This window comes from Polypterus senegalus, chromosome 9, assembly GCF_016835505.1.
Source record: "Polypterus senegalus isolate Bchr_013 chromosome 9, ASM1683550v1, whole genome shotgun sequence".
NCBI lineage: Eukaryota > Metazoa > Chordata > Cladistia > Polypteriformes > Polypteridae > Polypterus > Polypterus senegalus.
Window position 1 is genome coordinate 135,643,119 of NC_053162.1, and position 72,089 is coordinate 135,715,207.

Below are 72,089 nucleotides of genomic sequence, written 5' to 3' on the forward strand. Positions count from 1 at the left end.
CCTGAGGGAACCTTACTGGCCACAATGGATGTTGAGGCACTTTACAAAAACTTCCCCCATTATGATGGCATATTGGCATGTGAAACGTACCTTAAACAATGTGATTTACCCACAGAATCAGTTATACAAATGATAAAATTCACTCTGACACACAATTTATTCTCATTTGGACTTCTCCTTGCAACAAATGGGGACTGCAATGGGCTTTTGGTTTGCACCTCACTATACAAACCTATTTATGGCAAAATTGGAGAATGATTTTATGTCAACATGCATCTTAAAGCCAATGTTGTATCTCCATTACATAGATGACATCTTCATAATCTGGACTGCCAGTGAGAAGGACCTCCTCCATTTTTATAATGAACATAATTCTTTCCACCCCAACATAAAGCTGAAGTTTAATTACTCAAAAACAGAAGTCAGCTTCCTTGACACCACCGTTCAACTGAAAGATAACACCCTTTCACAAACAGACGGACCTGCCTGAGAAGTGATAGCTTCCACCCCAAGCATATAAGGCACTCCATTATTTTCAGCCAAGCAATACATTACAACTGTATTTGCTCAGACCTGACAGACTGGGATAAACAACTGCAGGAGCTTAGACACGATTTCATCAGACAAGGTTATACCCCCAAAACAACAGACACTCAAATAAGAGCTACTGTCATACCCAGAGACAATCTTCTGGAATATCAAAAAAGACAACAAGAACCACATTCCCCTTGTTGTCACCTTCAACCTACATATTGAAGCACTTCAAAAAATTATAAAAGAACTTCAACCAATGCCAAACAATGATGAAATGCTGAAAAACACAACCACCCCTCTTGGCATACAGACAACCACCAAACCTGCAGCAACTAATTGTCTGAAGCTCCCTAAGTGAACCAACAGAAAATGTCTCCCTTTCTACAGAAAAGATGTAAAACGTGTGCTTACATTTATGATACATATTGTGTAGTTATATCAACCCAGCCACAGGCGATGCACAAACCAGTGTGTTTCTTCTTGCCGGTCCCAAGCCCGGATAAATGGGGAGGGTTACGTCAGGAAGGGCATCTGGTGTAAAATTTTGCCAATAATCAATATGCAGACAACAATACAAATTTATATATTGGATCAGTTGAGTACCCGGGTTAACAAGAACCGCCACCAGTACTGTTAGCCAACAGGGTGCTGGTGGAAATTGGGCTGCTGTTGGCCGGAGAAGGATTGTGTAGTTATACCACACTGCTGACTACAACATTCCATAAAGGGATAATTTTCCTGCAGATCATGTAATGTGGTCTACCTAATTCTGTGTATGAAATGTCCCAAACACTCTGACAAAGAATGAACTTACGCAGGTTCTGCGTTGATCACGGCAACAGAGATGTTCCTGCAGCAGCTCACTTCAACAGCCATGGACGCTGTGAGAGGGACTTTAAAGTCACAATGCTTATGGACTACTTCAGAACACAGCAAGAGAAAAAGGAATGGGAAGCTAAATTCATGCTAAAATTTAACACATTACAACATGGTTTAAATAGAGACAAGAGTTTTATGGCCAGATATGATGATTGTTTGCATCTCTTGGACTGACCCAGACATCCTTTACTACAGATCCACATTGTATGGAGAAACCCATCAAGAACTTCAGAAGACTGTGTTGGACAGTTATCATATCAAAAGATCTTGACTATACATTGTTCTCCTTTCTTGCTAAATGAATTTTAGCCTGGAGATGTCCCACTTAAAGGTTTTCCAATGTTGTATCTGTCCTAGTGTTTATATAAGGATCAGGAATTCCAGTCTCTATATTACATCTTGTGTGAAGAAGGGGCCTGAGTTGCCTCGAAATCTTTTTAGTAAGCCAATAAAAGGTGTCATTTTGCTTAACATTTCACAAAATAAAACAAACAAAGCCAATCTACAATCCTAGAATATTATCCTTTGAACAATGCCAAAAAAGAAAAAAAATACACAGAAAAATCAGAAAAGTGCACTTACAAATTACAGTCTAATTGAAAATCCAAACGTGAGTGATCCCAGTACATCAAAGAGACACTAACCCTTGGTCTTGAATACATAAGCAACATAAACACACTACAACAATTTGGGGCTGATAGCTGAGTTGTCACACTGCATGAGGCCAGCAAACGATGTGCCACATTTGAGTACCAAGAAGAGAAACAGAATAGGTGAGGGTTAGTAACAAATTATAACTATCATATTACTTTTGTTTTAGTGCTAATGACTAACAACAGATCTGCAATCTGTAAAGTTAATCAGCAGCTCTAGTCAGCATATGCTAAACCGAAGTTGTGAGTCTTCAGCCGGGACTTAAAAGCTGAAACCAAAGGGGCATCTCTTATAGTAGCAGGCAGACCATTCCACAGTTTATGGGCCCTGTAACTAAAAGCTCAACTTCTCATTTTTATTTTATTAACCCTTGAAATCCTAAGCACCGGCATCTTGAGATCTCAATGTAAATTGTATAAGTCATGATAAGTTCAGACAAGTAAGCCAGACTTTGGCCAGTTAAGGCTTTATATGTTAAACAGAGGGTTTTGCAGCAGCATTTTGGATTAACTGGAAGCTGTATAAAGAACAGTTTGAACATCCAGTGAACACAGCATAGCAGTAGTCAATCCTACTAGAAATAAATGCATAAACCATATTTTGTGGTTGAAGTATTCCTGATATTAATCACCAGGGGCCTCATTTATAACGCTGTGCGTAGAATTCGCACTATAACATGACGTAAGCACAAAAACGGAAATGTGCTTACGCACAAAAAAATCTAGATGCATAAATCTGTGCGTTCGCCAACTTCCACGTTCTTCCGCTACATAAATCCCAGTCATTGAGAAAAGTAACACACATGCACGCGCCTGCTGTCCCACCCCATCTCCTCCCAGAATTATGCCTCTTTGAATATGCATATCAATATAAATAGCCCTTAAGATCAGCCTTCTGTGAAAAGACAATGGCAAAGGTACGAGGGAAAATAGAAGAATTTCAGCGAATACCAAGTGGAAGCAAGTAAAAACTTACTATTTGTTGGTTTAAACAGTGGTATAAACAACAAAAGGAAGCTGATCGAGTGACATAGCATGCTGGAGAAACTCGAAAGCTCAAGTTCACAAAGTCGCACAGTGCCCGAAATAAAAAAGAAGTTGTCACATATCAAAGTCACCGTAAAAAGGCGAGTCGTGGCCCACTGTCTGAGTGTCATATGAAAGCTTATTAGGATGCAGAGGGAAAAAAAAGGCACACAGTGGGGGAAAAGCACGAAATGTCAACTTTAATCTCGAAATTTCCACTTTAATCACGTAGTTTATTTTGTCATTAAAGTAGAACATCATAAACTTCATCCTAAAATCATTTAATTTTCTAGTTTCTCAAATTCCATCGTAACTAAAGTAGCATGTTAAATGCTTTGTTTTGTATTTGATCTTCTATGTGCTCTATGTGTATGAATCACTACGTGCTTCCGGGCTTTCTCTTCCTCCAACAGGACACAGAATCCATTACATTCGTAATATTATAGCACTCTGAATAATTAAAATTTTGATGGATTGATGGAGTGCATTTAGAGTTCTTGTGATTAAACTGTTTCTGAACCATGAGGTCAGTACAGGAAAGACTCTGAAGCGTTTGTCGAATGAGAGCAGTTCAAATAGCGAATGGCTGAGACAGCGTGCGCTTGATGCTGTACACCTATAATTCTCTTTCCGATCAGCTGCTGTACGGCTGTGATTCACACACAGATACAGTGATATAAATACTCCGAGTGGTGCAGTGGGAGTAATATGGAAAAAGATGATCCGATGTGGCAACCCTTAACGGGAGCAGCTGAAAGAAGAAGAAGTAGGTGAAGTGAAAGTAATAACGCTAAAGCAGCTATAGTATTTATAATAGTTTGAGCATTCTGTGGACCATTATATTGTTACCGGTTAATTACAATCAGATGCAGTAAACTTTTAAGCAAAATGCGGTTAATTTCAGTGTATTTATAAAGCAGGGATGTGCATCTGAAAAAGAAAGATAAACCACACAGGAACAGTAGCACTGCTTTGATGCTGGGTGCCGCCAGTCTGCAAAAGCAAGCAGAGAACTTGCGTATGACAGGGTATGAGCTACCGTGGAAATGTGCGTGGCTTTATGCCAAGTTTAGGTTTAATACATTGCAATTTGAACGTGGAAATGTTCTTATGCAACATTTTTGTGCGCATGCACCGTTTACACATGAGACTTCAGATGACTACAGGCCATTGGCACTTACATCTCACATCATTAAGACCATTGAGAGAGACTGCTCCTGGACTATATTGAGTACTCTTGTGGTAGACCATGTCGACCCACTGCAGTTTGACTATCAAACATCAATTGGATTGGAGGATGCAATTATCAATCTGCTCCACAAGTCTAAGTGCTGGTTAAAAAAAGGCACGCTCAGAACGTGTACACCTCATGATTGCCAAGCGTTCCCAACGTTCATCTGAAGCGTCTTCTGAGCATGTCCTCAAAAATTGATGCAACATTAATGCACCAGAGTCTTTGTTTACTATCAACATGTGACAGCAAGCCTCTTTGGAGATCCTACAGGATCAATGTGCATGCTTTGATGTTTGATGAAAGATTTCATGTGGTGAAGCAAATCATCAAAATTAAATATTGACATACGGATGAATCTGTGGTGGTTTTCTTCATCTATTTCTCACTTAGACAATACAAGTATCACATATTCCCCATCATAATGAGACGATACTTTTTCTCACATACCATCTTCTGTGCTGTTTTTTTTTTTGGCACCTTCGCAACATTGTCAGAATGTACGGAAGCGTATTTAAGCCACAGAGAAAAGAATTAGGGACACAGTGAAGAAAAAAGGTATATTTCGTGATTAATTGGAAATTTCGACTTTAATGTTCGTAGTTTATTTTGTCATTAAAGTAGAACATTGTAAAAACATCATCTTAAAACAGGAGTGCTTCTGGGGCTTCCTCCTGCACTGACAGCAGCAGCAGGCAGTGATCTCCACACAGAACACATTAAATTTATGATATTCAGGCTCTCTGCATATTTAGAATCCTTAGATTCATACTTGATATCACTTTCATGATGAAATTTTTTAAAGCATGTTAGTTACATTTTACAGATAAATCGTTAACTTCATTTAAAGAATTAATTGTGTTAATAATTACCCATGTAGAGGCGTCACGGTGGCAGAACAGTATGTAGCGCAGTAGGGAGTCATATCAATGGTGTTCCCAGCCTGGAGTTAGCATGTTTTCCTGGTGGGTTTCCACAGTGTGCTTCAGTTTCCTTCCAAGGACATGCAGGTTTGGAGATATGGTGATGCTAAAATGACGCAAGTGTATTTGTGTGCTTGTTTTGTTTGTTTTTTCCTCACGTCCAAGACTTGCTGGAATGGGCGTGTCCCTGGATTGATGGATGTATCTCCTTTTCAGAGATACAGTGGCGAGGTGTCCTGGAAATTTAATGAGTATTTTGGACATTTCACAACACAGTTAAGTTGAACGTTGTTTTCTCACCATGATGTAATCTTGCACTGCCACCTGGTGGAATCCTCCAGATTTACATAAAATAGATGCGCAAGTATAAACAGTACACTGCTTGTGTAGCAGCAGCGTCCACAGAATGCATCACATCGTATGAAGTATAAACCCGGCCTTATTCTCACCTGCAAAACACCACTGTGAGGATTAGGTTTTTTGAGTTATCCAGTGCATTCAATGCCATCCAGCCATCCATGTTAAGGGGTAAGCTCAGAGATATGTAGGTGAATGAGCTGATGGTGTCCTGGATAATGGACTATGTTTTGGGCAGACCGCTGTGTGTGAGACTCAAGGACTTTTTTTTCTGATATGGATGTGAGTAACACTGGAGCACCACAAGAAACAGTCCTGTCTCCTTTGCTCTTCATTCTGTACACCTCCGATTATAAATATAACACCAGGTCATATCACTTGCAGAAATTTCCAGATGATTCTGCACTTATGGGGTGTTAAATACATATATACATTAAATAATTCCTACTTTGTCTTTTTTTCTCTTTGTTCATCATGTAAAGCACTTTGAGCTACATTATTTGTATGAAAATGTACTATATAAATAAATGTTGTTGTTGTTGTTGTTTGTATTGATAAAAGGGATGAGTCGCATTATAGGAGCCAGGTGGAGAACTTTTTTTGGAGCAAAATGAGTTATCTGCATCTTAACATCAGCCAAACTAAGGAACTGGTTGTTGACTTTCTCCACACCCCAAACCCAAGACATAACCTTACAGACACAAGTGCTGCTATAAATAAAAGGTTTATTAACAACTAGCAAAATACCCGCGCTTCGCAGCGGAGAAGTAGTGTGTTAAAGAAGTTATGAAAAGAAAAGCAAACATTTTAAAAATAACGTAAGATGATTGTTAATGTAATTGTTTTGTCATTGATATTGAGTGTTGTTGTCATATCTATCTATTTATATATATATATATTTATATATATATATATATATATATATAGCAAAATACCTGATTGGCAGCGGAGAAGTAAAAAGAAAAGGAAACATTTTAATAATAACGTAACATGATTGACAATGTAATTGTTTTGTCATTGTCATGAGTGTTGCTGTCATATATATATATATATATATATATATACACACACAGACACATATATAAACATATATATATAAATATATATATATATACATCTATACACATATATATACACAGTTATATATATATATACATATACACACACAGACACATATATAAACATATACAGTGGTGTGAAAAACTATTTGCCCCCTTCCTGATTTCTTATTCTTTTGCATGTTTGTCACACAAAATGTTTCTGATCATCAAACACATTTAACCATTAGTCAAATAAAACACAAGTAAACACAAAATGCAGTTTTTAAATGATGGTTTTTATTATTTAGGGAGAAAAAATCCAAACCTACATGGCCCTGTGTGAAAAGTAATTGCCCCCTTGTTCAAAAATCACCTAACTGTGGTGTATCACACCTGAGTTCAATTTCCGTAGCCACCCCAGGCCTGATTACTGCCACACCTGTTTCAATCAAGAAATCACTTCAATAGGAGCTGCCTGACACAGAGAAGTCGACCAAAAGCACCTCAAAAGCTAGACATCATGCCACGATCCAAAGAAATTCAGGAACAAATGAGAACAGAAGTAATTGAGATCTATCAGTCTGGTAAAGGTTATAAAGCCATTTCTAAAGCTTTGGGACTCCAGCGAACCACAGTGAGAGCCATTATCCACAAATGACAAAAACATGGAACAGTGGTGAACCTTCCCAGGAGTGGCCGGCCGACCAAAATTACCCCAAGAGCGCAGAGACGACTCATCCGAGAGGTCACCAAAGACCCCAGGACAACGTCTAAAGAACTGCAGGCCTCACTTGCCTCAATTAAGGTCAGTGTTCACGACTCCACCATAAGAAAGAGACTGGGCAAAACGGCCTGCATGGCAGATTTCCAAGACGCAAACCACTGTTAAGCAAAAAGAACATTAGGGCTCGTCTCAATTTTGCTAAGAAACATCTCAATGATTGCCAAGACTTTTGGGAAAATACCTTGTGGACTGATGAGACAAAAGTTGAACTTTTGGAAGGCAAATGTCCCGTTACATCTGGCGTAAAAGGAACACAGCATTTCAGAAAAAGAACATCATACCAACAGTAAAATATGGTGGTGGTAGTGTGATGGTCTGGGGTTGTTTTGCTGCTTCAGGACCTGGAAGGCTTGCTGTGATAGATGGAACCATGAATTCTACTGTCTACCAAAAATCCTGAAGGAGAATGTCCGGCCATCTGTTTGTCAACTCAAGCTGAAGCGATCTTGGGTGCTGCAACAGGACAATGACCTAAAACACACCAGCAAATCCACCTCTGAATGGCTGAAGAAAAACAAAATGAAGACTTTGGAGTGGCCTAGTCAAAGTCCTGACCTGAATCCAATTGAGATGCTATGGCATGACCTTAAAAAGGCGGTTCATGCTAGAAAACTCTCAAATAAAGCTGAATTACAACAATTCTGCAAAGATGAGTGGGCCAACATTCCTCCAGAGCGCTGTAAGAGACTCATTGCAAGTTATCACAAACGCTTGATTGCAGTTATTGCTGCTAAGGGTGGCCCAACCAGTTATTAGGTTCAGGGGGCAGTTACTTTTTCACACAGGGCCATGTAGGTTTGGATTTTTTCTCCTAAATAATAAAACCATCATTTAAAAACTGCATTTTGTGTTTACTTGTGTTATATTTGACTAATGGTTAAATGTGTTTGATGATCAGAAACATTTTGTGTGACAAACATGCAAAAGAATAAGAAATCAGGAAGGGGGCAAATAGTTTTTCACACCACTGTATATATAAATATATATATATATACATCTATACACATATATACACAGTTATATATATATATACATATACACACACACATATATACATACTGTATATACACACATACATATCTACATATATACTGTATATACACATATATATATATATACAAATCTACATATATATATCCACATATATATATATATTAGGGTGGGACTCGATTAAAAAATTAATCCAATTAATTAGAGGCTGTGTAAGAATTAATCTTGATTAATCGTATGTAATCGCACGTAAATTTGCCCCAAATCGCAAATGTTTTTTTTTTTTAATTTAAAAGTGTTTTAGTGGGCGACAGAATCAAATAATAGACATGGACATGAATATTGTAAACTGAAGCTGTTTTAATTTCTGAAAAAAAGCCTTTAAACTGCATTTGAATTCAAAACAGAAACAAAAATATCATCCCTGGTTAAAATTGGGCAGACTTAAAAATAAAGTGGTATTTTAAGTACTTTAAGTACATTTTCAGAATGGTATTGTCTTTAAATAATAATAACCAAAATTTCACCATAAAGTGCAGTTTTTCTTCTTAAAAAATAAGTCAGAAACATAAAAGGTAATTTGACCAACTTAATCTTTAAACTCTGAGTAACCTTAGCCAAAATTATTTTGTACATTAGGCTAAAACAGTGTGATCATTGAACATTTTGTAATTAGATGTAATTAGAATTACTAACGGTCACGGAAGTCCAATGATCCCCAGTAAGAGCCACAAAGTCCGCTTTCTGTAATGCATCTAATTTTGCTTGCTTTTCAGTGTGCACAAAACCATGCTTTTATCAAGGCTTCGCTCGGGTAGTCGAAATGATCAGTCGATTCCGACTCTAACATTTTTGTAGCTGTGATGTGTGCATCAGTGTAATGGATGTACCAGGAAATCATGCATTGACAAAAGTTCCCGCTTGCTTGGAATTGAAAGTGTGATTAAATGCGTTATTTTTTTAAAGCGTTATGGAGTACATGCATCGAAGCTTCTCAGCTGTGCTTGTGCTAATAAAGGGAAACATTTTAAAAATAACGTAACATGATTCTGCGTTAACTAATATTTTTCATACGTCCCAAACCAAGGAGATCGAAGGTAAAATGAATCGGTCGCGCGTACATACTCAGTGAATCCCCTCTCGGGAATCGAACCTCGACATTAGAGGCGAAGACTCTACAATTACGCCACAGCGTGTGGCTTGTCTATGCTAGTATGTATGTAGATCGGGTATATATATACATTTATATATATACCGCGTATCAGCAGTGGAGAAGTAGAAGTTATGAAAAGAAAAGGGAACATTTTAAAAATAACGTAACATGATTGTCAATATACAGTAATTGTTTTGTGAGTGTTATTGAATGTTGCTGTCATCAAGGATTTGATTATCATTATTTGTTTCAATCAGGTCGTATTTGTAGGATGTGTTGTGTTCAAGTTACATTCCGTGTTTGTCAATCGTTGTAAAGATAAGAGGTTTCATTCATCGATTAGTTTCTTACTGCATCAATAAACAGCTCGTCTTCCTCTTTATCTGAGATGTGACAAACTGCATGCACGGGTTTTTTTTTTTACACTGTCTTCCTTTAGCGGGACATTCACTTTTTCCACCGTGTGCTTTGTTTCCGCAGTAGCTGCACTTATGAATATGATTCTATGTATCAGGCGCTTCATATTTTTTGCTGCCTTCTCAATTGTGTAATTCGGTTTTGTTCAGCACTCTTTGGAACTGTTGCTTTTTGTCTGTGCACTGCGTCAGTTCACGTGAGCCGCTTGGTGTTCTTGCATCGAAGGTTCCCAGCTGTGCTGGTGCCATCTCGTGTAATGTCAGCTAAGACCCGGCACTTAAAAGTTTCTCTCGCAGTTTCAATGAGTTTGTGCCAAACACCACCCTGACCATCTCATCTTCCTCTGCATAAGCACAGTCCTTCACCCGTGAATATTTAGTGGCAGTTTGTATTGGATTGCCGCTGATGGACGGCCTTATATGGGCAGGCACTAAATTACAAACGCTAGTGGCAGCCTGTCTATGAACTTAATTTAATATAAACTTACGGTTCACGCCGTGCTTTGTTTCCGCAGTAGCTGTACTTATGAATATGCTTGTATGCATCATTTGCTTCATAATGTTTTTCTGCCTTCTCAATTGTGAAATGGCGTTTTGTGCTCATCGCTGTTTGGAGTTCTTCCTTGTTCTCTACGTACTTACGTAGGAGGCGTGATGATGTCACACGAAACTCCGCCCCACGGCCATCTCCAAATCAACTCCATTACATTATATGTAGAAAAATAGGTTCCAGTTATGACCCTTACGCGTAGAATTTCGAAATGAAACCTGCCCAACTTTTGTAAGTAAGCTGTAAGGAATGAGCCTGCCAAATTTCAGCCTTCTACCTACACGGGAAGTTGGAGAATTAGTGATGAGTTAGTGAGTGAGTCAGTGAGTGAGTGAGTGAGGGCTTTGCCTTTTATTAGTATAGATAATAAATTGCACAAAGGCACCACAAATGGCATAAACCTAACACAATTTTTCTCTCATTCTTTCTTTTTCTCTCTTCTCCTCCACACCTCCCAGACAAGCTTTGTCCATCCTCCACACATGACTCTAATTCTCTGGATGAGGTCAAGCAGCCTCTTGTTATCTTGGGCCCGGGAGTACTTCTGGTGCTAGGGCATAACCTGATGGAAGTACTTCTGGGTCAATTGGAAGTCTTATAAAGTAGGAATCATGAATCCCAGCAGCTACACCTAGAGTCCATCTCCCCCAGTCCTTCTATTGCACAAGCCTGCCGCCCAGGTAAGGATCCTTGTTCAGTCCTGGCCAGGACACCAGGCCATGTGTGTCATCTATTATAACATCTTCTTTCTAAATCAATAACACTGAGGCCAACAAATTATTCAGCAGAAGTATGTCAAGAAACGCTGCTGGGGCTCCTTTATGCCAACAGCAACACGTTTGCATAATATGAGAGGTATTTTCTGTAAAAATGAAAATGATAATTAGAAAATGAAAATGCAATCTATCTATCTATCTATCTATCTATCTGTCTATCTATCTATCTATCTATCTATCTATCTATCTATCTATCTATCTATCTATCTATCTATCTATCTATCTATCTATCTATCTATCATCTTTTTTCAAATTACTGTGTGTATCTTTTAAAGAAGCAAATTCATTGGCTTGTGCTGCATTGCTTTGACTGGGAAATGTTTAAAAAAAGAAGTTCAAACATGCAATTGAAATAAACATGGTCTTAATGCTGAGAATAAGGAGCTGGGGCTGAGGCTTTTAATCCCCATAGTTAAACTGAAAAGTTTAGGCTGCACATGCACACACACACACACACACACACACACACACACACACACAAAATCTAGTACACTGCAAGTCCAACTGGACCAGCACCATCTGCTAGAAAGAGGCTAGCAGCCTCTTACAATACAAAGTCTATTTTTTCATATTACGAAAAGCAATAGTTTTATAAGCATAACTTACATTAAGTATATGATGGAAAATTGAAAAAAGAAACATGCTTAATAACATAGATGAAGGTGCTGTGAACGTTTTATCAATAAATTAAAATTACTGAGGCAAGCTTGTTCCTTATTTTGCACAACATCTGGTAGAGTTGAATTCCACTGGCCCTTAATGCAGAAATGTGGGACAAATTATTCAGTCAGAAGACATCCTTGACTTACTGAATGATTGGTGATTGTTCCAGAAACCTCTGGATTATGACACAGTGCAACCTTTTACTTTTATCAACTTACTTATTCCAATTCCAGGTTGATTGAAGCTATTCTGACAACACTGCTTGCAAGACATGAAACTGCACTGGGAGGGACACCAGTTTATCACAGGACAAATTTACACAGACACTAACACAGCAGAGTGTCTACTTATAACTGCCAGTCATCGTAAATGTGGGAGCAGAATGGAATTGGCACAGTGGCAGACATCTCATAGGTTGCAGCTAGACTGAGATTTGACCCCATGTTTTTGGAGCTGCGAGTCAGTAGCGCTAATAATTGTGCAAATGTGGGTCTTTCTAAATGTCATATGCTATTATCCTTTCAAAGATAAAATTGAAATGAGCTTTGCTCTGTTGCAGAGTATCATAAAATTAAGAAAACTGAAGAATTTAAATATGAATTTTAATAATGGATGACTATTGTCATGTCTTTTTTTTTGCCTAGCTAACAAATATCATTTTCAGTTTAACTATTTTCCAACAGTGTTATCTTTTAATCTTCGCTTGGTTAGTACTGTAAATGTCAGCTTCATTATGCAAATATCTTTCTCTGTCCTTTGTTATTAGTTTTGCCTCCCATAACATTTTACATTCAGTGAGTTTAGATGCACACACATAATCGGGTTAAGGTGAATAACCCGATTTAGGCAGAAACCTGGTTTCTTAATAATCCGCATTTACACGCACAAGTAATCTTCTGTACAAAAAGACTTAAAACAACATCAACTGCCTCCATGAATGTAAAAATAAGCATGACACTTGTGATCATTTTCTGGTGTTTTATAAATTTGTTTAGTAAAATTGATACCTTTATCTATAGGCTTCTCTTACCATAGGCTGTACAATTGAGCCCTGCAAAAAATCTGATATGTGTGCTTCTTGCTTTAAACTCTGTGCTGCTGGAATAATAATAACACATGTATTTTTACTTCAATAACGTGAGTATTGAGTTAGGTTACTCATTAACTTAAAAAGTATGTTATTTTTAATGTGTTACCCTACTGCTCTGGAGATTAATTTGGTGAGTTTAGCACTGTATTTTCAGCTCATCAATATACATTTAGCGAGTTCTGAAATATTGAAACAGGTTATTTAATCCAGGAGAAGAAATAATGTGACTGCCCAAACATTTGCCTCTAGAAATGTATTTTGTGCAAAGCAAACAGATATGCAGGCTGACAGAGTGAAACGGATATGCTCAGACTTCAAAATCTGTAAGGGTAACCCAGATAAGGGTTTACATAGCCACATAATGTGGTTATTTCCAGAAAAATCTAATTCAGGCTTCTCAGAGGCTAATAACCCGATTTCTCTAAATAGAATACGGGTTTACATGGCATTTTAGAAATCAGGTTTCTGTAAATGATCAGATTATTGAAGAAGCATGTAAACACAATATTTGTTCTTTGTCAGACATTCGTATTGCAACATGGCAAAACTAATATCAGAGGGACACTGCTTAGCAAGGCTAGGCCACAGCCCTAGTATGTTTGAAGACCAGCAAGGTGTCTCTGTGAGGTTTGCATATCTTTCTTGTTGTACTGTGGAGTTTTCTCCCAATTTCTTGTACTTTGTGCACTTGGGATAAACTCTGGCTCCTTGGGGCCCTTAAAATGATCTAAGAAAATGTACCTGATGAAAGAATTGAGAAGTTGAAAACATATTTTTGGTTAGACAGGTCATGTTAATGTGACATGATGATTAATAATGCTGCTTCACAGCTCCAGATGACAGGGTTGAAATCCTGGCCTATTAACCCTTTGTGTGGAGTTTGCACATTCTCCTACTGTCTGTGGGGATTTTTCTCTGGGTACTCAGATTTTCTTCCTACATCTTCAACATATGCATTTTAGGATGCTTGATGATTCTGTATTGGCCCATTATTGGTAAGTGTGTGAGTGGACCCTGTGTCAGACTGGTGCCTCTTTCAGGGCTGGTGTTTTATCCTGTGGGGCGGACGGCCGGATCCCATGCCTGGCTGGGACATTCTGGGGGAGCAACCAGGGGCTCCTCAGTACCTCCCCCGGGACGCTTGGTGGCAGCCTCCCTGGTTCATGATGTTGCTTCGGCTTTCCGCAGGGTTTCATGGGAGTTGGAGTTCTCCCCAACCCTATGGGGATCTGGGGTGGCCGCCAGGGGGGGCTGCAGGAATCCCGAAGCCAACCTGGACACCTCTACAGCCCTGCCCGGAGGTGTAATCAGCCCCAGCTGAACCAACACCTGGAGCACTTCCGGGAGGGCTATAAAAAGGGACTGCCTCCCTGGCAAAGGAGCCAGAATCGGGAGGAAGAGGACAAGGTTGTCTGGGAGGAGTGGTGGTGCAAGAGGAAGGATTGGTTTTGTGGTAAAGTGCTTTGGGATTGTGTTGTGGCTGGAGGGATTACGGGGAAGATGTGCCCTCCAGCTGAAGAAAAATAAAAAGGCTGTTGATTTGAAACGTGCCTGTGTGTCAGTCTGTGCTGTATCGGGCACAATATATTGCCTTTATCACACTTGGTAGAGTAATATATTGCTCTAGTTTTCCCTATTATATTATTAATATGTAGCCTTAGAATGCCTAATCTCACAGATTTACCACTGTTTATAAGGTATTATTCTATATAACTTATCCCCACCTTCCCTTCTATATCTATAACTTCAGGCAATTAGATGTAGTAAAAAGACAAGCAGGAGTTAAGTTACACACAAAATAATGTATTACTGATAAGATTCATAAATAATAACAAAATGCAAAGTACATTTGAAAATTGCCAACCATACAACCTGATTAAATGGTGATGTGTAGCTCAGGTAGCACACAGACTTGTAGTTACTTAAAATGTCTCAAGTTAAGGCATCATTGGTGCTCAGCTTTCTTCAGAACAGGCCTTAAGCCTGGTCAATATGGCTGAAGCCGAGCTGTGCTCTCCATTGTGCTGTTCTTGTCAGTTCATGGTGTGATGGTCTTCATCAGTTGTTAACAAGAGAGAGAGTGAGATAAAGCAAGCAAATTTATAGGTTTTCTGTCCAACCCCTAGAGCCAATAGGGCATCATGGTACTTAAAGGCCTCTGAGACAAGCCAATTCCAAACAGCCATACCTCAGACCAATAGTTGAAATAAAACATCTTAACACCTGTCCCCAAACCATATGTTAAACATCCTGGCTTCCTTGCAGGGGTTGAAAGACTTTAGCAGAGATAGACTCGCCAAACTGGTTTAAGACACATCTCCCAAATCCTATCGTAAAATTACAAAGAGACTTAGTTGTAAAGGGGGTGGGGGCAAACACGAATGCCTCTCACCAAAGTAACACTTAATTACATTGCTTTGCCTAAATTATAAATAAAGACATACAAAGCATTTATCAAGTTATATGCAAAATCTTACATCACAACAGCTGGTTTCTGATTTGATCCAGCATCCTGTCACCATGAACTGGAAAATGAAAGATCAGTAAATGTTTCAGTCTTTCTACAAAAATTAACATCTTCTTGTTTTTTTGTTTTTGTGAGCAGCACAATATTCATTTTTTAAGGACATGAAGAGTAAAGAAGTGTATTAGAGCACAATTCATTACACAAAACACACAGCCATGAGTGTCTTCATTGAAAGGGTGAAACCAGAACTCAAAGTTTTTTTTAACAGGTAGGTCAACAAAACCTGAAATTCTCTAAAAATTAAAGTAAATTGAAGTGTTATCAGAATTATTTCCTTTTGTAAATGACTAGAATTAATTAAAATTACTGTATATTGCAAGGATGACCACCATGAAGCCACACATACACCTAGACACAAACACAGTGTTTTAGAAATGGTTGCACTGAGCACGGGTGTTAGAAACTTAGGCTATGTGCACACTACTACTCCTTCTGCACTAGCATTTTCACATCATTTGTGAAATATCTCCACCCCCACTTAAACAACCAAAAATGCATATGTCGTTGATGTTGACCTACGCTGGGCATGCATGCATCAGTAAAGATAGATAGATAGATACTTTATTAATCCCAAGGGGAAATTCACATACTCCATCAGCAGCATACTGATAAAAAACAATATTAAATTAAAGAGTGATAAAAATGCAGGTAAAACACACAATAACTTTATATAATGTTAACGTTTACCCCCCAGGTGGAATTGAAGAGTTGCATAGTGTGAGGTAGGAAAGATCTCCTCAGTCTGTCAGTGGAGCAGGACAGTTTGTCGCTGAAGCTGCTCCTCTGCCTGGTGATGATATTGTTTAGTGGATGTAAAAAAACAAGAAGAGGAAGTGTCCTATAACAGTCAGTCATTTGTATCTTGCATTCACACACAGAAAACAGGAATGCCGAGTACAAAAAACAAACAAGTCAGACAATGTCGGCAAAATTTGGGAGCACTCTGTCTTAACTGATTTGAAAATTGCGGCATTTCCTATTTTTATTTATTTAATTCATTTTTGTTTATTAAATAGTTTTGTGACAATGAACCATATTCAAAGGTAACAGTGATTATATAATATAATTTCATTTGTTAGTAGACTACAGTATATTAAATATGTACTTTTTATCAGCACTTTACAATGGAGTTAAAAACAGAGCACAAATAGGCTCATGCCGGCTAAATAGCTTTCATACACAAGAGATTGCAATTCAACTGATCTGAAAATGGCATCCATTGATGTGTGTTAGTCTTGGAGGGTCTGTGACTAATTTTTCAATTTTCAAACCATGACATTTTTGAAAGCATACCCAATAGAGTAGTATCCAATAATTAGAAATTGGAAAATATGTGCTAATACAAAATGACAGATAATAGCATAAAATCTATATCAATATTACATTTTGAAAGGAGAAAAATAACCAAAATGAGTTCCCCATCTAGCTATGAATGTTAGTTAAAACACAGTAATTCCTTAAAATTATATAAACAAGTAAGAACTTGGAAAAGATCTGATTTATTGTATAGTAGGAATACAACATAATGGTCAGTCAGTCAGTCATTTTCCAACCTGCTATATCCTAACACAGGGTCATGGGGGTCTGCTGAAGCCAAGCCCAGCCAGCACAGGGTGCAAGGCAGGAACAAATCTCCAGGCAAGGCACCAGCCCACCGCAGGGCGCACACACCTACACACTAGGGACAATTTAGGATTGCCAATGCACCTAACCTGCATGGGAGGAAACCCATGCAGACACGGGGAGCCCGTGCAAACTCCACACAGGGTGGACGGGGGAAGCGAACCCAGGTCTCCTTACTGCGAGGCAGCAGCGCTACCACTGTGCCACCCCAACATAATGTTACATAATGGAAAGAAGATCGGGGCTTGCCATGATTGTTTGTGTATATTTGGGAAAAAAAGATCAGGACCTGGTCACCAGAGATTAAACCTCCCACCTCGAGACACCACTGTCCATTTTTATAATTTTTTGACCAGTTAGGGTAGCTGCTTCTTTCCCAAGTTATTAATTAGCTCAAACACCATTTAGCTTCAGGTTGATAATCTGCAGATAATATTGTTCAATAAATTCAGTCTTATATATGCTAACATAATTGCTTTACCCCTCCATTTATTTCCAGAAAAGTGACTTATTTGTACTCTATTATTTAACTTACCTAAAGCAGCAGGAGGAGGCACATACAGTGGTGTGAAAAACTATTTGCCCCCTTCCTGATTTCTTATTCTTTTGCATGTTTGTCACACAAAATGTTTCTGATCATCAAACACATTTAACCATTAGTCAAATATAACACAAGTAAACACAAAATGCAGTTTTTAAATGATGGTTTTTATTATTTAGGGAGAAAAAAAATCCAAACCTACATGGCCCTGTGTGAAAAAGTAATTGCCCCCTATTTAAAAAATAACCTAACTGTGGTGTATCACACCTGAGTTCAATTTCCGTAGCCACCCCCAGGCCTGATTACTGCCACACCTGTTTCAATCAAGAAATCACTTAAATAGGAGCTGCCTGACACAGAGAAGTAGACCAAAAGCACCTCAAAAGCTAGACATCATGCCAAGATCCAAAGAAATTAAGGAACAAATGAGAACAGAAGTAATTGAGATCTATCAGTCTGGTAAAGGTTATAAAGCTATTAATAAAGCTTTGGGACTCCAGCGAACCACAGTGAGAGCCATTATCCACAAATGGCAAAAACATGGAACAGTGGTGAACCTTCCCAGGAGTGGCCGGCCGACCAAAATTACCCCAAGAGCGCAGAGACGACTCATCCGAGAGGTCACAAAAGACCCCAGGACAACGTCTAAAGAACTGCAGGCCTCACTTGCCAAGACTTTTGGGAAAATACCTTGTGGACTGATGAGACAAAAGTTGAACTTTTTGGAAGGCAAATGTCCCGTTACATCTGGCGTAAAAGGAACACAGCATTTCAGAAAAAGAACATCATACCAACAGTAAAATATGGTGGTGGTAGTGTGATGGTCTGGGGTTGTTTTGCTGCTTCAGGACCTGGAAGGCTTGCTGTGATAGATGGAACCATGAATTCTACTGTCTACCAAAAAATCCTGAAGGAGAATGTCCGGCCATCTGTTCGTCAACTCAAGCTGAAGCGATCTTGGGTGCTGCAACAGGACAATGACCCAAAACACACCAGCAAATCCACCTCTGAATGGCTGAAGAAAAACAAAATGAAGACTTTGGAGTGGCCTAGTCAAAGTCCTGACCTGAATCCAATTGAGATGCTATGGCATGACCTTTAAAAGGCGGTTCATGCTAGAAAACCCTCAAATAAAGCTGAATTACAACAATTCTGCAAAGATGAGTGGGCCAAAATTCCTCCAGAGCGCTGTAAAAGACTCATTGCAAGTTATCGCAAATGCTTTATTGCAGTTATTGCTGCTAAGGGTGGCCCAACCAGTTATTAGGTTCAGGGGGCAATTACTTTTTCACACAGGGCCATGTAGGTTTGGATTTTCTTTTCTCCCTAAATAATAAAAAACATCATTTAAAAACTGCATTTTGTGTTTACTTATGTTATATTTGACTAATGGTTAAATATGTTTGATGATCAGAAACATTTTGTGTGACAAACATGCGAAAGAATAAGAAATCAGAAAGGGGGCAAATAGTTTTTCACACCACTGTACTCTGCCCGACATTTGACTCACTAGCAATGGGCATCAGAGCAGCTGTCAGATTAGTAAAATAAGAAAATATAAGTTCAAGCTACCGCTCTCAAGGTAAAACGGAAACAGTAAACTAATTCCTAATTGAAGTTGTACAAAACATTTAACCATTTTAAAATGGACAAATTGGCAAATTCTCCAATGTGATTCAAATGGGAAATTTAAAAATTTTCAAGCTTTGTACAGCACAATCTGTTTGAGATTTCTGAACAAAAATTGAATTGTCTTGACAAATTTCACAAAAAAAATGGTCCAAGGGAAGCTGAGTTATTTTATGTTGACAGACAGACAGACATGGGGTTTTGCAATAGGTACTTTGCACATTAATGCCAACACTCCTAAACAACTGTACAAAATTGCAAATTAGCTGCATACATGAAAGGCAACTCTTCTATGTCTGTCATGTTGGAATATGGTTTTCTTCCGTGAAGGGTGACCAATAAGGAAATGAGACATTGTAATGAGTAAGATCCAGTCAGGCAAGGACCATGTAATAAGCACAGACTGGAGTGCAAGTAGACTTTGTGTTTTCAACATCCTATGTTTTCACCCTACAATGATGCGACGCTGAGACTAAGATTTCAAAAGTATATGGCACTGGAGAGCATTTTCAAAAGTCTCAGTTTTTGGGGGTTAAAAATACTGGAATAAGGTGGACGAAAGGTGAAAATGACTAATATCTCCGTTTTTTAAATGAAATCTAATAGGGTCGATGCAGCTTTAATCAGACAATTAAACCCAATAAGAAAATGTAAATAAAACTTTGTGCATAAAAATAAACAAACAAAAGTAACATTAGTAATGTCCACATCCAGACACTATTTGGATTGTTTTACAGTCATCAGATGAGCATTTCTCATTGTATTTTTGGAGTTTTTATCAAATAAAGACATTTATGCCAACATCTCGTGTTTGTTCATGAAAAATCTTGTAAACCAGTTAGCTAAGTAAAGAAACAATCAAATTGTACATTGTACATGTAAACAATAGGTTTGGTGTTGGAGCCGTTTCCTCTTAATTTAAAACAACCAAGTACCAATATTAATTTGAAGAAATACTCCACCAAATAAAGAAATATATATATAAGCTGGATGTGAAGTTATTGATGAAACCGGTTGTATGCTTACAACGCTTGACAGATGCCAAATGTCACTTCAACACAAGTCCTGTAAATACTGTTGTAATTGAAACAAACCTTGAAACTCAAACCGATTATAACAGCAGCAATCCAAGATGTGAGATTTGAAACAAGATTACTGTTCACATGGCCAACTGTACGTTGCATGCTTAAGAGTAAGCTCAGCGCACAGATTGGTCATATTACAACCGAACTCACAATGTGGTATACAAAGAGATCCTTAACAAATAATTATTGGTATATTTTCCCTCAGTTTAAAAAGGTTTAATTTTCTTCTTAAGAAAAATTTTAAGGCAGTACTTTGCCGCTGCGAAGCGCGGGTATTTTGCTAGTACTTAATATAGAGATGTGTTTGTTTCTGCAGTATACCATTAATCCAAAGCTAGGAGGTGCAAATTAAGCTTATTTGTGATGATCCTTTCAAGAAGGTGCCTATAAGTACATATAAAGGACAGCCATGTCTGAATTTCATATATAATGATGGCTCTTCTTTATTTAGTATTTTCCGCAACACTGCAGTTGATTCCTTTTGGATTTATCTAGCTTCTTTTGGCTATTATTACAATTTACAGGGAGAAAGCAGGGGTTGGTGGCAGGACTGGCACTCCAGCTACTGTAAAAAACCTCACATTATTCCACTCCATTCAAACTACAGTAGTGTGGTGCTGAGGTGTCACAAGTTGCACAGTTGTGCTCGGGTGCTAATTTGGGGTCCAGAGGTGGTTTGTCGTGTAGTATCAGCTCATGCTCCCAACCCCTCTCTCTTCTTATTATTTTATTATAATTAACAAGAGAAGATTTGACTACACCTAATTTAAATAAGTAAAAAAACACAAAACAAGCAGTATACAGTATTTCCCTGACAAATAACAGTTTTCATTTCTGTTTTTTTTTTTTGGTAAACAAATTTCTACTGATAAAATTAAAAATGAATATAATAAAAGGAAACCAACAATAATAACTGATTTTTGGGCTATGTAAGAAAAAAACAAACACCCAACCCACCTAAAATGAATCATTAAACAGACAAACAATTAGAGAAAAAAGAGTTGATGGCACACACACATACACACCACTCAGGAGCACACAATGAAGTAAGGGAAAAACAAAGAGGAGAAACTGCCTCATGGAGCAAACCCCAACCAGCTCTTTACTAACTGAACAGCGTGAGGCCAGTGGTGGATGGTATTGGGTTGCCAAACGTTCCTTATCCCCCAGCTGAATCTGTCGATTTACTTCTCTGAATTGAGTAGGCCTATTCCAAACAGCAATACACTACACAAACGGACCTGCTTGTTGTTTAATACTTTCTAAGAGCACTTAGTATTGCATGGCACCTGAAAGTCGATTCAATTGACATCTTTAATACACTCTAGTATAATTCGTACCCTACCAGTAAAGTGTGATATTATTTAATATTAATAAAACTTGCAACAAACTCACTGCCATCTTGATTTCAAACTCTGTCTTATTCTTCTTTCCTCAAAAACCTTTCATAAAGATTTATTCAAAGTCCACTATTCCTTTGATCGCCGACAAAAACAATGATTGGCGTATCGAAACCGATAACAAAGGGCATTCTGGGACTGGCGTTAGGGGCGTTCTGTGATATGAAGGGCGTTCCATGTCTAACGTCATACGTATCGCGGGCTGCAGCTAGACCAGCGGTTCTCAACCTGTGGGTCGCGACCCCATCGGGGGTCGAATGACAATTTGCCAGGGGTCGCCGAAGAAAATTGGAAATATGGGTTTTGTCTATTCTAATGTTTAAAACTTGTTATTGTACAAATTTTTTCCATTGGTAGTTACTTTTTACTATAATTGTCATTCGAGGATAGATGTTGCAGACAACTGAAGCAGAATAATTTCAAACGTTTTAATTGTCGTAACTTTATTATTTTTAACTGTTTACATTACTATACATCGAACGGTGTGACGTTACGTAATATGCCGTTGCGGGGATTTACATACTTCTTCTTCCATTTCCAACAACATATCTTTGTGAAACAGGGTTTTCCAGCTTGTTGGTTATCAAGTCTAAATACAGAAGTGGACTTGTTGCAGAACATGATCTTCATTGTGCTCTTGCAAAGACTGCCCCGAGAATTTCTGATCTGGTGAGAAAGAAGCAGCCTCAACCTTCTCGCGGATGTTGGCTTTTTACGCGTACTGTCACAACAATTTTGTAGCAATGTAGTTTACTGTTGTTATATTAAGATTGTTACCCATGCTACGCCATGCTTTTCACATTTTCACATAAGTATACAACATGAGTACGGTGAACACATTTCAATACACAATGAAGAAAAACAAATAAACGTAAGTCATAAAGACAAAATTTCATTTATTTGCAATTAGAAATAAATATTTCACAATATATAATTACATATTGTGGTATATTATGAATTAAGGTTTAAATAAAGTTGTCATAAACCAGATAACCAAGGAATAAATAGAGGGGAGTGGTTAATAACAGAGAGTAATGGAGACGGGCGTCTTTGGTAAAGTTCTGTTTTGCGTGCGCTAATAAACTAAACGCCTTTTCTGAGTTAACCATCTGCCTTGCATTGAATCATTTACGGAAGCTTCCATAGCGACATATTGTTTTTGTTATTAATCACTACGCTTTAATTATGTTCAATTTGTAACAATGAAAATACATCCTGCATATCAGATATTTACATTACGATTCATAACAGAAGCTAAATTAGAGTTATGAAGTAGCAACGAAAATAATTTTACGGTTGGGGCCGCCACAGCATGGGAAATTGTATTAAAGGGTCGCGGCACTAGAAAGATTGAGAACCGCTGAGCTAGACCCTTCTCCCCTTATACGAGGTCTGTCTATTAAATAACGAGACTGTGTTTTTATCTCTTAAACAAAGCAGTGATAACCTATTCTGTGCACTTGCCATTAAGGTTCAAACCTGTCCAAACCCGCACGACAAGCGACAGCACTCTCTGTCGTTTAGTTGAAGGTCAGTCACCGTTTCATGCAGTTGTGCGCTGGAATCCTCCTAAGTTTAAAAGTGGAGCTTCGTGTCCATTTGAAATTTTTAGCAAAATCGAGCAAAACACCAACGGAATCTTTTCAAATGCTTACTGAGGCTTACCGGGAAGACTGCATGTCTTGTGCACTTGTGTGTTTCTCCTAAATTGAAATCGGTGTGTAAAGAGAAACCTTCTGCGTCAATGGATGCAGTAAATAAGTAAAGAAGAAAACGTCCAAGGTCTTGAAACAGCTCACAGAAACTGGTCTGCTCCACACCTTCGACCAGTGGAAGCCAAGACCGCAACGGAGTGTAACTGCGAATGGGGACAAGCGTTAGAATTGTTATATGGATAAAAGGGAGTTATTGCGTCAGTCTCGTTATTTAATAGACAGACAGATTAGAATAGATGTAATAGACAGACAGATGGGCTCGTATACAGCCCATGTCTCATGTTTGATCTTTTTGTCCCCTGACCCGTACTGATCTTTCAGGGATACCCAAATGTCCCGTATTTAGTTTATTTTCAAATTTCGTAATAAAAATATATTTTTACTACCTTCTTACCGTACTTGGTTGTACTATATAAATAATTATACTTTCTTTTCTCTGATTCTCTTGATGAAAATAACCCAAGTGTAACGAGGAAACTAGTGTTTGCTGCCTGTATGCAACTTGTTCAGTTGCTATGGTTGGCTGAGGACAGCAACAATGTTACCGTTTTGTTCTCCAACCGCGCAGTTCTGTATAAGCATTGCAACATACAGTGTCAACAAAGTGTGTTGTTACTTCTTTTTTTCTAACTGCCTGTATTAAATAATAATTTTTTTCTGTTGTCTGTATTAAATAATTTTTTTCAGATGAGTTCACTTTTACAGATTTTTTTTTAGCTTGTATTAAATAATTTTCAAATGATTTTACTTTTGTTTTCCTGATAACCCATTAAAATCCTTGCTTTATGTTTTTAACTTTTGTCTCTACTTTTATATAATACTGTATATTGGTCTGGGTGTGTAGGGGGCATGTATAAATTTATACATATAGTAATTATAGGGAGATATTAAGAGTGTCCCATATTTCTAATTTTCTAATCTGGCAACCCTAGGATGGTAGAGCTGGAAGAGTTGAACATGCGGGATGCAGAAAGTTCAAGAAAGGTACGACTGTAAAATGAATACTTCCAGAATGAAAGAAAGAGAAGGGCAAGAGATATCCAGTAAGAGGCCAAAAACAACTTAAGCTTCAATGGTTGCAAACATTAAAAGCCTCCACTGGGATAGAGAAAGGGAAAGTGAGGAAAGTGAAGACAATTCAAGTAAGAGACTTGAGAGGCCAAAGGAACAAGGAAAAAATTCTGTTTTTTAGTTTTGTCACTAGCCAACCCGCGGCGTACCATACGCCTCATAATCAGGCCGTTTTTTTAATGATTTTTAAGCACAGGAAGAAAATTAACATTTGAAAAATTGGTAATGTAATAAATTAGCAAGAAAAGCAACATTGTAACAATGCACGGAACAAATCAACACACAATCGTCCATGCGGCGCTCAGGCGCGGAGGGTGGAACGGGAAGAGAGAAGGACATCCACCCCGCTCCCTCCATCATGCTAGTCTGCTGATTTCTCGTCCAGTATGCACTGCCTGCTCATGTGCCCACCTCCAACTCGTCACTCGAGTCGTTGTCTTTGCACAGTCCAGATGCACCTGTGACTCACGTAGACTCTTCATTGCTCTGTGCGGTTTTGGCTGCCTTTCCAAGACACCCAACTACGGTAGTAGCGAAGTGGGAGGGCGGTGTGTACAAAGTGCAGGAGCATCTAAGAAGACGCATGTTTGTCATGGATGTGAATTGCTGTATGTAGCATGTAAAACAGTTTGCTATGGTCACGCGGTTGTGCGTCGTAACCGAAAACTCGGTTTTTAAAGACCGCTTACTTCATTGTGTATACGACTGTAGGTGAATGAAAAGATATAACTCTGGAGAGGGCAACATACAATACAGCATTTTACACGCTGACATGCTGACAAATATGAATCTTCTTAGATGGTGCTGTCGTGTCCACCCACGCTCTCAAAGCACACACACTGCCTGGTCATGTGCCCGCTCGTAAGAGCAACTAACAGAGACCCGCCAACCAACTGTAAGATCATGGAATACCTGTCGCAAACTGCTCTACACGCCGCATACAACGATTCACATCTGCGACAAACAAACTGTTTTACACACTGCATTCAGCGATTCACAGCCGCAACATAATTTTTCTTTGATGATCCTGTCGCATCCACCCTCGCACTCGAAGCATACACACTGTCTGGTCATGTGCTCGGTCGCAAGAGCAACTAACAGAGACCCGGCCACTGAGTCTAAGACCATGGGAAACCCCTCAGAAAATGTTTTACACGCTGCATACAGCGATTTACATCCGTGACAAACATGCCTCTTTTTAGATAGTTCTGCCGCGTCCACCCTCGTTCTCGAAGCACACACACCGCCTGGTCGTGTGGTGCCTCTGTGTGAACCGCTCAGGCACAGAGAAGGTCAGCTGCTGAGAGAGCGTCTCGACTGTTGCAGGGCCTGCATTGGTGAAGCAGGTGAGACGGTAATGAAACAGAGGCACAGATAGCGAGGTGGGTGTGTACAAAGTGCAGGAGCATCTAAGAAGACGCCTGTTTGTCACGGAAGCGAATTGCTGTATGTAGCGTGTAAAACATTGTGCTATTGTGCAGGTGGGTCATGCATCGAAACCGAAAACTCGGTTTTTAAAGACTGCTTACTTCATTGTGTTTTAACCTCAGTTGTGAAGGAATGTTTTAAGGATGCCATGGAATACCCCTTGCAAACTGTTTTACACGCTGCATATGGCAATTCACCTCCGCGAGAAACATGCCTCCATGAACAGTCAGCGTAGGTCGGAGCTGCATGTTGCCTCTACGACAGACGAATATAAATGGCGCCATTTTTTCTGTGCCGTCGCATCTGAGTTGGTGGGCGTGGCTCTGCGAGTTGTCGTCGTATCCAATGGTCTTGGAGTTGGTGGGCGTGGCTCCTTCTGCGGCGCCATAGGTGTCTCACTTGTCGGTGGCTTAGTGAATCCACGCCCCTTCTGGCGTGCTTTCCATGGTTGTCTTGCCTTAGTGAATTATATATATAGATTTTTTGTAATTTTCCTCTGCTCCTTTGTGTCTTATTTTTTCACTGACTTGGCCCTTTTCGTCACTCACGTTCCACTGGGGTCACACCATACTGTATATGCCGTGTGGTTACTGCAGTCCTTTGCAAAGACATTATCTACTTCTTGATTTTGTTGTTTGGCTCCCTTTTTTATTCTTTGCTTTCCTCCTTTGTAGTATTAAGGTGTTTTACCGTGTTAGCCATTATGAATGTAGAGACAAGTCAAGTCAAATGGCATCTTTTATTGGCTAACTAAAAGAGATTACAATATGCAAGCTTTCGAGGCAACTCAGGCCCCTTCTTAAGGGAAGATCATCATGATTACATCTTGCCTGAAAAAGGGGCCTGAGTTGCCTCGAAAGCTTGCATATTGTAATCTCTTTTAGTTAGCCAATAAAAGATGCCATTTGACTTGACTTGTCACTACTTTCCTCCTTTGGTAAATTTTGTTGGTCTTTGAACACTTGTTTTGATTTCTATTTTTACTTATTTTTAAATTTCCCTTCTTGTTACTAATAGTAATTACTTTCATCTGTTGTTGTTCCTTTGATAAATTTTATTTGTTTTTAATATTTTAATATCTTTTGTATTTTGTAGATACCTGTTACAATGTAGGATGATGTAGAAAGCTCTCAGTATAGTGGTAACACAGAGACTGTACCTACCTGCCAAACTTAGTAGAGCCATTCCATCTCATTGACATATAACAAAGCAGTTTTACTATGTGGTGTAGAGTTACCTGTGTATAAAAACACTTCCTCAAGCTTACTTAAACACAAGGAAGTAAATTGAGTTTTTCAACTACCAAGGTGTTTAAAGAAGTACAGCATATTTGATACAAATAATACTGCTTGAGATTGAAAGATCCTGTAGTAAAATTTGATAACCACATATTATTGTGACCAAAGCACTGCCTGATTGTATAAGTGAATAAAGTAATAATAATAGGGGGCATTTTAAGATGATCATCTTGCCGGAGAGACAAGATGTTCCATGCGCCTACTCTTATGGGCTGCCTCAAATTGGGACCCGAGTGCTGCTGTGCAGCAGGCAGCATGGGGAGATCATGGGGGGTCATGAGGTCACTGGAAAGGGGTATGTGGCTCTCTCAATATCTATGTAAAAGGATGAAGGTTCAAGTCTTTACAGTCTTGGTGCTTCCTGTCTTGCTATATGGTTGCGAGACGTGGACACTATCCAGTGACCTGATATGAAGACTGGACTCCTTTGGTACTGTGTCTCTTTGGAGAATCCTTGGGTACTGCTGGTTTGACTTTATGTCGAATGAGTGGTTGCTCATGGAGTCCCGAATGAGGCACATTACCTGCATTGTGAGGGGGCATCAGTTATGGCACTAAAGCCATGTGGTGCATTTTCCTCGAGGGTGACCTGGCTCATAAGATCCTCATTGTTGGGGACCCAAGTGACTGTTTCTATATGCCAATGCTGTACATATCATAATTGCCCAGTGTCAATGTGATTAAAAAGCCTTTAGCCATTTGGTTGTCAGTACTTTTTTAAAATTTTTGCAAAAAAAAATTCTCGTATTTAGGAATGACTCCAATTACTTGAACAATACAGTTGTGTACAATAACAATTAACGATTTGAAATTTAATTACCATACTGTACAGTACTCTGTTTGTATTTGGAACTGTGGAGATACTATAAATGTTATTAATAAGATTTTTGATAAATACAGTAATATACAGTATATTGCATTGTTATGAGTATTCTGCTTATTCTTTAAAAAGAACAACATGGATACATTTAGGTCCATAAGTATCTGTACAGTTAACACAATGTTCATAATTTTGACTCTGTACACCACCGCAATGGATTTGAAATAAAGCAATCATTACATGATTGAAGTGCAGACGTTCAGCTTTAATTTAAGGGGTTTTCCAAAATGATCATGTAAGCTGTTTAGGAATGACAGCCAATGCAATCACAAGACTGTAGTGAGTAGAATTCTTAAAGATATGGGACATCAAAAAAATCCTTAAGTGTGTTGATGCTCTTGTGATCTCCATCACCAAAAAGCATTGAAACAATCAGAGAACCTCTAGAATCTGGAAAGGAACCCAAGGAACAGTCATGTGAAAAAGTAAGCACATAGTATGTGGGCATATCTGCAAATAGAGGTGATATAATGCAATAAACATCATGCAATTTGTATTCCATTGTATATTTTATAAAAACATAAATGCAGACTTCACAGGTGGAAAAAGTAAGTACAGTATCTATATATATAATTCACTAAGACAAGACAACCATGGAAAGCAAGACAACCATGGAAAGTAAGACAACCATGGAAAGCACGCCGGAAGGGGCGTGGATTCACTAAGCCGCCAACAAGTGAGACACCTATGGCGCACGCAGGAAGGAGCCACGCCCACCAACTCCAAGACCATTGGATACGACGACAACTCGCAGGGCCACACCCACCAACTTGGCCGCGACGACACAGAAAAAATGGCGTCATTTATATTTGTCTGTCGTAGAGGCCACATGCAGTGCAGATCAAGTTAATGTCATGTGCATGTCATGCACCTTCGAGCTACGTTGACTGTTCATAGAGGCATGTTTCTTGCAGAGGTGAATCGCCATATGCAGCGTGTGAAATGGTTTGCGAGGGGTATCCCATGGGATCCTTAAAACAATCCTTTACAACTGAGGTTAAAACACAATGAAGTAAGCAGTCTTTAAAAACCGACTTTTCGGTTATGACGCACGACCGCGTCCACCATAGCAAACTGTTTTACACGCTACATACAGCTATTCGCATCTGTGACAAACATGAGTCTTCTTAGATGCTCCTGCAGGAACACGGAAGATGTTTTCCTGCCCAACAACACTCCTTTTTCACCGGCCGGCGTCTACCCTCGCTCTCTAGGCATTCACACTGCCTGCCCATTTGCCCGGACACAAAAACTCACTGACCACCCAGTTAGTCCCTTTCGTCTGTGGTAAGAGTCCACATGCACGTCTGAGCCACGCGGTGTTTGTTATGCTGCGGGTTCACTATTGTGTTGTATTTTGCTCTCTCCAGAGTTCCATCTTTTCATTCACTTACTGTTGTACTGTTGTCTTTCCAGAAGTGTTTAGCATTCAATAAATAATTATGCATGACATTAACCGTGTGTCTACCCAGCGCAGAGAGGCGTGGGTAAGCCGTTGAACTCCATTCGGGCTGCAAGCCGTGGAATTCCCACTAAGTGTGATTCATACGCTCCCATTCATTATGTCCCTACCCTTTGTGCACACCCCCCTCCTACTGTGGTCGGGCATCTTGGTGGATTATATATAGAAAAACAGCCAAAACCGAGGGGTATCCCATGGGGTCCCTAAAACATTCCTTTACAACTGAGGTTAAAACACAATGAAGTAAGCAGTCTTTAAAAACCGAGTTTTCAGTTACGACGCATGACCGCGTCCACCATAGCAAACTGTTTTACACGCTACATACAGCAATTCGCATCCGCAACAAACATGCGTCTTCTTAGATGTTCCTGCACTTTGTTCACCCCCACTCCCCCTCCCTGCTACTACCATGGTCGGGTGTCTTGGTGGATTTTAATACAAAGGCAGCCAAAACCGCACAGAGCAATGAAAAGTCTAGAGATCCATCTTTTCATTCACTTTCTGTTGTATCCTCAAACCCTCCCTTTTTAGACAACTGTGTCTTTCCAGAAGTGTTCAACCATCAATAAATAATTATGCGGCGTTTGTTCTGCCGCGAGTTCACTATTGTGTTGTATTTTGCTCTCTCCAGAGTTACATCTTTTAATTCGCTTACTGTTGTATTCTCACACCAACCCGTTTTAGACAACCGAGTCTTTCCAGAAGTGTTTAGCATTCAATAAATAATTATGCATGACATTGAGCGTGTATCTACCCGAACCCCATTCGGGTTGCAAACCGTGGAATTCCCACTAAGTGTGACTCATACACTCCCACTCATTACGTCCCTACCCTTTGTACACACCCCGCTCCCACCTTGCTACTACCGTGGTTGGGTGTCTTGGTGGATTATATATAGAAAAGCAGCAAAAACCACACAGAGCAATGAAAAATCTACGTCAGTCACAGGTACATCTGGACTGTGTAAAGACGACGACTCACATGACGAGTTGGAGGTGGGCACATGAGCGGGTTCCACACTCCGCGCCGTGCACCCCCATCCCTCCATCTGGCAGGAGAAGGCGCGAGGACGGTCCACCAGTTTTCAGTCACGGACGATTGTGTGTTGGTTCGTTCTGTGCATTGTTACAATGTTGCTTTTCTTGCTGATTTATTACATTACCGATTTTTCAAATGTTAATTTTCTCCCTGTGCTTAAAAATCATTAAAAAACCGGCCTGATTATGCGGCGTATGGTACGCGGGTTGGCTAGTACCATTATATTTATCAATACCTCAGACACCTAAAATTAGAATCTGGTGTAATTTCTTTGCTTTTTGCTGTTAGAGAGTGTGTTATCACCATGGCCTGAATGAACATGCTGTCTGAGGCCTTTAGAAAGAAGGTTATAGTTGACTAAGAGTATGGGAAGAGATGTAGGAAGACCTCCAAAAAATTTGATATGAACCATTTCACTTTCTGGAAGATCATCTACAAATAAGGAAAATTTCTTGTCCGATCCAAGCCCAGGAGAAGAATGAAAGATGTTTCTAACAATCACAGAATGTATTCATGGGACATACAGGTAGCAATTGTCATTGTTGATGGCAAAGTGCATGAGTCTACCATAAGAAATAAGATGCACAAATAGATCTATGCGGGAGGTGTGCCATAAGGAAACCTTTGCTGTCTAAAAAGAGCATCAGGGCACAATTTGCGTTTGCCCATGAACACCTAGTAAAGACCAGAACTTTGGAAACAATGTGTTCTGGAGACACAAGGCAATGATAGAGTTATTTGGCTACAGTTCCTGAAGACATGTTTGGTGAAAATCAAAGACAGCATTTGACCAGAAGAGCCTGATACCAACTGTAAAGCAGGCTGGTGGAAATGTTATGGTTAGGGGCAGCTTTGCTGCATCTGGGTCTGGGCCGGCCCCTGTCACAGAATCCGGTATGAATTCTTTATTGTACCAGAGGATGTGAGGATAATTTGAGGCCATCTATCAGAAGCTTGAATTTGAACCTTGAAACACGACAGTGAATCTAAACATACAAAACAATTCCCCAAGGTATTGCTGAAAAGAAAGAAATGTAGAGTTCTGGAGTGGCCAAGTAAAAAGTCTGGATTGAAATCTTGTCAAGATAAAGTGGGGGTATTTGAAATTGGCTCTGCACACAAAACACCCCTTAGACATCATAAGGCTAAAAGAATTCTGCATGGAAGAGTGGGGAAAACTTTCTCTCATTTAATATTAGAGACCTGAGGGGGCAATGCCAGCTATTAAAGCCAAGAGGGGACTTACTTTTACCACAGACGGAAATGGCATATCTGTTAATTTATTGTTGGATAAATTATTGCAAAGTCACATCTGAATTGTTTCTTTTTCATTTAAATTAATTTTATCTAAAAATATTGTTTAAATGAAAATCAAACCTGGATATTCCCTCTATTTGTTAAAAAAAGAAAATAAAAACATTTCACGGGATATACTTACTTTTTTACATGACTGTCTCTCATCCAAACACTTCAGTGTCAGGAAGTGAAAGGAAGAGCAGAAGGAGACTAAATTACTATACGTTCAGTGGAAAGCCAGGATGGCAGGTTTTTTTGAAGACTTAATCCAACATCTGACAGAGGGTGTACAATACACTCAGTGGTATACTGTAATTCTGAGCTTGGCAAAAACCCATCTCCTTATCCGGCCCATCATGGATTAATGCGAAGGAATTGACATAAGGTCTTTTTGCATACTAGAGGAAAAAGAAACTAGTGGGGACAGAGGAACACTTAGAAAATTAAAATGAGGAACATTATTCATGTTAAAAATAAAAATCATGATCAGAAAATCATAGGCAGTGTGGACTGAGAGGAGAAGAGCTACTTTGTTTAGAGTGTGGCAGTAGCTGGAGACAGCAATATCTTGCACTGAGATAATACAGTTGACTGCACAATGTGATTATGGATAGACTAACATCCTGGCCAAGATGGACACTGTTACCGTACCTGCTCAGGAGACCAGTATAAAGGACAATGATGAAAAGAGGCCTGACATTCCTTCAGAAACCAGGCAAGGAGGGTCTCTGGCACAGAGTGTAAGGTGGGACTGACATCCCAGCAGCATGGAATAGAAACCCCTTAACTGGCTGGGAGTTCCAGAGGAAGAAATGTGGGACCATGGGAAATTGCTTCCCATGCTCAGGCTTCTCCACTGTACACTGGGTGGTGGCATTCCTCTTGGCGAGCCTGGAGTCTGGACACCCAAATTTGGGAATTGTGGTTATGTGAACCCTGTTGGGTTACATGAGTACCATTGGAGGAAGCTGTCAGCAGCTGAATTCTCTGTTCCAGGGTGATTTCACCTGACCCAGATGTGTTTCTCAGACAGAATGGTTTTGGCACCAGAAGTAGTCCCAAGTCAGGTTATAAAGGGTATCCTCCACTTTGCCCAGGGAGTTGGAGTTGGGAGTGGAAGATGGACAAACCTCACTTGCAAGGAGGAAAGGAAAGGAAAGAAAATAACTGGTTTGAATTAAATTGAGAATTATTGTGGTTCTAGTGCAGATGGAGAAGACACCTTTATTGTAAGAGCAACAAAGAAAAGTAACACCAAATCTTATTTGAGTCTGGGACTGTCTGTATGTAGTTGTGTCTACGATTTAAGGCTGAGTGATTCCCCCTACAGGCCACAATGGATGGAGGACTGTTAACAAATAGAGGGTAGTAGAGTACATCAGATGCTAAATACGTCCACCTGAAAATTTAATATATCAAAACATATCAGATTGACATTCATACATTATAGAGCATTTGAGAAAGGGTAGAAGCCAATTGGTAGGACATTCAAACTGCTCATACTCTGCAAGTTCATTATTGTCGAAAAATATCTTAGATGTTATTCCTTGACAATTTGTATCAAAAGCATAGATGTTTGCATTAGTTGCTCCATATTCATCAGTAAGCTTTTTGTGATTATATGGAATATGTGTGTTCATTTATCTATTTTAAACCCATTTAATCCAATTCAGGGATATGGAGGCCTGAGCTTATTCTGAAAAGAGACTCGTTCACGCTTACCCACACAGGGACAATTAAAAGTCACTAATTAAGTTCACTCAAAAACCTTTGAATTGTGATAGAAAAATCCATACTAACTCATCCATCCATCCATCCGTTCATCTTCTGCTGTTTATCCTTGTCTGGGTCACAGGGGTAGTAGTCTGAGCAAAGATGTCCAGATATCCCTCTTCTCTGCTATGTCCTTCAATTCCTCTGGGGGAGTACAGTGGAGCTCCCACAGCTGATGAATTATATTATCTCACCAGTGTGTCCTGAGTCTGCTTTAGGAAAATTTGTGTAAATTAAGAATCTGTGGCAATTTTCAAAGGTGTACCAGTTGTACTAACAGGTAGTTGTCCAAGCAGTTGTTCCAAGCACACTTCACACAGCCTACTGAAATGGGTGGAGCTGGATGGTTAGGGTGGGGCTGGATGTTGGAGACGTGGACTCCCTGTCTGTTGTTTCCACAGCTGATTTCACTGCTTTCAGACATTATCCTCACACAGCCTGTCAAATGCGTGGTTCATTCACCTTGTTGTATGTGTTGCTCGCAAGTCTTCTCACATTAGCAGCTCAAAACAGATGGTGAACTGTTTGGAAAACCCCAAGGGAAAAACAAAAATTCATTCCTTTGAGTTTGATCAAGTCTAGGTAAAGCACTTTATTAAACGTTAATTTGGTTTGCTTGCATGACTTATGTTATTATCGAACAAATTGTCAATATTTCATGTAGTGCTGTGTTATTTAAAAAAATGGAGTTCCATACAAATCAATCAGTTTTTACAAAAAGTAGAATTGAGAACAGGTCGACCCCTACACCAGAGAGAGAGAGCAAGGCCAACGGAGTAAAATTTAAGGCTTGTAAACATACCTAAATTGATAAGTTTGATAAGCCAATAGAGATTAATGGAGAAGAAAAAGAAATAAAGAAATAATTGCTTCCTCTGTGCTGTAAGAGCTTATTTTAAAATATTACTGATTAGATCCTGCCATGTTTTGAAAAAACTCTGTACGGATCCTCTAACTGAGTATTTGATTTTTTCCAATTTCAAATACACTGTGTGCACAATTATTAGGCAAGTGAGTATTTTGACCATATCATCATTTTTAATGCGTATATTCCAACTCCAAGCTGTATTAACTTGAATGCTTATTGGATTTAAGCACGTCAGGTGATGTGTATTTGTGTAATGAGGGAGGGTGTGGCCTAAGGAGATCAACACCCTATATCAAGGTGTGCAGAATTATTAGGCAGCTAGTTTTCCTCTGGCAAAATGGGCCAAAAAAGAGATTTAACTGACTCTGAAAAGTCAAAAATTGTAAAAAGTCTTTCAGAGGGATGCAGCACTTTTGGAATTGCTAAGATATTGGTGTGTGATCACAGAACCATCAAACATTTTGTTACAAATAGTCAACAGGGTCGCAAGAAACGTGTTGAGAACAAAAGACGCAAATTAGCTGCCAAAGATTTGAGAAGAATCAAACGTGAAGCTACCAGGAACCCATTATCCTCCAGTACTTTCATATTCCAGAGCTGCAACCTACCTGGAGTGCCCAGAAGTACAAGGTGTTCAGTGCTCAAAGACATGGCCAAGGTAAGGAGGGCTGAAACCCAACCACCACTGAACAAGAAACATAAGTTGAAACGTCAAAACTGGGCCAAGAAATATCTGAAGACAGATTTTTTCAAAGGTTTTATGGACCGATGAGATGAGAGTGACTCTTGATGGACCAGATGGATGGACCTGTGGATCAGTAATGGGCACAGAGCTCCACTCCAACGTGGAGGTGGGGTACTGGTATGAGCTGGTATTTTTAAAGATGAGCTAGTTGGACCTTTTGCATTGAAGATGAACTCAAAATCAACTCCCAAACCTACTGCCAGTTTTTCGAAGACACTTTCTTCAAACAGTGAAAAAGGAAAAACAGGAAAAAGACCATGATTTTTATGCAGGCCAATGCTCCATCACTTGCATCGAAGTTCTCCACTGCGTGGCCAGCCAGTAAAGGCCTTAAAGATGAAGGAATAATGACATGGCCCCCTTCCTCATCTGACCTAAACCCTATCGAGAACTTGTGGGCACTTCTTAAACGCTAGATTTACGGGGGAGAAAAACAATACACCTCTCTGAAGAGTGTCTGGGAGGCTGTAGTCACTGCTCCACAAAAAGCTGATCATCAACAGATCAAGAAACTGACAGACTCCATGAATGGAAAGGCTTATGACTGTTATTGGAAAGAAGGGTGGCTATATTGGTCATTGATTGATTGATTGATTTTTTTTGAAATGTCAGAGATGTTTATTTGTAAATTTTGAGGTGTTTGTTTATTATTCTCACTATAACAGATGAAAATAAACAAGTGAGATGGGAAAATTTTCATTTTTCCTTTAGTTACATAATAAATCTGCACACTAATAGTTGCCTAATAATTGTGCGCACATATGTATTCCCCTGATGATGTTCACACTCACATTTCCGTTGTGAAACATTCAGGTTTCAGGTTTATTAACATTTTGGATTGACTGATAGCACTGTGTTTGTTCCATATTAAAATTAATCCTCAATAATACAACTTGCCTAATAATTCTGCACTCCCTGTAGTATAAAACATCGGTTTCCCACTGACTTGAAAGAGGAGAGTTTGGATTTTTCCAGTTTAGTAGAATAAGTCTGCATGCCAAAAGTATAGTGAATGCAATCACAGCTTGTTTGTCCTTCTCCACTTTAAACCCATCTGGAAGAACCCCAAACACAGCTGTTAATGGGTTATTAATTTTATTGCAATAAAAAATGGTGTAAATTGCTGATGGTTAGAGAAGTGTGTATGAAGGATGTAAAATTTTGTGTTTGCTGCATCCTCTTTATTGGCCCAGAGAGTTTCCACAAATTTTCATCACAATTATGTATATTCATCTGAGGGTGGTGGTGAATGAAGCAGATGACACTACCTTCACAAATATACAGAGGTATGAATTAATATTTCATTACTCACCGAATTTTATTTTGGGCGATTTTAAGCAGTGTGCACTAAAAAAAGCATATTTTTTCCAGTATGTCACTTACCCAACTTGATCAGTGATATGGTAATGTTAAAGGCGCTTATGAATCAACAGCCAAGCCCCCGCTGGGCTCAAATGATCATAACTGTGTCCACCTTATTTCTACCTATAAAATGGCCTTTAAAAAAGAAAATCCTGAAATAAAGTATATGAAAGTCTGGGAAGAAGAATCTGTGTTGTTGTTTTGAATGAACTGACAACTGTATTTCAAGAATCCTGTGCTGACTGACATTGCCGAACTGATGGACACTGTAAGCAGTTATATAAAATTCATATCCCTGTTAAATCAGTCAAAATTTATCCCTAACAACTAATCATGGGCTACTAGAGATTTAAAAGAGTCGACAGTCAGGGCCGTTTGAAGGAATTTGGGGGCCCCAAGCAAAATGGATATGGAGGCCCCCCGCACGCACGCACGCAAAGGAACCACAGCATAGCCATACATATTTCTGCTAGCCTACCTGCTGCAAAATTGCACCATTTGTACAAGACAAGTAGAGCTATTTTATGTGTGTAATTTATCACTTACCACTGTCTTGTTTTTTCTTATCCTCCTCTTCCTTTCTCTTCTTTCTTTTTTGGCTTCCTGAAGCATAATTCCGCTTCATGACTGCTGAGGAAGTTTTGTATTTTGCCCGCAGCAGAGATCGCGTGGTTGGCTGGCTGCTGTCAGCGAGGGGGGCCCCCTTGAGGGGGATCCCGATAACAGTGTCATTGCACTTTACTGCATTCACTATCAATGGGGCGCTCACACAGTTTGTCGCTGCATTTTATTCTTAACCAGTCGTTGTCTTGGGGCCCCAGGCCAGCTCAGGGCCCCAAGCAATTGCTTGGTTTGCCTGCCTTGTCGCGACGGGCCTGTCGACAGTGGCAGAGTTAAAGATGTTAAGATTTGCATTGGGTGTGACGAGGAAGGACAGGATTAGAAATGAGTACATTAAGGGTCAGCTCAGGTTGGATTGTTTGGAAATAAAGTCAGAGGGGCGAGATTGCGTTGGTTTGGACATGTGCAGAGGAGAGATGCTGGGTATATTGGGAAAAGGATGTTAAAGATAGAGCTGCCAGGTAAGAGGAAAAGAGGAAGGCCTAACAGAAGGTTTATGGATGTGTTGAGAGAGGACATGTAGGTGGTTAGTGTAACACAGCAAGATGCAGCAGACAGGACGATTTGGAAGAAGATGATCCACTGTGGCAACCCCTAACAGGAGCAGCCGAAAGAAGAAGATAAAGAGAAAAAGCTGGGCATTTGAAAATGGAACATTACCTGAACAGAAAGAACAACAGAAGGATGTGAAACATGAAATTTACCGGGCAAAGCTTATGCTACATTCCATTTACCTATGAAGTCGGATGTTGGACCTGGGAATGACGTCACACCTGACTTGACCGCTTTCCAGTAAAACATTAAAAAAACCCAATATGGATGTCTCCAGGAAATTCATTGTTGTGCTTGCTTTTTCAGAATAAATAGTAGTTGATACCAATGCATTATGTTATAATTTGTGCATCTAAACACAGCAGCAACATGTCCATAGATAGATGTTGGACAGTACTGTACTGTGTGTACGACTGATTTAATAAGGCACAAATAGACAGAAGTACTAATAAAACAGTATAGTACTGTTTATTACTCACTAAAGTTTACAGTGTACATTGACATTTTGGATTGACATCATAATCTAAAGTTCGACAAGCTCAGACTTGACAGACCAGACCCAGGTTTCTGAGTAGGAAATTTGACTTGTGGGGGCATTCCAGTTGAGAATTTCAACTAGGAACCCAGAACTTCTGACATACTAGTTGAAATACAGTAGAACACATAATTAATAATAATCACAGGATAGACCTGGGATTGTTGTGGTCATGAAGATGATGACTGGCCTTCAAACTACATGCAGAAATCAAGATGAATCAGCAGGAGTTAAAACTGGATATCAGTTGGCTCAAAAATTCAATGAATTCTATTCAAGATGTGTGACACAGGAGTTTGCTTTGGAAATTATTCAGCACTCAGGGCTGGAGCTAGGAATCAGCCCTTCTTTGACCATAATTATGTAAGAAAAGTCACTCAACAAACTAAAATAAAAAATAACTCTGGCAAGACAGTTTAAGTGGACATCTGCTTCACTCTTGTGCAGAGTAACTCTCTCCAATATTCCACATTTGAGAGGTTTCTGGATTAACAGCAGGTTCCCAGACTCTGGAAACAGGCAAATGTTATTCCAATACTAAAAACTACACACCCAAGAGCATTAAGTGACGTCACACCAGAGGCCTTTAGCTCTCAAATCTTGAGGTGTTTAAAGAAGTTAATTAGAAGACAACTGCTTACCAAAACCCAGGCCTGTCTGGGCTAGACCCTTACCAATCTGCATTTAGAGCTAATTGGAAGGAGGGCAATGCAGCAATACTTCTGAATTTACTGTATGAGAACTTGGATGGATCAAAAAACATGCACGATTGCTGTTTGTAAATTTCTTGTCTGCTTTAATACAATCCATTCTATAATTTTAGTTGACAGACTGTTTAATTCTTGACCTTAACTCAGCAGGGTGGATTCTGGACTTTTTCACTAATAGAACACAAAGAGTGAGTGTTAAAGGCTGTTTTCTTGATAAATCTTATCTCATCCGTGGAATCACCTCAAGGCTGCTGCTGTCTGCAATTTATTTTGTTTATTTTGTGCATAAATGACTTTAGGAGTTCACACAAGAACATACATCCTTCAATTTGCGATACAAATCTTTTCCAAAACAAGGAAGACAGCCATGGACATATTGTTAATGAGTTTCCTCAATGGTGTGATTGTTCCTTTTTACAGCTACTATAAATATCTCAAAAGACAAAAGATATGATTGTAGATCTAAGGCCTGCCTCAAGCGTATTTAACTAAAGTCAACTCTCAACTCAGCTCAACTTTTGTTGTCATTCATCCACATACATAGTATATGGTTGAAAGAAATGTTGTTCCTTGCAGTTCCTGGTGCATAAGCGAAACAACATACATTTAACAACACAATATAATTACTAAAAACACTGCAACAATACAGTGCAACAAAACAGAAGGGGAGACGTTGGAGATGGTAGATCATTACAAATATTTGGTGACAGTCGTTGATAGCAAGCTAAACTTTGATCTTAACACAGAGTGAATTTGTAAAATTAGGCAGACATAGCTCTTTTTTTCGGAAAATTAATTGTTTAAAAATGGAGAAAACCATTATTACATCTTTTAAAAGTGTTTTGTTTATTCTGTGGTTGCATTTGTTTTTTATATATTAGTTTGGCAACCCCAGCATTTAGAATACTGTATAAACTATCTTAACAATATTATAAAATTAGTAGTTAAAGTATTGGTTTGCACCAGATCTTTGTCACTAAGCTTTATCACAAACAGGTCAACTCAATTCGGTCAGACAGTAACCATCTGCTTTTTGCTAAATTCTAGTTGTTGCCATCAAGCTGCAGACTTAGGTCTCAGAGGGCAAAGAGCAACAGATTTAAATTTTTTTTTATTCCCAGGGCTGCGGACATTTTGCGATCTGTTACTTGTAGGGATGCTGCTGAATTCTAAATGATCATTTTGTGTACTGTCACTTTTAATTATTCTTCTTTGTACAAATCTTTGCGGAATCACCCAGAAGTTACTGGATGTAATGGCCAGCCTATACACTGGGAGTGCTGTGCAGAATGGAGGCAGAACCTTTGCATTTTCCTAGATGATTCTGGGGTTCGTCAGGGGTGTGTTCTTGCTCCTACTCTGCCAGTGCTTGTATGGACTGGGTGTTGGGCAGGGTCGTGGGGTCCAGTGGCTGTGGGACATCAGCTGGTGAAGAAAGATTCACTGATCTTGACTTTGCTGAAGATTCTGTGATCTCCACAGAATCAATGGAGGCTCTGATCAGGGCTTTTGAGAGACTGAGCAAGGAGTCTAAATGTCTGGGCTTGTGAGCGTCCTGGATAAAAACCAAACTCCAGGCCTTTAATGTCCTCTTGGAAACAGCAATCGGCAATGTGTCTGTCTGCTGAGGAAATGAGAGGTTTACTTACCTCGGCAACGACACTCATGTCTCTGGCAACTCATCCTATGAAGTCAGTAGATGGATTGGGAGAGCGTGGTGGGTTATGAGGTCGCTGGAAAGGGGTGTTTGAAGCTCCCAATATCTTTGCAAAAGGAGGAAGGTCCAAGTCTTTAGAGTCCTGGGGGCTCATGTATAAACGCCATGTGTAGAACTCACACTATAACATGGTGTAAGCACAAAAGCGGGAATGTGCATACGCACAGAAAAATTCAGATGCAGGAATCTGTGTGTATGCAAACTTTCACGTTCTGCTACATAAATCCCGATCAGCGTGAAAAGTAACACACGTGCACGTGCCTACTGTCCCACCCCAACTCCTCCCAGAATTACGCCTCTTAGAATAGGTAAATCAATATTAGTAGCCCTTAAGCTCAGCATTCTGTGAATAGACAATGGTAAAACCATGAAGATAAATAGAACAATTTCAGAGAATATGAAGTGGAGGCAAGGAAAAATTTACTATTTGTTGGTTTAAACAAAGGTATAAACAAGAAAAGAAAGCTGATCAAGTGACACAAAGTCGCACAGTGCCCAAAAAAAAAAAGAAGTCACATATCAAAGTTGCTGTGAAAAGGCGAGTTGTAGCCAACTGTCTGAGTGTCATATGAAAGCTTATTAGGGTACAGAGCAAAAAAAAAGGCACACAGTGGGGAAAAAGCACGAAATGTCAACTTTAATCTCAAAAATTCCACTTTAATTATGTAGTTTATTTTGTAACTAGCAAAATACCTGCGATTCGCAGCAGAGAAGTAGTGTGTTAAAGAAGTAATGAAAAAGAAAAGGAAACATTTTAATAACGTAACATAATTGTCAATGTAATTGTTTTGTCACTGTTGTGAGTGTTGCTGTCATATATATATATATATATATATATATATATATATATATATAGTGGAAGTTGACCCGGACACAGACAGGCAGACACGTTCATGTCCCCCACAAACACGTTTATTTACACAATTTATAGACAATTCAATGGTCACACAGACCCAAATAATGGTCACTAAGACCCAGTTGTGCACAAACCCCAAAACACTCAGTCCTGGCCACACAATGCCTTTCTTCGGGCCGCCTCCACACTCCTCTCTGCCTTGTCCTTCTTCCACCCGACTCCAGCCTCGAATGAATGGAGATGGCCCCTTTTATTCAGTACCCGGATGAGCACCAGGTATTCCCGGCTGTCCTCCCGGCAGCTCTCCGGGTAACGTCCAAAGTCTTCCCCCCAGCACTTCCTGGTGTGGCGGAAGTGCTGGGGTAACAGGTCCCCAAGGCATTGGGGCGCCTCCTGGCGGTGACCACGGGCCCCTACAGGGTGGAGCTTCCATGCCCTGTACCCGTGGCCCCAGAGCAACCGGAAGGCAACCCCACGTGATCCAGGGTGGGCACAGACCCACATCCGGTCCCTCATGACGTCCTGGCCGGGTCATGGCCCCTGGCATCCCTGACAATATATACATACATATATACACATACATCCACATATATATACATATATATACATATCTACATATACACACATACATATACATACACACACATATATATAAACATATATATACATACATATCTACATATATACATACACACACACACACATATATATATATATATACAGTCTTTGGGGTGTGAGCAACTGTTGCTGGGGGTGCCAGAATCCATGAAGAAAGAAAAATGAAAAACATTATTTGTACAAAATGTTAATTTATTTATCCATTCCTAAATAATTAATTGGGCAGGCTATTTCGTATCAGTGCAATACGCTGTTTATTAAAACGGATGACTCCCGTTCTTACGTGCAAGTCTGCCTGTATATTATGAACTATCGTATCTGTTCAAGTTCTATTTAAATTTTAAATAGAAGGAATTTTTATTTAGTCAACAGAATATTATTCCGGAATAAGTCAACTCAAACCTTAAATAACATAATATTTTGCTCTCCATAAAAATGTATCCTGTCTAAATTATACAAGTTAGAAATAAAGTAAACGTTAAAAGAACAAACATTCAAATTTCTTTACTCTTATGTAATTTTATATGAAAAATAAAATTAAATTTTAAATATCCCAAAAGATTTTGCTCTCCATAAAAATATATCCTTTCAAAATTATACAAATTCAAATATGAACATGGCGCATAACAAAACCTGGAAATTTAAATAAAATTTGTTCTTTTCAGCAATAACAAATCAAATCATTCAGTTGTCTTTGCTCATATGTCATTTTAGAGCTGGACGCCTGGCATCTTTTTTTGGCAACAAGTTTGTTTATGTTTGGTGTGAGGTTCTGTGTTGTGGAGATTCTCAGGATGGATTGCAGGTGCTCATCAGTGAGGCGACTCCTGTGTGCTGTTTTGTTAGTCTTCATGACTGAGAAGAGCTTCTCACACAGATATGTGGTACTAAACATGCACAAGGTTCGAGCCGCATGTAGACGGAGCTGGAGCATTTCTGCAGGAATGGAGTGAATGTGCAGGCCGTGCAGTATCGTACTTTGCCTTCAGTGTGCCATTACACTGCAGCTCAATCACCTCCATCTGAATCTGCACAGGTGCAGTTTCCACATCGACGGCAAAGATTAAAGTAGAACATCATAAACTTAATCTTAAAATCGTTTAATTTACTAATTTCTCAAATCCCATCGTAACTAAAGTAGTACGTTAAATACTTTGTTTTGTATTTGACCTTCTATGTGCTCTATGTGTGTGAATCACTATGTGCTTTTTAATCCAGCTTTCTCTTCCTCCGACAGGACACAGAATCCATTACATTCATGATATTACAGCTCTCTGAATAACTAAAATACTGAGATGTATACGTGATATCATTTTCGTGATGATAGGAGTTAAAGCATGTTATTAAATATGGGAACACGGTGGCGTAGTGATTGTGCGTTACCTTTGATAAAATAATTTATTACAACAGTACTGTCTCTTTCAAACGTACTGACCTCCAATTCCTGTCCTTCCTTTTCTTTCTCCAAATACCCAATTGCCACACAATCAGCTCTGTAATAGGCGTTAAGCCATCTGTAAGCTTACAATGGCAATTCTTCAAAACTTTTAAGGAACATTGAAATATCATCGTAGTACATGTTTAATTATTCTATCCTTCACGGCAGTCCAAGTGAATCATACAGTGCAAGGCAGGAACAATCCATGAACGGAGTGCCAGATCCTTGCTAGCGTAGCGACACCGTGTCCTTTAATTATTAACAATATAGATTATTCAAATAAAGTTTTATGTGTATAATACAATAAACATATTTTGCTGCATTTCATCTTAAAAATGATATTGTCATCATATGTAAATATGTGCTTTATAAAGTGGCTCAGGTTGTGCAATATTATAACTATATTGCAAGTTTACAGTGAGGTGATGGTACTTATAAGTACAAACAGTTCTACAAGGAGCAGTTGATGGAGCGATTGATTGCGTTTAGAGCTCTTGGGATGAAACAGTTTCTGAACCATGAGGTCCATACAGTAAAGATTTTGAAGCGTTTGCCATGTGAGAGCAGTTCAAATAGGAAGCATGGCTGAGGAAGCGTTTGCTTGATGCTGTATACCGATAATTCTCTTTCCAATCAGCTGCTCCGAGTGGTGCAGTTAGAGTAACAACGCTAAAGAAACTATGGTATATAGAATAGTTTGACCATTCTATGGACCATTATATTGTTCAAGTTTAATTACAATCAGATGCATTAAACTAATAAACAATATGCTGTTAATTTCAGTGTATTTATAAAGCCACGTCAGGGATGTGGATCTGAAAAAGAAAGATAAACCATTGTCACAAAGTTGAGACATACTCAAGAAAAGGTTTGGGGCAGCCACCCGTATAATCTCGTATTCCGGCTGCAAAGTCGTTCTTTCTATAAAGATACAGCACTGAAGTGCATACAACGAGTCCAAGACAAGACTGAGGGAAAAGGGAAAAAGGGCAGGCTTTTAAAGGGGAAGACAGGAAGTGAGGTCATAAGGATCGGGCACGTGTTCATCATTCATTGGATCAGGCCCGGACATGACATCAGGGGGGCCTGGAGCTGGCAATGTCTGTTTCCATTGGTTTGGTCCCGGAAGTGATGAGAGCCAGGTGGAGTCTCCCAAGAATGGTCTACAGGGAAATGAGAAAAAGAGCCAGTGCACTCTGCCACATCCCTGCATGCCTCAGAACTGCCTTCACTCAAGCCCTTTAGTGTCACCACACAGGAACAGTAGCATTGCTTTGATGCTGGGTGCCACCAGTCTGAAAAAAACGAGCAGAGAACTTGCGTACAACAGGGTATGTGGTACCGTGGAAAAGTGCATCGCTTTACGGCAAGTTTAGGTTTTATACATCACGATTTGAACGTGGAAACGTTCGTACGCAACATTTCTGTGCATATACACCGTTTATACATGAGGCCCCTGGTGCTTCCTGTTTTGCTATTTGGTTGCGAGACCTGGATGCTATCCAGTGACTCCTTCGGTAGTGTGTCTCTTTGGAGAATCCTTGGGTATTGCTGGTTTGACTTTGAGTTGAACAAGTTGTTTCTCACTGAGTCCCGAATGAGGCACATTACCTGCATTGTGAGGGAGCGTCAGTTACAGCACTTTGGCCATGTGGGGTGATTCCCCAAAGGTGATCTGGCCCACAGAATCCTCATTGTTGAGGACCCGAGTGGCCGGACCAGATCAAGGTGACGCCCATGTAACACTTGACTGCAGCAGATAGAGGTTAATTTCCGGGCAGTGGGACTGGACCACGTGCCTGCCTTCAGGGGTTGCTAACTAGGATCCTGAGCTGTTTCATCATGTGGCAATGCGCTGTACCAGTGCATGCTTCCCAACCTGACTGGTACAAATCTTGAGTGTGTATATTTATGAGGACACTGATTGTCAGTTGTTGTGTCTTGGCTTATTTTCATGTATCTGTGTAATAATATCTATGTTTTGTACTTTCAAACTTCCTACCTTAGCCCTAACCCTAATTTTCCACTGGGAAAATAAAATTTACTTACACAGGTGTATTATTTTGCACCATCATTCTAACCAGAAGTTCCAACTGAAGTCTGTAGAGGGTGTTATATTGTGTTGTTCTGTGTGAACCAAGAGTTGATGTGGAAGGTTGTTAAAAGTGGTGGTAAAAGTGAGCATGACAGCACCTTATTTATATACTGTACTTATTTAAGGAACTTGCAACAGAAATTATGGTGTGCTGTTGCTATCTACTCAACAGGATATTAACACTGATCTTGCTAGGACTTATTTAAATTAAAGAAAATGAAAGGAGTTGATAATAAATGGGCAAGGGAGTGGCAGACTTTTCTATGAATCAGGTACAGTTGATTATTATATTATGCTAATTGTATTATGTTGATTTATGTATATTTTGTTTTTATGTATATTTTGCCTTAACCTATAAGTAAAGTTACAGTAAATTAAAGGAGTTAAGTTCTTTTTATGAGAAGAAAGGCAGGAAAAACAGTGGAACTGCATCAAGCTGAAGAACCTTATAGTAGGGATTTTTTTGTCATGCATAAAGGATCTTTTCTTGGGGTACTCCTTCATTCCTTGGATGTCCGGCTTAGATTAGATTAATTAGTGACCCTATATTTGCCTGATAAGAAAGAATTTGTGTAGATGAGTATGTCCTGAAGTGGCTTGCCTGCTGCCTTGTGTCTGAGGCTGTCCACCATCCTAAAATTGGGTTAAGGGTGTCCAGAAAATGAAAGAGCTGCAGTGTGTGACTGCAAGGAGTGACTTTAACTTATGGTTATAGTGAAAAATAAAATTAGATGTATGGCCACAGCATTAGTCTTCATTTCTGAAAGTAATAGTAAAGAAAATGTAGAGAAATGGCAATTACATGGCAATGTGAATTTGTGGGTTTTGCTCCATGCTGTACGGGAGCCCTTGAACCCAACACCGTCGATAGATATAACTGAGTTGAGCTAGACAGTGAGGCAACAATAAAGCAAGGGGATGATGTAAAAAAGTGCATAAGTGCTTTTATTTAAAACAGTCAACAAAAAAAACAAAGTGTTCAATTAAAGTGCAGTGATTCACCAAAAGTCTTCATTAAATAAATAATCCAACAAAGAAACGTGGAGGTAAAAATACAAAAACAATCCTTTAAAACCAGAGGTTAAAACGTCACTGGAAGCAGTCTTCTAAAATCAATAAGCCCGGTGCCTCTTTTAAACTAGCGTCTCACCTGCTTCTCCCGGTTGGGCTTTACAGCAGGCGAGACGCTCTCTCAGCAGCTTTCCGTTCTTTCACACACACACACACACATGTCTGGAGTCCTCCTGATCCTGGATTCGGTCTGGCAGTCATCCCAGGCCTGAGACTTGGTAACCTTGGCATCCAGGAACACTTTTCCCACTGCCGTCCCGGCCTTATGCGGACAGTCTTCTTCATTAGTCACTCCCGCTACATGATCGGGAGCGGGAGTGACTTCTACTTTGACACCCGGGTGTCGGCCTAACACCCAGGCTTCCCCACAGTTGCCTGCGAACGCTCGTTCGCTCGCCCACTCGCACCGTCGCCCTCTTTCTACTGCTTTCTCCAGCCACCTCCGTCTTTCTCTCTCTTCCCTGTTCTTTTTTTTTCACTTACGATCTCCCTAACTGACTCGCGCTTCTCTATATATGCAGAGAGGACATAGCAACTGCAGCACATTAGCCACAGGAACAATCACGGATGTGGGCAGTCCTCCACCTGTGCACTAGGTGAGAAATGCCCACACCGCAGATCGCCCTGCGGCTTGCTACAGCCACCACGCCCCCTCACTAAGCCACGAGCGCGGTGATTATTTATTTAAATAAAACTGCTGCCTTTTGCTGAGCAAGCTGTGGACCCATAACACCACAGGCAATAAAACTGTAAAAACAGAATTCTTGGAACCTGGGTATATAATAGAAAGAGAAATTAAAGGGTGTTGTCAGTCTCTCATCTTAATCTATCAGCATGCAAACAATCCTTATCATTTTTTAGTTATATTTTTTAGTTATACTGTAATCTCATTTGTACAACTTTCTGAATATTTGACAGTCCTGGCAGAATATCCCATGTGTAACACATAGCAGAAATGATCCCTCAGGAATCTTCAAAATCCACCGTTAGCAAAACAAACATATTCTTAACATGACATCAATCCTTTCAAAATCATGTAAGCCAGGCAGTGCAGACTTCCCAAAAATGCTGGTAATTGCAATTTTTCCTTACTGTAGTACACAGGTCGGTCTATCTTGTTACATGCACAAGTATTTCAAAAGACTTTCAGGGGTCAATTTAAATGGTAAACATAGAATGGATATTGAAGTGGCATTCACCATTTCTTGCCTGCTCTTCTCCCCTACAGCCAGGGTCAATGGAGTACAGCTTGAGCCACAGATACATCCCTCATTTGTAGCTCCACTGCTCTTGCTAAGTGTGCATGTGCCTGACAGGTACCTTCAGGTCCATCCAATGGTAACATTTTTATGACATTCCACCATACTGTTGTTCATTGTTCATGATCGTGTTTTGTTCTAAATTCTGAATATGACTCTTAGCATGCAGTTGCGTGTGGGCACATCTATGTGACCTGTGTGACGCACCCGCAGACAGTCCTCGCTGTGCTATGAGGGGTCTACAAGGAGGGAGGACTCAGGGGCTTGACATGTACCTTTCTTACCAGAATGACTCCAGCAGCAAATACTTCCTCTGTTTCTGTCTTCAACCCACCAGTAACTCCAAGCCTTGAGGTCTCCAGGATACCAAGATAGTATCAGTCAAGTCCAGTGATTGATGGAGACACACTGGTTTTAAGAGAGAACTGTCTTTCCTAGACACTTACCTGATATCATATGTCATACAGCAGTTAAACTTGGTGTTCAGCAGTCAAACCTGACCCTATTTATGTTGGAGTTTGTTCTTTTTTTAACAATGTAATTATTCTTCTGTCACCATATTACTCTGCTTATTAAACAACCGATTAGTCAAGCAAGATTCTAACAAGACTAAAGCAGCTGAAACCCTGCCCTTCAGTTGTCTTCAGGTTTCATTCCAGCATCATCCTCAGTTTCTGTAACTACCCTTTCATTGTTTGTTACTGGCATAATTACCTTTTGTCTGTTAATAAGCTTGTCATTAACTAAATGGGATTGGCCCCATTACATCATACATTTAGAATCTTTCACTCAAGAATGTATTTTAATTTATGTGTTAAATCTTGGGTATCATTCATCCATTTTCTTAACCTACTTATCCAGGACAGATGTGTGAAGAAGCTGGGGCCTTTCCCCAGAAAGCATGGCACAGAAACGATCCCTGGACAGGATGTGGGATGGTTTCTAATCATGTGTAATATAGATATATCATAGATAGAAACATAGTTATGAAAGATACTATATAAGATACATATAGAGGTTGTGATGGACAGCCGGGTACCATGCCTGGCTGGGACGCCCCTGCTGCATATGTTCCGGGGGAGCCACCATGGACAGCTCAATACCTCCCCCGGGACGCTTGGTGGCAGCCTCCCGGCCGTTATTCGTTTCCCCGTCTCCCACGTGGCTCTATGGGACATGTAGTTTTCCACAGCCTGGTTGGGAGATGGGGTGGCCGCTAGGGGGTGCTGCCGAGAGCCAACAACCCGGTTGGACGAGTTATCAGCCCCACCCGGAGGTGCAATCAGGGCCAGCTGGTCAAGCACCTGGAACACTTCCGGGTGGGCTATAAAACGGGCCAGCCTCCCTTTATTCAAGGCCACAATTGGGAGGAATAGGACGAGGTTGCCTGGGATGAGTGGTGGTCCCAGGAAGGGTTGTTTGTGCTGTATTTTGTGCTTTTGGAACTGTGTTGGGCCTGTGGGACACGGGGAAGACGTGCCCCACGGCTGAAGAGAAAAATAAAAGCCTGTTTGTTTTACACGTGCCTCTGTGTAAGTCTGTGCCGGGTCTGGTGCTATATAGCACCTTTTACAAGGTATAAAAGGTGCTTTAAATAATAGAGATATATAGATATTAAAAGCACTATGTAGAAATCTATATATATAAAATTCTGTTCGCGTTTGAAACGGAAATTATGTATGACCATGCAAAACGGAAATTATGTATGACCACAGAACATATTATAATACAGGAACTAATCACATCATTTGCGGACGCCATTTTAATATAGTCTTTACGAATTGTTATTATTTGTGTGAGAGTTATTTTATTGATATTGAAAAGAAGTAAACACAAACAAGCCGATCTATCCCATAGAAGTGTGCCCCGCGTCGCCCTCCATTCTGGACTCCAGTGCTGAACCGTCTGCCGCCAGGCTCTTTCTGACAGAGAAGTTTTATTTATTCGTCCACGTGACTGTCGCAGAAACTGCCACATTATAACTTTTTTTTAATTGGCAGTAGTTGATAGATGAGGTAGAAGAGATGAGGAAAACAGCTTTGCGTCTTTCTACTTTTTAACTGTGCCGAGCTGTAAACAATGTGAAGACGACACCGCCTTCAGCGGCGAGGGGTCGTGAGAACAAAGTGGATGCTCGGAGGTGCAGAATATCGGGCTGCTCCGCCAGGCCGAGAGCTTCGCAGTTTCGGGCGGCGTCTTCTCTTCTTGCACTGTTTGTGATACTTCGAGTGCCCACCTCAGCTCCTGGGAGAGTGGAAATCATTGCGAATGAGTGTGATTGGCACCACCAAAGCAAAACTCTCTTTGTAAATTGCACTTCACGACTACTTACTGTCCCTTAAGGTGAGTTTAGGTCACTAAAACCCTGCAATATTCAAGGTTGCTTTTGTAATGAATTTTTTTAAGAAGATGGAGGGTTTATATCTAAGAAGATGTACCGACCTCTTCATGTTAAGTTTTGGACTTGGGAATTGTTTGAACCTTCTGCCCGTTAAGTGGGCAGCGTCCACATTTCTCAGAATAATTTTTCTCTTAAATCACAGGCACGTAGTGCAAGGTTGTCAGGCAGAAATTTGCAGGATCGCATAAAAAATATAATTTCTATACCACAACAGTCGTGTAGCACCTTTCACAAGGGATCTGCTACCGAGAGATGATCCAAATACATTTAAGCAGCTGTTAGTGCTACTTACTGTACCTGTTGTGTTATAGCGCCTTTAAAATGTACTTTACCCGAAAGCACTCCAGTAGTGTTCAATGTATCTTTACTTCTTACATGTTAATGTTTTACTGTTTAATAATTTAAAATACTGTACAACATTTGATTTTTTCCCCTTGCACTCAGTGAGCAAAGCCACTGGGTAATCAGCTAGTGATATATAAAATACTATATAAGATAGATAGTTATGAAATGTAATATACCTTATATACAGTATATACAGTGCATCCGGAAAGTATTCACAGCGCATCACTTTTTCCACATTTTGTTATGTTACAGCATTATTCCAAAATGGATTAAATTAATTTTTTTCCTCAGAATTCTACACACAACACCCCATAATGACAACGTGAAAAAAGTTTACTTGAGGTTTTTGCAAATTTATTAAAAATAAAAAAACTGAGAAATCACATGTACATAAGTATTCACAGCCTTTGCTCAATACTTTGTTGATGCACCTTTGGCAGCAATTATAGCCTCAAGTCTTTTTGAATATGATGCCACAAGCTTGGCACACCTATCCTTGGCCAGTTTCGCCCAATTCCTCTTTGCAGCACCTCTCAAACTCCATCAGGTTGGATGGAAAGCGCCGGTGCACAACCATTTTAGGATCTCTCCAGAGATGTTCAATCAGATTCAAGTCTGGGCTCTGGCTGGGCCACTCAAGCACATTCACAGAGTTGTCTTGAAGTCACTCCTTTGATATCTTGGCTGTGTGCTTAGGGTCGTTGTCCTGCTGAAAGATGAACTGTTGCCCCAGTCTGAGGTCAAGAGCACTCTGGAGCAGGTTTTCATCCAGGATGTCTCTGTACATTGCTGCAGTCATCTTTCCCTTTATCCTGACTAGTCTCCCAGTTCCTGCCGCTGAAAAACATCCCCACAGCATGATGCTGCCACCACCGTGCTTCACTGTAGGGATGGTATTGGCCTGGTGATGAGCAGTGCCTGTTTTCCTCCAAACGTGATGCCTGGCATTCACACCAAAGAGTTTAATCTTTGTCTCATCAGACCGGAGAATTTTGTTTCTCATGATCTGAGAGTCCTTCAGGTGCCATTTGGCAAACTCCAGGCGGGCTGCCATGTGCCTTTTACTAAGGAGTGGCTTCCGTCTGGCCACTCTACCATACAGGCCTGATTGGTGGATTGCTGCAGAGATGGTTGTCCTTCTGGAAGGTTCTCCTCTCTCCATAGAGGACCTTTGGGGCTCTGACAGAGTGACCATTGGGTTCTTGGTCACCTCCCTGACTAAGACCCTTCTCCCCGATCACTCAGTTTAGATGGCCAGCCAGCTCTAGGAAGAGTCCTGGTGGTTTCGAACTTCTTCCACTTACGGATGATGGAGGCCACTGTGCTCTTTGGGACCTTCAAAGCAGCAGACATTTTTCTGTAACCTTCCCCAGATTTATGCCTCAAGACAATCCTGTGTCGGAGGTCTACAGACAATTCCTTTGACTTCATGCTTGGTTTGTGCTCTGAGATGAACTGTCAACTGTGGGACCTTATATAGACAGGTGTGTGCCTTTCCAAATCATGTCCAATCAACTGAATTTACCACAGGTGGGACTCCAATGAAGCTGCAGAAACATCTCAAGGGTGATCAGGGGAAACAGGATTAACCTTAGCTCAATTTGGAGCTTCATGGCAAAGGATGTGAATACTTATGTACATGTACTTTTTCGTTTTTTAATAAATTTATAAATTTGCAAAAACCTCAAGTAAACTTTTTTCACGTTGTCATTATGGGGTGTTGTGTGTAGAATTCTGAGGAAAAAAATTAATTTAATCCATTTTGGAATAAGGCTGTAACATAACAAAATGTGGAAAAAGTGATGCGCTGTGAATACTTTCCAGATGCACTGTATAGTGTATACACAGTATGTATTAAAGCCAATATATAGGATAGATATTAAAGTCACAATATAAGATAGACAGATAGTTATAAAAGACACTTTTAGATAGATAGATAGATAGATAGATAGATAGATAGATAGATAGACATGAAATGCACTTCTTCTTTTAGAAAATATTAACCAATTGTTCCACCTAGTTCAGTCTTCTGATTCTTGGTTAACTGGATGCCTGTAAAAGTTTCACAGAAGTTTGTTAATGTCTGTCATTGCTCATTTCAATAGATGTTTGTGGCTGTTTAAACACTTCTTGTTTTGTTAATCCTTGTAACATCTCTGATTATGTTCTAAGTAAATACTAAGAAAAGCAAACTATTGATAGTTCATTTAATGTCTGTCCTATGTGACTCGTGTACTGAATATATGGATTGTAGAACATTCATCACAAGTTTTTGTTTGCATCACAACATCATGGAGAGCCACACCTCAGGTTAGGAGCATCAGGCACAAGGCATGAACCAGCAGTTTGGGACACTAGCCTATCATAAGTTGCACTCACACCAGGGACGATTTTAGTCAACACTGCACCTAACTTTCAGAACTATGTGATGTGAAAGAGAAAGGCAGTTTAGACACAAGGAGAATATTGAAACTCTGCGCATAAGTGATCAGGCCAGGGTTGAGAATAAGGCTGCAGGAGCTGAACAGAAGCAGCACTAACCACTTCAGATCTCAAAGTAACCTTACCTACATAACATGCATATGTAAACTGAATTTACAGTCACCAGTTAACTAACACATATGTCTTGAGGGGTGAAGGAGGTAAAGCAAAGTGTCAAATTCCACACAAACACTATGAGAACATGCATAATTCACTTAAAGGGAACAGTTCCAAGTTTAAACCCAGGCTGATGGAACTCAGTGACAGCAGCACTATTCATTGTGTCACCCAGGTTTAAGAGTAAGCTTAAAAGAATATTTTAATTTTTTGTCTACTGATCTTGAGGTTTTTTCTTGTGTCCAAGAGTTTTCGTGGAAACGGTCATAGCAAAAAACAAATCAGCATTATTTTCTATAACCCCTTTTGTGCTGAACAAATCTGAAAATGTGCTCAATGCAAACACAGTTTTTTATATTAACGAATCTGTTTTCATTCTTAATAAGGAAGCAAAAGGAGATGGCATTTTTATTTTATTTACAATAAACCTGATTTGTTGCCTTAAGAAAGACCTATTCAAAAACTCTAGAAAAACAAGCCTGACAAGCTGACATTGCAGTCAGGTGCTCACCTGCCAGCTCCCTGTTGCTGTAATGCTTTCTCCGTTTCATTACGTGTAACTTGGAACAGGACTTTCTGGTTTTGCCGGAAAACTTTTCAGTTCTGTGCATAACCTATGCATACAAGCACAATTAAAATGCTGCTTGTGGAGTGGCTTATTTATGAAGCTCATCTCAGGCTCTTACCCTTGGATGGAGACCTTGAGGCTAAAAGTCTCCACCACCTCCTTTAAGACTCTGAACATTGTTTGCTTTAACTTTGACTTTCATTGCCACCTTTCACATTGTTCTTTATTTATAGTCAGCTAACTTTGAGTGTTAATTAGTGATTCTAATCTGGCCAGCTAGAATTGAGTAAATATTTATTATATGTTGGCACCCTCATCTATGTTGCTTCCTATTGAATGCTCAGAACTGATACGATATTCTCCACCCCCTTGCGATCCTAAACATAGAGTAAGAGTTTGAATAGTTAAAGATATGGGAGCCATTTGGTGTTATTCCCCCAGCACGCTAGATGGCAGCAGCCCTAGTTATCAGCACCCAGAGGGAAGTCAGCAGGCATGCTAGGAAATGTAGTCTGGCAGGGCAGTCCTGCTGGGGTCACGGGGTGCCGCAAGAGGGTGCTGCAGGGAGACAAACTCCCTACTGTGATAGACTTCCATGTGACCCGGAAGTACTTCGATCGGGTGATCGCCCTGGCACCAGAAGTACTCCCGGGTCTGTAATAAAAGGGACTTATCCAGGCGAGTTGGAGCTAGGAGATAGAGAGGCAACACTTGACTGGAGGAGAGCAATGCAGTGGTGAGGGAAATTATACAGTAATAGTCTGAATTGTAGAGAAAGAAAACCTGTTAGGTGCTTTTGTTACTGGTTGGAGGGTGAATAAACCAACCTTTATTTGAACCTGGGATTCACTGTGTGTTCGTGTTTGGGGGGTTGGGCTCACTGACATCCAGGTTTCCATCACACAGCCTTGTGCTAAAATCATTTAAATTCATATTTCCCTCATCAAGCAGCACTTAATACCCACAATGTCAAAGGAACAACACAATATTAGAAATTTTAGCCATTATTTAAAATAAGATAACTGAAATGCCAGCTTGACACCATTTACATATTACTTAGTTCAAGCATCTGTAGTCTTCTTGGGTCTGACAGGACAAGCTTTGCACACCTGGATCTGGAGATCTGCCATTCTTCTCTGCAGAGCCTCTCAAGCTCTGACATGTTGGGTGGAGAACATCAGTAGACAGCTGTTTTCAAGTGTCTCCAGAGATATTCAGTACGGTTTAAGTCTGGGCTGTGGCTTGGCCACCCAAAGACATTCTCAGAGCTGTTCCTCAACTACTCCTGTGTTGTCTTTAGTTTATGCATAGGGTCATTGCCCTGTTGGATGGTGATCCCTTGGCTAATACTAAGGCCCAGAGCACTCTGGAGCACGTTTTCATTAAGGATATCTCTGTATTTTGATCAGGTCAGGTTTCCTCAATCATGACTAATCTTCCAGTCCCTGCTGCTGAAAACAACCCTATAGCAGGATGCTGCCACCACAATTCTTCACTATTGGAATGGCAAGATATAGGTGATAAGCAGTGTGTGTCTTCTTTTAGATGTGATGCTTAGAACTGAGGATAAAAGAGCAATATTGGTTTCATCAGACCAGAGAATCTTGTTTCATATAGTCTGAGAGTTCTTTAGGTGCCTTTTTGCAAACTCCAAGGCAGCTTTCAAGTGTTGCCTTAAAATGTCTGCCATAAAGCCCAGATTAGTGGAGTGGCGGTTGTCCTTCAGGATGTCTCTCCTACATCCACACAGGTTAACTGGAGCTCAGCCAGAGTGACCATTGCCTTCATGGTCACTGCTTCTGCCAAGGCTCTTCTCCCAAAACTGCTCAGTTTGGCCAGCTCTAAAAGAGTAGTGCTTGTTCCAAGATTGTTACATTTAAGAATTATGGTGGCTACTGTGCCCTTTGGAACCGTAAATGCTTCAGAATTTCATGTAGCCTTCTCCACATCTGTGCCTTGACACAGTCCTGTCTCTAAGCTCTGCAGGCAATTGCTTTGAACTCGTATCTTGAGTTTTGCTCGAATGCACATTGTCATCTGTGGGACCTTCTATAGACAGGTATGTGCCTTTCCTGACCATGTCCAGTCAACTGAATTTACCACAGGTGGACTATAATCAAGGTGTAGAAACAACTTAACAATGATCAATAGAATGGGATGCTCCAGAGACAAACATTTTAGGTGTCATAGTAAAGGGTCTGAATACTTGTATCAATGTCATATTTCAGTTTTTTATTTTGCAAAATACCTAAAATCCTGTTTTCACTTTGTCATTCTGGGGTATTAAGTTGTTTTATAAGAGAAAAATAATTTAAATGATTTTAGCACAAGGGCTGGTTTATACTTCACGCTTAGAACGTGTACACAGGATCCAACAGGATCAATCTCTTTGCTTCAATGTTTAATGAATGGTTTGATGCAGTGAAGCGATGACACAATAAATTTAATCACATACTGTCTTGAAATTCCATGTTGCTTTTTGTTTTTTTTGCACGTTCACAACAGCATCAGAATGCAAATAATTTTTAACATCTTTCTTCACTCAACTCACAACACAGAGAAGCCGGGTAATGTTTTCTCCCTGTGATGATTTCTTGCACTGACACCTTGTGGATTTACTTAAAGTACATGTGCAAGTATAGACAGTACCCTGCTTGCATAGCAGCAGCGTCTTCAAGCTCATGCATCACATAACATTAAGTATATCCCTGGTCTAAGGCTGCAACATAACAAAATTTGAAAAAAAGTGTGAGTCTGAGTACTTTCTGAAGGAACAAGACTTAGTCATCCATAGCCAACTCTAAGCTGGTGTGTGGGTGAGGATCAAATCTGTTATGGGCATCTGACTCCACCCCTCCTAAGAAACCTGGGCTTAACAAAAGGTGGCTTAATTTCTGGCAAGAGCTACCCACTAGACAGAGTGCATCAAAAAACTGACGTGACCTGTGGCTAACCAGCCAATTACTTTGATTTGTTTTTCAGCCTTGATATTTGTTTGACAAGTACATCAAAGAGTATTTTTTTCTGGAGTATTATTGGACATTAAATGGGATGACCTGGTTGGTGCCTCAAATTTTTCCTTTTGTTTAACTGTCATTCCTAAACCCGGTCACAAGAGGCAAGACAAAGGGAAGAAAGAGCCTATGTGTGAATTTGTAAATGTCCATTTCAGGATAAGATAAGGCTGGCATTTAGTCAAAATATGGCTAGCAGTTGGGGTAACACGGCTGGGTGAATCACCACTGTGAGGAAAGACTTCAATTATCACTGTTACATGTAGGTAGGTAGACTTTATTATAATGGACAAAAGTATGAAAACATGAGACACTGTTACTCAGATACAAAATAATAGACAAAGATACAACAGCTGACAACTACTGCTATCATATGTAAACAAAGATAAGATTAGATAGATAGATAGATAGATAGATAGATAGATAGATAGATAGATAGATAGATAGATAGATAGTGTGAAGGAAAGCCAGGTCCCATGCCCGGCAGGGACGCCCCTGCTACTTATGTTCCGGGGGAGCCTCCCTGGCCGACGGTGACTCCCCAACCGCCCACAGGGCTCCATGGGAGATGGAGTCCTCCACAGCTTGGTTGGGGCCCGGCGTGGCCGCTAGGGGGAGCTGCCTGCTTCCCACAGCCCGGCTGGACGAGCTTTCAGCCCCACCCGGAAGTGCAATCAGGACCAGGTGGTTAATCACCTGGAACGCTTCCGGGTGGGCTATAAAAGGGCCCAGCCACCACCACTCGGTGAGCCAGAGTTGGGAGGAAGAAGGAGACGAAGCTTGCCTGGGAGGAGTGGTGGAGAATTGTGAGTTTGTGCTTTGGGACTGTGTTTGGGACTGTGTTTGGTCTGTGTGGCACGGGGAAGACGTGTCACACAGCTGAAGAAAAAATAAAACCTGTGTGTTTTGTACACGTTGCCTCTGAGTGGTCTGTGCTGGGTCAGGCGCTATATAGTGCCTTTTACAATAGATAGATACTTTATTAATCCCAAGGGGAAATTCAACATTTAAAATCAAATGATTCAAAAACGTAAATTCAGTAAAGTAAAAGAAGTGTCATTATGGTTTTGTCCACTTTAGCACTATTTAGTGCCCTATGAAAGAAAAGCTGTGTCTGCCCCTTCTTACAAATCTGTTCTGTATTAGGATCAAAGTTTAGTTTGTTATCAATGATTATTCCCAGGTGATTGTATTGCTCCACCATCTCAAATGTTTCCCCTTCAGTTAAAGTGCAGATCAGTAGAAGGAAGGGAGCACCAAAATCTGTGGCCATGCCCTTTGTCTTAGAAATATTTGTCTGAAGGAAGGAACAATTGCATCATTGAGCAAACTCATCAACAATAGGTCCATGGCTGTCCTTGTTTTGTAAAAGACTGAAAATGACAGAATTGTCTCTAAATTTCAGGAACTCCTGCAATCACACGTGTATAAGATAAACAGAAGACAGATAGATGATGATTCCACGGATATGTTAAGACTTAACAGAGAAACAGCCATTAACACTCACTCTTTGTATTCTGTTAGTTTAAAAAGTCCAGAATCCACCACACCAAGTTATGGTCCAAACAGAATCAATCAATTATTTTGTCAACTAAAGTGTGCGGCCGGAATTTATTAAAAGCTGATGAGAAATCAATAAACAGTAATCTTATGTGTGCTTTTTTTATCCTTCCAAGTGCTCATGCAGTAAATTCAGAAGTATTGCTGTGGCATTCACCACCACTTCTTTGCTCATTATGTAAATTGATAGACTCCAGAAGGACTACGGTTTTATTAAGTAGTTGTTTCCTAATGAACTTTTAAAGGATTTCATTATATGAGAAATAGAGGTGACTGGTCTGAAGTCACTTAATGCTTTGGGGTGTGAGGTTTTTGCTAATAGAGTAACATTTGCTTGATTTCAATAGCTGGGCACCTGCTGTAAATCCAGAGACATCTCAGAAATGGAATGAAATATTGGGGAGAGCCACTCTGCACAGTAATGAAGCAGACACCCACTTATTCAGTCTGAACCTCAGCATTTTTATTTTAGTTCAATTAAGGACCATCATTCTGGTCAAAAAAGAGCTGACTACTGGCTCCAGTTTCAAGTCTCTTCTTTTGCTGACTTATTTCCAAAGCAAAATGTGTGTCTCAAATCTTGAATGGAACTCACTGAAGTTTTGAGCCAAATGGTTAGGATTGCTACAAATTCAACCCAATTACTGCATTTAGTGTGAATGCTAGCCATAATCTTCATGCCATTCCACAATGAACCCAGGTTATCATTCGGTAGTTCATTCCCAGTTCTGTCCTCATATTTCACCTTTGCCTGTTTGATTTCACATTTTACCTCCTTCTGTAATTTTTTCTTTTTAGTTAATATTCCATTGTGGGGTACAGCCCGGACACAGACAGACAGACATGATATTTTGCACCAACACACGTTTATTTACAATTATAAGAAGTGCACAGGCCCAGTGCACCAATCATCCCTCAAGTCCAGGCCTTTCACAATGCCTTTCCCCTCTCTGGTCCACCTCCACTCCTCTCCTCTGAGCTCTGTCCTCTTCCACCCGACTCCAGCCATCGAATGGTGGGAGGCGGCCCCTTATATCCACACCCGGACGAGCTCCAGGTGCTTCCCGACGCTCCTCCGCCAACACTCCCCTGTGTGGCGGAAGTGCCGGCTGCGCACCCGGAATTTTGTTTCTTTCTCTCTACTAAATAAAACAACATTTTCGAATGTTTGGCTCTGAGATTTGTTAATTGTCTTTGCAAAAGCTATTCTGACGGGAAATCGTTAATGTTTTAATACAAATGGCATATCAAGATCTCCTTTGTTGTCTAAATTTATCCGTGGAAGATGTACTACATTACCTTTCTTGGATACATCTTTCTTTCTACAGTAATTTGTGCGGTGGAAAACCAAACATTGTTAATTGTAGATATTCTTGGGGATATTGTAAGTTGATGCTTTCATCTTCCGCACAATCACCAGCAACTGTTTCAGCATAGTCTATTGATACACATTTAACCAATTTGCCATGTGACCAATCAACAGTTTTGGCATTAATTCTTTTGAGTTTATCGTTTCTCGTTGCTAGAATTGCCCGTGTACAATTTTTTTCTGTTGATAACCCTTCCTGATGAATTTCTTCAATAAGATTTGGACATAACACATCTTCTTTAATTGTGAACTTAAAGTGAGGAAAACGTAAAAATGTATAAGAGCTGAGAGAGCAGAAACTGTGTCAGCCAAAAGCATTCACACAAATGAGAGGTGAGATTACCATGTACATGGTTAAATATGGCTGAGAGGAGGGCATCACTTGAAAAAATCTTCCAAAAAGTCTTGTCTCGTCACAGGATTTTTTTTATATAATAAAGAGGTATACATCCATTCCTGCATTTCAGGTAGAACACATTCCAAAAAAGTTGGGATGGGGCAAATTAGGGCCAGAAATGTGGTAAAATAATTAAGATTTTAAACACATTTGGGGTTATAGATGGGATGCAGACAGAGGTTCCATATTCTTTGTGCACACTTCTTCCTATCCATTACCATTTCACACCATTGTTTATTTATATAAAGGCAGATGCCTCCGCTATGTGGTTTACCGGTGATGGTTAAGTCTGTCCAAATGAACTGGATTTTCTGGTAGGGCCTTTAATAACTTGCTTTTTGGTCTTTGGTGAACAGGTCTCTGTTTAATGTGCAAGAACATGCTGCCCTGTAGTGGTTTGGCATGTTGACTTAGTATGGTTCTTCTCTTGTGCTAACTTTTGAAAAAGCAGGTATAGTTCCCTGTGACCCTGTAACAGAGAAAAATACTAAGAACATGAAAAGCTGGAGTAATGAATGACTAGACAGCTATCTATTTTTCTTACAGTGCATCCGGAAAGTATTCACAGCGCATCACTTTTTCCACATTTTGTTATGTTACAGCCTTATTCCAAAATGGATTAAATTCATTTTTTTCCTCAGAATTCTACACACAACACCCTATAATGACAACGTGAAAAAAGTTTACTTGAGGTTTTTGCAAATTTATTAAAAATAAAAAAACTGAGAAATCACATGTACATAAGTATTCACAGCCTTTACTCAATACTTTGTCGATGCACCTTTGGCAGCAGTTACAGCCTCAAGTCTTGTTGAATACAATGCCACAAGCTTGGCACACCTATCCTTGGCCAGTTTCGCCCATTCCTCTTTGCAGCACGTCACAAGCTCCATCAGGTTGGATGGGAAGCGTCGGTGCACAGCCATTTTAAGATCTCTCCAGAGATGTTCAATCGGGTTCAAGTCTGGGCTCTGGCTGGGCCACTCAAGCACATTCACAGAGTTGTCCTGAAGCCACTCCTTTGATATCTTGGCTGTGTGCTTAGGGTCGTTGTCCTGCTGAAAGATGAACTGTTGCCCCAGTCTGAGGTCAAGAGCACTCTGGAGCAGGTTTTCATCCAGGATGTCTCTGTACATTGCTGCAGTCATCTTTCACTTTATCCTGACTAGTCTCCCAGTTCCTGCTGCTGAAAAACATCCCCACAGCATGATGCTGCCACTACCATGCTTCACTGTAGGGATGGTATTGGCCTGGTGATGAGTGGTGCCTGATTTCCTCCAAATGTGACGCCTGGCATTCACACTAAAGAGTTCACTCTTTGTCTCAATGGACCAGAGAATTTTGTCCTTCAGGTGCCTTTTGGCAAACTCCAGGAGGGCTACCATGTGCCTTTTACTAAAGAGTGGCTACCGTCTGGCCACTCAACCATACAGGCCTGATTGGTGGATTGCTGCAGAGATGGTTGTCCTTCTGGAAGGTTCTCCTCTCTCCATAGAGGACCTTTGGGGCTCTGACAAAGTGACCATTGGGTTCTTGGTCACCTCCCTGACTAAGACCCTTCTCCCCCGATCACTCAGTTTAGATGGCCAGCCAGCTCTAGGAAGAGTCCTGGTGGTTTTGAACTTCTTGCACTTACGGATGATGGAGGCCACTGTGCTCCTTGGGACCTTCAAAGCAGCAGACATTTTTCTGTAACCTTCCCCAGATTTGTGCCTCGAGACAATCCTGTGTCGGAGGTCTACAGACAATTCCTTTGACTTCATGCTTGGTTTGTGCTCTGAGATGAACTGTCAACTGTGGGATCTTATATAGACAGGTGTGTGCCTTTCCAAATCATGTCCAATCAACTGAATTTACCACAGGTGGACTCCAATTAAGCTGCAGAAACATCTCAAGGATGATCAGGGGAAACAGGATGCACCTGAGCTCAGTTTTGAGCTTTATGGCAAAGGCTGTGAATACTTATGTACATGTGCTTTCTCAATTTTTTTATTTTTAATAAATTTGCAAAAACCCCAAGTAACCTTTTTTCACTTTGTCATTATGGGGTGTTGTGTGTAGAATTCTGAGGAAAAAATTAATTAAATCCATTTTGGAATAAGGCTGTAACATAGCAAAATGTGGAAAATGTGATACGCTGTGAATATTTTCTGGATGCACTGTAAGTTTCATGCAAGTTATAATCTTTTTTAAAAGATACCCACCTTGGTTTCCAAAGGTTATAGAAACTACATGATCATGAGTCTAAAAAAAGGCAGGCTTCCAGGATCAGTTTGACATAAATGATTCCAGAAAGCAGTTGTTGAATCAATCAACATTTATTTATATAGCACATTTTCATACAAAAAATGTAGCTCAAAGTGTTTTACAAAACGAAGAATAGAAAAATAGAAGACACAATAAAAAATAAACATAAGTCAACATTAATTAAGTAAGGTCCGATGGCCAGGGTGGACAGAAAAAACAAAAAAAACTCCAAAGGCTGGAGAAAAAATAAAATCTGTAGGGATTCCAGACCAAGAGACCGCCCAGTCCCCTCTGGGCAATCTACCTAACATAAGTCAAACAGTCCTCTTTGAATTTAGGGTTTTCATGGAAGGGCTTGATGATGATGGTCACGTAGACTTCTGGCTTTCAGTCCATCAATGTTGGTGCATCATGATGCTCTGAGTAGGTGGTGGTGGCGCAGGCCGCCACCACAAAGAAACCGGAAAAAGAAACAGAAGAGAGTTGGGGTCAGTACGGATTTTGGAGCCACTATGAATAGTTATTATGATGAATTGAACATACAGAGTATCAGTATTAAGTTAAATTGAAGTTATAGAAAGGTCATGTTAAAATAATGTGTTTTCAGCAGTGTTTTAAAGTGCTCTACTGTACTAGCCTGGCGAATTCCTATTGGCAGGCTATTCCAGATTTTAGGTGCATAGCAGCAGAAGGCCGCCTCACCACTTCTTTTAAGTTTAGCTTTTGGAATTATAAGGAGACACTCATTTGAAGATCTAAGGTTACGATTTGGAATATAACGTGTCAGGCATTCCGATATATAAGATGGAGCGAGATTATTTAAGGCTTTATAAACCATAAGCAGTATTTTAAAGTCAATCCTGAATGACACAGGCAACCAGTGTAGTGACATCAAAACTGGAGAAATGTGTTCAGATTTTCTTTTCCTAGTTAGGATTCTAGCAGCTGCATTCTGCACTCGTTGCAAGTGATTTATGTCTTTTTTGGGTAGTCCTGAGAGGAGTGCGTTGCAGTAATCTAGTCGACTGAAAACAAAAGTGTGAATTAATTTCTCAACATCTTTCAATGATATAAGAGGTCTAACTTTTGCTATGTTTCTTAAGTGAAAAAATGCTGTCCTAGTGGTCTAATGAATATGCGATTTAAAATTCAGATTACAGTCAACAGTTACCCCTATGTTTTTTACAGGAGGCTTGAAAAAATACCTACCAGCTCTTGGTGACAGAGTTGCCGTGAAGCATTACTGCAAAAATGTTACAGAGAACCAGGCAGTACAAGATAAGAAACACGATTTTCTTGAGAAACTCAGAAGTAAAATGAAATTGAAAAATTCTTTGCATGTCACTGAAGATTCTAGTAATGATGACGTTCCTGGTTGTGGCAAGAGAAGTAAAGGAAACAAACATACTGCAAAGCCTACTAGAAGAATAGAGATTGGATAGATACACAATGGTAAACAAGTCTGTGCATGAGGTGTGTGATTGGGACTAGAAAACTTTCTGTTTCTAAAGATCTTGACTAAGTAAGCCTTGGTAAAGAACTCTTCTTTACAAATGGTGAATCAAAAAAAGGAAAAGAGAACCAATTTAAATTTGAATTATGGGACTTTAAAGAAAATGTATTACCAGAGGATATGACTTGAGGAAGTGTATATGAAAAAAGTGAAAATGGGTATTGTGTGTTTTTATGTAGCTTCTGTAGAATCTAAGTTGGCTGACAGTGGTAGTGAGGTGGAGGATAATGTAGGGCCTCAGTCCAATTGCTGTATTTTGATTGACAGTGAGCCAGGGGCTTTAACTGCTGAGCAAACATCTGATAGTCTCATTGATGAGACAGTAATAACATTTGGACCTGCTTCTGACAAGCATGAAACATTTGATGAGACCCTACTATTGGCCCCACAGTTTGTTTTAGAATCAGAACAGGAAGTAACATCCTCGTCACCTCAACAAAATTGTCCAGTAATGCAAGAAGCTTCCCTAAAGGCCTCATCTACCACTTTCTCTAGAGTATAATGATGATGCAAGTCGTACATCAGTATGCACTTCACCACATCAGTCTGATGTACACATTTTAACTGTATGTCGAGTTAACATATTGCAAGATATGCTGTTAGAATTTAAGGATGCACATATTTTGAATGCCTCACTGAATGTTCCTAAATGAAGCTGGTGTAGATGTTTCTGGTGTGTCCAGAGATGCTTATGCAGCATTCTGGACATCTTTTTTTTAAAAGTTTTGCAGAAGGGGAGTATGAACGTGTTCCCGCATTATGTCCGCATTATTGCTGTGGCAAGCAACTGGAAGAATACTACTTAAAAGTTATATGGAGCAGTCTTACTTTCCACTACAGCTGTCATTTGCATTTGCAGTTGGTTTAATCTATGGTGAGTCTGCAGTAACTCCAGATATTCTGCTGTCCTCGTTATTAAATTTTGTTGCATCATTTGAAAGAGATATTCTCAAAGCAGCTTTGGATGGAAAGGGTGCAGCAGAACAACAGGACGAACTTCTCGACATTCTTTCCAGAATGAACTGCCATGCAGTTCCTTCACCCAATAACCTGAAGGAAGTATTAGTGCAGGTGGCACATAAACAGCTCATACAAAAGCCAAAGTATGCCTTAGAGATAATGTCAGACATAACACAAAATGTACTTTAAATGACGCTTCCAGCAGTGTCTGATTTAGAAGGACTCTATAAAACAAAGAAACCAACTGCAAAAAGTGTGTTAGGCATGATTACTGCTGATATTACAAATATTGCACAAAACACAACTATAGATTATTTATGGCAGTTTATTCGATCACTGGATGATGAAAGACTGCAGAAATGTAGGCCACGAGTTGAAGACTTCAGGCTGTCATTGCCAGCAAAGGGTTTTCAACCAAGTATTAGAAATGAACATTTTATTTCCAGTTATTTAATTTGTTGAATTACTTTTGAGCCCCTGAAAAGAAGAGATTGTGTTAAAAAATGCTTTAGTTGCCTCACATTTTTATGCAATTGTTTTGTTCACCCCACTAAATTAAAGCTGAAAGTCCGCACTTCAACTGCATCTGAGTTGTTTCATTTACAATTCATTGTGGTAATGTGCAGAACCAAAATTAGAAAAACGTTGTCTCTGTCCAAATATTTATGGACCTAACTGTAATTCTTACACTGAATTCAGAAGTGACTTTTATCCTGTTCTAGATGGCAATTATTATAGTATGACTATACTTTGATATGTATGATTTACAAAAAATCAAGATTTGAAACATACTTTTCATTCATTTATCTGACCAGGTCACCGTAACATACAGTGCATGTGTGTAGGTTTCAAAGCGCATTGTTTTGCTCATTTTTGAATAACTATGGGGACCAGTTATATATAGCGTCTTATTAAAAGCTTGGTTATATTTTGCCAACAAAATTTAAGTGCATTTAATGTTATTATATTTCAGCTTATGTTAGAAATGTGTTCATTACATTTACTATTGAGATATTTTCATTAAACTTTAATGTTGTCATTTTAGTGAAAATGTTACGTACTGATATATTGAAAAGGTTGGAATGTTTTATGGTTGCATCATGAAGGCTTTTATTGCTGGAATTTAACAGCGACTCAGCTGTTTAAAGTTTATATAGTTAATATATTCCCACCTTTAAGAAAGAAAAATCAATGTGTCTTCTAATACTTTGTAAATGGACATCATTTTTGTCCAGGCCTGTTTCATGAGTTTATTTTTTTAAATAATTCTGTTGAAGCATGGTTGAAAATCAATGTCTGACTTTCATTGGTTAAATTTCATAGAATTTTTATTCATTATTACTTTTGTCAGATTAAAGTTATTTCTGTGACCATTTTGAGTTTTTCTTTCATTGACTGAAGGGTGCCAACAATTTTGTCCACGTGTGTATTGTTGTTATACTGTACTCCATTTAAGGTGCAATGTTTCACGCAGGTTTTTACAAAAGAATGTTTTAGGTCTGTCAACAATATGATTGTTAATATTTTTGTCACTTATTAAACTTAAAAAAATTAAAACCATGTTATTAGCAAATTGTTAAAGTTGTTTCCAGAGCTGTAATTTGCTTATTGAGTTCTCCCTGGCCCCCACAGTAAATACACTAATTACATATTCAGGACTTTAGCAATTAATGTAACTATTTGGCACCCAGTATAGAAAAGTATACTCTTAAAGCTGATGATTTGCATTCATTCAAAGAGAATCATGTGCATAAATGAAAATAAACATTATATCATAGTGCACATTACTATTATAAGGGTTAAATCACAAAAAGGCTTGTGCCTGTATATTTCTTTATTTTTCTTAGCAAGCTGGAAACCGCCAATATTTCATGAGTCAAGATCAGGTATATGGAGAGAGGCTGACAGGCAAACCCTAACCCAAAGACCCCCACCCCCCCAAAACAATCTCCAGGTGGTGAATATGAACTGAGAAGTAGAGACCTTGGTGGCAAATACTGGATGGGTTCAAGGTGGGGAGAGGGCCTGTCAGGTGGCCATGATGGATAAGATACAGTGTTATGCTCATTAGGCTGGGCAATATTGGCGGAACTATTTGGAGACAAGACCTAAGGCAACGGGAAATTGGAGTCAGATAATGAGTGAGGTAAGCTTTTGATAAGGACTGTAATAAATGAAAGAGAACTGAGTTGCTAATTGTTCAATTCATCTGAACCGAGACTGTGTGTACATCACACAAAACTTGATTCTGCCTGCACATCCTGAGGTCTCCGAGTGCCTTCTTTGAGCAGCGTGTATCTGCCACAACACCAGTACCAATGAAAAGAACAAAAATGTTTGCATTTTTTCTTCACTAAAACAGGTTTTTGTGAAAGGAAATGATATACACGAAGTGCACGGGTTGTTTACAAAATAATTGAATTTACAATGTTTATTTAAAACAATATCTTGATATTTTCACATTGGTATTTACATATGCACTATACACATACAAAGGTTTTAATATTTGTAATAAGCCTACTAAAACCAGTGCTTCTAACTGAATGCATGCACACTAGTTACGATATAAGAAAGTAATAGACCTTGTATCAGAATTGCTTACTATCTGAAATAAAGCAATAAAACTGTTTATGCAATGGCAAAAGTCCAATAAAGATTTCAACTATTTGTACTAAAAATGGTTTTGCACATGTATCAGGTAGAGATCACTGCTACCTTCTCCTAGATCTAAGGCCTTGGATTTACAATTCAGACTTAGAGTGAACTACATATTTGTTCTTTTAATGAAATATAAAGATATGTGGCTTCTTCTGCTTTATCAGGAGGATCTAAGTGCAGTTCATTCATCAGTAGGCAGCACAGTTCAAATACTGACATGGGTATCACATGGGTATTGTCTTGTCTGGCATTCCTCTTCACAAACCTCAATATCCTGTATACTGCAAGGACAGAAATTGTCTTCAGCACCACAGAGATGTGGAACAGTATACATGAATTTCTGATTCGCTGAGGTCTAATGCGATGCATGTTCCATAAGTGAGATGCACAATTTAGTTCCTCCTAAAATAAATTATAAAAAAAAATGTCTAGTTAAACTTTTACCTGATCAGTAGTCACTACTTAAACGTGCCATCTTATTTTCATGTCAATATTTTCTGGCAAGTGCTTCATTCACATCTATGAGCAGTTTAGTTTTCTCATTCAACCAAGAGAAAAGCCAAGCAAAATGACCCCTTTTATTGGCTAACTAAAAAGATTACAATATGCAAGCTTTCGAGGCAACTCAGGCCCCTTCTTCAGGCAAGATGGTACATCTTATACATCTTGCCTGAAGAAGGGGCCTGATTACCTCAATTATTGTAATCTTTAGTTAGCCAATAAAAGGTGTCATTTTGCTTGGCTTTTCTCTACATTCATAATGGCTAACACGGTACAACAACCTAGTACTTCATTCAACCATGTAATTATATTTATGGATGGAAATAATGGTCCTTATAATAAGAACACAGTTTAATAGAGGAGTACAGGCTCTGTAAACAATGACAAACATTTGCAAGTAGCTCAGTGTTTCTCAATATAAAAGAGTACATTTTTGAACACTGACTCCCTTATATAAGTTATATAAAATGACCATGATATAAAGTACAATTTTTAATATTCACATAAATGGTTTAAATAAACGAACCTGTAGCAGTTTCATGAAGCAAAACTGAAGAAGTGACCTGTCTAGAAAATCACCTGTGTATTGGTCTTCTTCTTTCAGTTTCTGGAAAAGATTCATCCAGAACTGGATACTCTCCTTTCCTACAAAAGCCCAAAAGCTTTCTATTCTTTGGTTATGGTTACTTGAACCATACATGAAACCTGATTGTCTGCAAATTGATCAGTACCATTTCTTCTAAGAAACTCTTACATTTGCTTCACATAAATGTTTTCTGTACCTCAATCTGCTTGTACTCTTCTTGGACATCCAAGTCATGTTTCTACAGCTTCAACAAAATATCCAGCAATGACACTTGGCTTACTGTTGGAGGAGTTTAGCTGAAGCCAGATAATATTTCGAGAGAAGCCATCCACACACCCATTAATGCATAGGCCGTAAGGCTTAAGTTTATCATAAGAGTCAAGGTGCCACATAAAACTAGGCCCTAGCCAGCGATGGCAAACCTATGGCACGCATGCCAGCTGTGGCACGCGAAGGCCTTGCAGCTGGCACGCGGGAAGGTCCGCAATTAAGATATGCGGTGCGGCGGGAGGCAAGTGTGCCGGTGTCTGTCTGTCAGCAATGTGTTCCTCGCGGCTGCCTGAACCGTCGCAGGGCTGTGAGAAGCAAAGTCTCACTCCCCGCCTCCGCCTCTGAACCCACCCAGGTACTCGCCTACAGCACCGAGCGTTCTTCTGTCACGCCCTCCCACCCTGGCGGAAGACTTGAGGAGAACAGGAGACGCAATCTGCATTCTACATCATTTATTATTAGGTAAACTTCTACTTTGCCCTACTTGTGCTGCCTAAGTTTAATTGGACCAATAATACTAATGTTAATTATAAACTTACCTGGGCTCCTTTTTAAAAACCTATTAAATTATCTGGCTATTTGTCTAGGTGTCCAGGTTAGGGTTGCACAAGTCCGGTTTTCACCCGGACAGTATATTTTTTGACCAAAACGAATGTCTGCAATTAGTAAAATTCCCCAATCACATATTTTTTTTATGGGGACGGATTTGTATACAGCACTTCATTAGATTTTTTTTATTATACAAATTTTATCTTTTTGTAGACTTGAAGTCTTGAACAAAGAAAATGAGTACAGCAAAAAAAGCAAAAACAGATAGTGGAAGACCATTCCAAGAGGCCTGGACAGAGACATATGGAGTGATTGAACGCAGTGGGAAAGCATTGTGTATTATGTGTAATGAAAGTGTTGTGTCTCGCACATCAAGTGTCAAACGTCACTTTGAGACCAACCATAACAGTGTTGCTGAACTTGGTTTAGCTCAAAGAAAAGAGTTCCTTGTAGGAAAATTAAAGAAATATCACTCCCAGTCTCTTAGTTTTAGCAACTATCTTTTAAAAACTAATCATCTTACAGTTGCCAGCTTTGAAATTTCACTGTGCATGGCAAAACATGGTAAGCCCCTCTCTGATGGAGATTTTATCAAAAAGGCAATTTTGGCTGGGAGTAATTCACTCTTCCATGATTTCCAAAACAAGGATAAAATTGTGCAGCGCATCTCTGAGATGCCGCTAAGCAGAAATACTGCAAAAGATAGGGTTCTGCGAATGGCTGCTGATGTTAGTCAACAACTTACTTGCGATTTAAAAAAAGCACCCTTCTACTCCATGTGCTTGGATGAAAGTACAGATATTACTAACCATGCAAGACTAGCGCTCATTTTGCGTTATGCTACTGGTGACATCATGAGAGAAGAGCTGGTAAAACTGCTGTCTTTGCCTGGAAGAACACAAGGGATAGATATCCACAATGCTGTGATGGAGGCTTTTTCATCACTAGACATAAGTCCAGAAAAAGTGGTTTCAGTTACTAGCGATGGAGCACCTAGCATGGTGGGGACAACATCAGGATTCATTAATTTCTTTGCTAAGGAAGCAAAACATCCACTGATTAAATTTCACTGCATAATACATCAAGAGGCTCTCTGCCAAAGAAAGCAGCAAAAAACTTGACGATGTCCTCAAAGATGTAACAAAAATGGTGAACTTCATCATGGCGCATGCTCTTAATTTTTGACAATTTCAAGCCCTTCTTGATGAGGTTCAGGCACAATATAACACTTTACTGATGTACAATAATGTCCGGTGGCTGAGCAGAGGACGAGTGTTAGAGAGATTTGTGGCCTGCTTGGAAGAAGTTAGGCTATTTATGAACGAAAAGGGGGAAGACTATCCTCAACTCACCAACATGGCCTGGCTTACCAACCTCATGTTCTTTACAGATTTTACTAACCACTTTAATGTACTAAACAAAAAATTACAAGGCATGGGAAAAACAGCAGAAAGCATGTTTAGTGACATCAAAGCTTTTGAGAGAAAATTGCATGTTTTTGAAAAAGACCTTGAGAGTGGACAGCTAAAATATTTTCCCAACCTAAAAATACATTTGGATAATTCTATAACATTTGTGGACAGTCATAAAAAACACCAGGAAATCCAGAAAGCATATTCCACCATTGTAGCCGAAGCAAAGGAGAATTTTAGTAAAAGATTTTCTCAGTTCCGTAAGATGGAGACAACCCTTTCATTTATAACTTCCCCAGAAAAGTCCACATTTGAAGATCTTGATCTTTCCTGCTTATAGTGGTTGGATATTCAAAATTTGGAAATGGAGCAACTGGAATTTCAAGAAAGCTCTATCTGGAAAAGTAAATTCAATGACCTGCGTGCGGCTCTTGAACGTATTGAGTGTGAAAGGGTGACAAATGAAATCACTGCTAGCAGTTCTGAAAATGAAATCCTAAAAGCGTGGAATTCTCTGCCAGACAATTTTATGTCCATGAAAGCACTTGGGATTGCTCTTCTTACTTTGTTTGGGTCATCCTATGCTTGTGAGCAGCTGTTTTCGGCTTTGAATCATATAAAATCTGATGCTAGAAACAGATTAACGGATGACATGAGTGCTGCATGTGTTGCTCTGAAATTAACGCACTATGAGCCAAGGATTGACAAGTTATCAGCATGCATGCAACAACAAAAATCACATTAATTTTTTTCAGAGCATGCCCAATGCATATGTTTACATGAAGCAGTGTTTTCAGTTTGCAGTTAAGACACTTTCTAGAGTCTTGTTCACATGTCTTAGTTTATCTATGTTTCTTCCGCAA